This window comes from Arachis hypogaea, chromosome 5, assembly GCF_003086295.3.
Source record: "Arachis hypogaea cultivar Tifrunner chromosome 5, arahy.Tifrunner.gnm2.J5K5, whole genome shotgun sequence".
In the NCBI taxonomy this organism is placed as follows: domain Eukaryota; kingdom Viridiplantae; phylum Streptophyta; class Magnoliopsida; order Fabales; family Fabaceae; genus Arachis; species Arachis hypogaea.
The window spans coordinates 111,132,423-111,204,511 of record NC_092040.1 but is presented as its reverse complement, the minus strand read 5'-3'; the positions used below and the strand labels follow the sequence as shown (position 1 = coordinate 111,204,511).

The 72,089-nt window shown below is 33.1% G+C and overlaps 1 protein-coding gene, 2 long non-coding RNA genes and 1 pseudogene across 3 annotated transcripts; 1 reads left to right on the top strand and 3 right to left on the bottom strand.

Moving 5' to 3' along the window:
- Positions 1-40,028: 40,028 nt before the first annotated feature.
- LOC112803992 (probable NAD(P)H dehydrogenase (quinone) FQR1-like 1) lies at positions 40,029-40,680 on the bottom strand (annotated as a pseudogene).
- Positions 40,681-54,390: 13,710 nt separating this feature from the next.
- LOC112802736 (uncharacterized) lies at positions 54,391-55,365 on the top strand. The gene has a single exon (XM_025846082.3). It carries the CDS (start codon positions 54,485-54,487, stop codon positions 55,181-55,183), a length of 699 nt encoding a protein of 232 aa, XP_025701867.1. The 5' UTR covers positions 54,391-54,484; the 3' UTR covers positions 55,184-55,365.
- A 9,980-nt stretch (positions 55,366-65,345) lies between these two features.
- LOC140184625 (uncharacterized) lies at positions 65,346-67,064 on the bottom strand. Its single transcript, XR_011881726.1, has 2 exons — positions 66,879-67,064; positions 65,346-66,774 (listed from the first exon to the last, which is right to left on the bottom strand). It is a non-coding gene; the product is annotated as an uncharacterized lncRNA (long non-coding RNA).
- Positions 67,065-69,558: 2,494 nt separating this feature from the next.
- On the bottom strand, positions 69,559-71,451 carry LOC114927707 (uncharacterized). The gene is made up of 2 exons (XR_003818807.2): positions 70,847-71,451; positions 69,559-69,825 (listed from the first exon to the last, which is right to left on the bottom strand). It is a non-coding gene; the product is annotated as an uncharacterized lncRNA (long non-coding RNA).
- Between the last annotated feature and the right edge of the window lie 638 nt (positions 71,452-72,089).

Here is a 72,089-nt window from a genome sequence, read left to right as displayed (position 1 = left end):
GGATATGAAATTATGTAATATTATTGATTGGTGATTGATGAAATGATATAGAGCTTGTTGAGTATTGTTGTTGGCATTTGGAGTTGGTGTTGATAGGTTTGGAAATGAATGGAATGGAAATCTTGAATGAAAAATGAGGTTTTGAAGAATTTGTTAAAGTTGGTTTTTGGCCAAATTTCGGCAGGTTATAACTTGACTTCCGAAATCCCAAATTATTTACAACTTATTTTAAATAGAAATTAGATTTGTAAAGTTTATGCCGTTCGAAGAACGGAAGAAAAATAATTTAAAACAGTTAAGTTATGCCCGTCGAAAGTTAGGATGTGAAATATGTAATGTTGCAGCTGAATTTTATGGTTTTGCAGCTCTCTGGTTAATCTGCTCTTTTTTTTTTTGGAAAAACATTCGTCCACGCGTACGCGTGGCCCACGCGTACGCGAAGGATGGAATTTTGGTTGCGAACGCAAGTAGTCCTTTGCGTACGCGTGGACCCTGTTCCAACAAACATGATTTTTGAGTTTTAAAACCTTAATTCAAATCTCTAAACCTCTATTTTCATTCCTTTAGTCATAAATAGTGGTGTTAAGCCTGACAGTCAGATGAAACTAGGAAATGGGAATAACTTAGAGGTGAAGTAAAGCAAAAAAAATCATGAATTGATTATGAAATGTTACGGATGATTATGAATGATACTTGACTTGATAATTAAATGAATGATCATGTATGACACTTGGCTTGAATGATTAAATGATCTGAGATACGAGATTCCCTGGATAAAGTATAGTGGCTTGCCACCACGTGTACCAGGTTGAAAACTCGATACTCTGTTGACCCTACGACGTAAGGGTGACCGGGCACTATAAATTCCCGGGAATGTTAACCCCCATTAAGCAATATTGATTATTTGAGAAAAAATTTATGCATAGACTCTTGGGGATGCACGTTGAGGGATAGTCTAAGGTTTTCGGACTTGTCGGGTTGGCTGGATAACCGACAGATGAGCCTCGTCAGCCATAAGACAGGCATGCATCATATACATACTACTTGAATTACTTGTTTGTGCATTAACTGGGTGTGCTTAAGTGTACTTGCCATGCTAAATGTATATTTGTTACTTGCAGTATTCGTAACCTTCTTGTGCTTGCCTTTTTCTGTTTATTTGTTTGTGAAATACTGACGGAGATAGAGGTATGGAGGAATGGTAGTACGGAACTTAGATTTAAGATTAAGTTAAGTCAGGTTTTGATACTCTTAAAAAACCACCTGTTATGCCTTCTGTTTAATACTTTAAGCTCTACAATCTGAGTGTCGGCGTTCTAGGATTGCCTCTAGCATTTTCAGAACCTTATATATTATGTGTGTGGCACCTTTACCATACTGAGAACCTCCGGTTCTCATTCCATACTATGTTGTTGTTTTTCAGATGCAAGTCGAGAGGCTTCTCGTTAGGCGTCTGGGTTCCTGAAGCGAAGTGGTTACTAGGTTATTTTGTTGTACAGTGATTTATATATATGTACTTAGCTTTCTCTCCGCATAACTTGTTATTTTGATCCTCTTAGAGGTTTATGGAGAGGCAAGATTTTGTTTATGTAGATTTGAGTTTTGGATGTGTATATATGTGTGTGTAAATAATCTCCGGCCAGTCTTGACTTCGCAGGCTGAGTTAGGAGCTTGTTATTTTGTATCCTTGGCTTTCTATTCCTACTTTTATTATCTTATGTTTGATAGTTATAATTTTCTTCACACGTAAGTTATTCCGTTTCTGGAGCGTTGCGCTTTTTATTTCACGATTTTTATTCCCTTCATTCTTTAAAGCTCTTAGCATATTATAATCCTTCTGCTATTATATGTACACATTTTATTTTAGAAGTAGTAATATCTCGTCACCTCTGTTTTACATCTTAGATGTAAAGTTTTGTGTGGTAAGGTGTTACAATTTTCCTCTTATTCAAAAAGATTCGTCATCCAATCATGTTGTATGAAGAATATAATGTGCAAAAAAGACAAATACAAAAAAAAAAGAAAATTTCTTCCTTTTTTTTTCTTCTTTCTATTTTCTTTCTTTCATTTATTTTGGGTAAGAATGAAATCAACAAGATATATTAATAGAGAATAAAGACAATAACAAAAGAAACACAAGACAATGAACACAACAAGGACAAGTAAGAAGACATAAAAAGAAATAATGCAGAGACACTTGGAACATTGTATTTTTTGTATTAGGATAAAAGAAGAACAAAATGGACAAATAAAGATTAATTTAATACCTAAATCTGATACCAAATAATTCAAAATGGAGGATAAATAAGAAAAATTGAAAGGAAATAAATTAAAATTAAATAAAAAAAAATTACAATATCTTTTATTTAAATTTTTGATGCAACAAGAACGAACTCACTCAACTTATAACTTGTAGACACTAGAAGTTTGGATAAATTAAAAGTGAATCGAAGAAAATTACTCTATATCTTATCCAATTCTTGATGCAATATAAGAATGACTCACTCAATTTTACTTATACACATTATAATTTGACCATGAAACCAAAAAGTTATTTTTCAATCCTCTCTAATTTGTGTCTTATGGCTATAATAGTTTATAAGGCATATATTAGGTTAAATATAGAAAATTCTAAACCTATTAACACAAAATCTGTCTAAATAAATAAAATAAAAATAAACTGAATATTCTAACACTTAAAAGTATCAATTGATAACTATAAAATAATATTTAAACTCTTCATATTACGAATATTTAAAGCACATATCATTCTTTTTTTTTCATAAAACATTTGTCCTTGAATCTTGTATGAAAAAGATAGGATACAAAAAAAACAAATACAAGGAAGAAAAGACAATTTCTTCTTTTTTTTCTTTATTTTATTTTGGGTAAGAATAAAACCAACAAGATGGATAAATAGGGTACAAAGACAATAATAACAAAAGAAATACATGATAATAAAGACAACAATGCTAACAAGAAGATATGAAAAGAAACAAAGGTAGAGACACTCGGAACACTGTATTTTTTTTATTAGGGAACAAGAAGAATAAAATAGACTAATAAGGATTAATTTAATACATTATTATTTTATTCTTTAATTGTTCATTTACTTATTTATTTATACTCATTTATCTATTTTAAATGAATACGAAAATAGTACACACTTTTATTTATTAATGGTCCAAATGTACAAGAAGAGTTGGATACCATTAAAGTGCAATTGCAAACACTAATCTCCTATATTACTTCTAATAAAGGAGGTAAAATTCTAATACAATTAACTAAAATGTTCCCTACTCAATAAAGTTCACAGATACAAATACAATTATCCTCTTTCTTTTTCCTTTATTTTATCTCCTTCAGTTTTTTTCTTAGGTCCATAGTAAAAAAATCCTTCCTCAATTCATTAACGGAATGTTGTTAGATTAGGAAGTTATAATCCTATAGCAACCAAACTTTGTTCGATTAGTGAAATTCCGGTATTCGGGAATAGGGTTTAGCCCATAACCTGGTGAATAATAATCAGAAGGTCAGATTGCTCCCATGCATAAATGTTTTGTGTGATGTTTATGCTCAAAGAAGAGCTCTAGTTCCAAGACCAAAAGAAAAGAACTCTAGTTTTGGATGTAACTAAAAGAGACAACAGAAAAAGAATACAATAAATTATTATTCATATATAATATGAATTGATGATGAGTACAATTATCCCGTTTGCAAAAATGGGACTAGATGCAATAATAGCTATTGAACCTGCCCTAGACACACACAATAGCTAGTTGAGAGGATGATATCATGTGTTAAAGGATAATTTGTTGAGACTTGAGAGTAATAATTAAGTAATTTAGCTAATTGTTATAAAAATTAGTTATCTTAATCATTGAGACAGAAAGATGATTTACGGTTATGAATTTATGATTTAAGATTGGATCTAATAAATTAAATTAGACCTAAAATATATATCAATATATGCTTTTTTTTGCATTTTTTGTGTTCATAATAATTATATTTTTATTGTAGGGATTGGATCAAGAGAGTGAGATTTTATCACCAAAAGAATTAAGAAGTAGATCTTTTAGAGCAAACAACAAGGAAGCATGACCTTGCTTGATATGTTAAGATGTATATTAAGGATTATATGTTAAGACGTATTATTAAAAAATGTTACTTTGATATTTTATTTTTGGATTATGACATTTCAATTATGACTTGGATTATGACTTTTGGATCATGTATGAATTAAAAATCATCTTATGATGTTTGATTTATAGCTATGCCTTTGGGTTATTAAGAGATTTTTAAGTGAGTTTCGAAAATATTACTTTAAATTGGTGGTTTCAATCTTATTTTAAAAGCATAAAATTGTCATCATAATTAGGTACAAACGGCGGTTAGAAACTCCATCTTAAATGAAAACGATGTTATTATACACTGGTAGAAACGACGGTTAAAAACTGTCATTTTAAACAAAAAAAATGCCATTATATTTTGATGAAAATGACGGTTAAAAACTGCCATTTTAAACACAAAAGATGTCATTATATCCTGATAAAAATGATGGTTATAATGGTAAAAACGACGATTAGAAACCACTATTTTAAACAGAAATGATGTCATTACATCCTGGTAAAAACGGCAGTTATAACCGCCATTTTAAGCAATTCAAAAACCGTCATTTTATGTGAAAATAATGGCGGTTATAAATCGCCATTTTAACCCTAAAAAAATCGATGTATTATCTATAGGTAATTGTGGCGGTTTTTTAAAAACAGCCGTAATAACCAGAATGGCGCCCAAAATAACGGTATTTTTTAGAAGCGCCACTTTTGATAATAATTACAGTTCTAACTGCCGTAATTTTCAAAAATAACCGTCATTTTAACCTTTTTTTAATGAGATTTCGGTTAAATTACCAAACACAACAAAAACTTATCAAAGCATATATAACTTGATTTACTGACGGTTTTGAATCGTCCATAATAATAACTTAATAATTTTAAAACATCATAAAAAATAATTGTCTCGACGATTCAACTATCAGTAAAAAGAGACATTGTAAAAATATATTAAAAATAATTTAAAAGTACTGACGGCTTGTAATAGTAAATAAATATTTTTATTTTTAATGAAATTAATATTTACTGATGATTTGGTCGTTGGTATAATTTTTTTGGTTTTTTTATATTTTATTATATATATTTTATTATATTATATATATAGTTATTATAATAAAATAATTAAAAAAAGATAAAAAAATTATTATTATTATTATTATTATTATTATTATTATTATTATTACAATAAATAATTATTCAGTTTTGATATATATATATATATATATATATATAATTGTTACATATGTTCCTTTAACTAATAACTATGACACCTAATCATTTCTCATCGTATATATTAATCATTACCATCTAATTTTCATTTTTCTCTCTTCAAACCAAACCAAAATTGAAAGAAAAGAAAGTAAGAGACACCGTGGGAGAGAGAAACTGTGAAACCTCCGAGCTTTTAGCTTCGTTTTTTATGATCCGTAATTTCGATAAAAAAAATTTAGTCCAATCAAAGTGTTTATATCTTTCTTTTTTACACATTGGCATCATTTTTGTTCGATAGAAGTTAACGGTGACGTAGCTCCCATTTCTTTTGAGTTCGGCCAATTGGAGCTCTAGAAGACACAGACAATTTTTGACGTTTTCTTCTTTAGCAGCTCGGTCAAAATTTTTTTTTTTAGAATTTCTGTTATGATTTCTGCACGAAAGTAGAATTTGGTAATTTTATAATAATTAAATATAAATTTGATAAGTAAATGTTAGTTTGATTGATTATTGTTTTGGTTTGATTAAGTTTATGTTAAATTATTGTTGTTTGCTTGAGGGTTATGTATTTTGGGTTGTTTTTTTTAAATGAAATTAAAGAATAGATTGTTGAAATTGATTTGAGACTTTTGTTTTGGTGAAAAAGGAGTTTAATGAAAGAGAAATGTATTGTTTTTAAAGAGAGATTTTTATATTTGGAGAAAACTTGGGAAGTATGCAAGGGTTGTTATGGCTTAGTCCTACTTGCTCTGGGTCAAGATTCTAAAAGATTGTGGTTTTGAATTTGAGCTATGACCTCGCAAGGATCGTAGTGGTGTACTGCTTGTCTAGTGTTACAATGTACGTGGGTATCGTAGTTATTTACTGTCCACATGTGTGCTGTTTTTCAATTGAAATTGTCTGTAGAGATCGAAGTGGTTTATCGCCTGTAGATGGTGGGGATCGAGGTGGTTTATCACTCACCAGGTGAGGATCGTGGTACTGTACCGCTCACCAGTTTTCAAGAGGACGATGTCCATATTAACTACCGAACATGTTGGGTTTGGCTATATAACCAACAAATAAGCTCATTAGCCATAGGACAGACATACATCATACTTGTTTGCGCATATTTGTTTGTGAGTGTGGTGTGCTATATAATTGTTTACTTTCTGTGTCCTTTATTTGTTAAATCTAAATGTATTCTATTGCTCGTTGTTGTTGACTGATGAGCGGATAATTTATACGCTTTTTGGCATTATTTTTAGTATGTTTTTAGTATATTTTAGTTAGCTTTTGTTATATTTTTATTAGTTTTTAGTTAAAATTTACTTTTCTGGGCTTTACTATGAGTTTGTGTGTTTTTCTGTGATTTCAGGTATTTTCTGGCTGAAATTGAGGGACTTGAGCAAAAATCTTATTCAGAGACTGAAAAGGACTGCAGATGCTGTTGGATTCTGACCTCCCTGCACTCGAAGTAGATTTTCTGGAGCTACAGAAGTCCAATTGGCGCGCTCTCAATTGCGTTGGAAAGTAGACATTCTGGGCTTTCCAGCAATGTATAATAGTTCATACTTTGCCCAAGATTTGATGGCCCAAACCGGCGTTGCAAATCAGCTTCAGAATTTCCGGCGTTTAACGCCGGAACTGGCACAAAAATTGGAGTTAAACGCCCAAACTGGCATAAAAGCTAGCGTTTAACTCCAGAAAAAGTCTCTACACATGAAAGCTTCAATGCTCAGCCCAAGCACACGCCAAGTGGACCCCGGAAGTGGATTTTTACGTCATTTACTCATTTCTGTATACCCTAGGTTACTAGTTCACTATTAATAGGACCTTTTGATATTGTATCTGTACCTTATGACACTTTACACGTTTCTCATTGTATCTTCTACAGCATGAGTCTCTAAACCCCATGGTTGGGGGTGAGGAGCTCTGCTGTGTCTTGATGGATTAATGCAATTACTACTGTTTTTTATTCAATCACGCTTGCTTCTATTCTAAGATATCACTTGTTCCTAAACTTGATGAATATGATGATCCGTGACACTCATCATCATTCTCACCTATGAACGTGTGCCTGAAAATCACCTCCGTTCTACCTTAGATTGAGTAGATATCTCTTGGATTCTTTAATCAGAATCTTTGTGGTATAAGCTAGAACTGATGGCGGCATTCAAGAGAATCCGGAAGGTCTAAACCTTGTCTGTGGTATTCTGAGTAGGATTCAAGGATTGAATGACTGTGACGAGCTTCAAACTCCTGAAGGCTGGGCGTTAGTGACAGACGCAAAAGAATCACTGGATTCTATTCCAACCTGATTGAGAACCGACAGATGATTAGCCGTTCTATGACAGAGCGCGTTGAACATTTTCACTGAGAGGATGGGAGGTAGCCATTGACAACGGTGAAACCCTACATACAGCTTGCCATGGAAGGAGCATTGCGTGCATGAAGAAGAAGACAGTAGGAAAGTAGAGATTCAGAAGATATAGCATCTCCAAAACCTCAACCAGTTCTCCATTACTACAAAACAAGTATTTATTTCATGTTCTTTTACTTTTTACATTTAAATCTGAGAATTATTGATATCCTGACTAAGAGTTACAAGATAACCATGCTTGCTTCAAGCCGACAATCTCCGTGGGATCGACCCTTACTCACGTAAGGTATTACTTGGACGACCCAGTGCACTTGCTGGTTAGTTGTGCGGAATTGCAAAAGTGTGATTGTGATTTCGTGCACCAAGTTTTTGGCACCGTTGCCGGGGATTGTTCGAGTTTGGACAACTGACGGTTTATCTTGTTGCTTAGATTAGGACTGTTTTATTCTTGTTGGTTTAGAGTCTTTTATTTGAGTTTAGTTTCGTATTTTATGTTTGGTGTTAATTGCATGCTTTTGTTTTCTTTTATTTTTCGAATTTGCATGTCCTTAGTCCTTTCTTGATCCTTAAAAATTCTAAGTTTGGTGTCTTCTTTGTGTTTTCCTTTAAGTTTTCGAAAATTTGTGTCTGATTTTCTAAAAATTTTAAGTTTGGTGTCATTTTGTTGTTTTTCTCTTTCCTCATTTCAAAAAAATTAAATCTTTTTCAAAATAATTTTCAATCATATCTTTTCAATTGCTAATTCCAAAATCTTTTTTTATTAACTAATTGATTTAGTTTTCAATTTGTTTTGATCTCATTTTTTTTAGTTTTCGAAATTTTATTTTATTTTATTTTAAATTCTTCGGTCACCTTTAATAAAAAAAAATTAATTTACTTGTGAATCCATATCATATTCCCTTTTTTCATCATGGACCTAAGTGGAATTGAGCAGTCCAGAAGGACTCTGGAGTCATATGCTAACCCCATTACAGCTGCATATGGGAGTAGCATCTGTATACCTCCCATTAAAGCAAGCAGCTTTGAGCTAAATCCTCAACTCATTATCATCGTGCAGCAAAATTGCCAGTATTCCGGTCTTCCACAGGAAGAACCTACTGAGTTTCTGGCACAATTCTTACAAATTGCTGACACAGTACATGATAAAGAGGTAGATCAAGATGTCTACAGATTATTACTGTTTCCATTTGCTGTAAAAGATCAAGCTAAGAGGTGGTTGAATAACCAACCCATAGCAAGCATAAAAACATGGAGACAGTTATCAGACAAATTCCTGAATCAATTTTACCCTCCAAAAAGGATGACACAGCTAAGGCTGGACATCCAAGGCTTTAAACAAGAGGATAATGAATCTCTTTATAATGCCTGGGAGAGGTATAGAGGTATGCTAAGAAAATGCCCCTCTGAAATGTTTTCAGAGTGGGTACAGTTAGACATCTTCTACTATGAGCTTACAGAAAAAGCTCAGATGTCTCTAGACCACTCAGCTGGTGGATCTATACATATGAGGAAGACGATTGAAGAGGCTCAAGAACTCATAGATACTGTTGCTAGAAATCAACATTTGTACTCTAGCAGTGAGCCCTCTACAAAAGAAGATGCTATGGCAGTAGCTACTGATCCTAATCCTCAAGAACAGATTGTTGAGCTTAATCAGCAATTACTCCTGATGACAAAATAGTTGGCAGAATTTAAAGAGATGCTCCAAGAAACAAAAATTGCCAACAAGAACATAGAATCACAGTTGAATCAAACAAAACAGCAGTTATCTAAACAGATAACAGAAGAATGCCAAGCAGTTCAACTGAGGAGTGGGAAGACATTGAATAACACTGCTCAAAGTAGCAAAAAGCCAAGAAAGGAACAGTTGACAGAGGATAACCAAACCACTGCTCAAAATCCCTCTGAGGACAGTAAGAGCCCAGAGAGGAATACTCCTGGCGTTCAAACGCCAGAAATGGGGGAAAAGCTGGCGTTAAACGCCCATTCCTTGCCCAGTTCTAGCGTTCAAACGCCAGAAAAGGGGGAAAAGTTGGCGTTAAACGCCCATTCCTCACCCAATCCTGGCGTTCAAACGCCAATGAGGAATCAGACACCTGAGAGTGCTGATAGTAACCCCTCTAAAAAGGCTTCTCCAACCACCTCTGTAAGGAATAGACCTGCAGCAACTAAGGTTGAGGAATATAAAGCCAAGATGCCTTATCCTCAGAAACTCCTCCAAGCGGAACAGGATAAGCAATTTGCTCGCTTTGCAGACTATCTAAGGACTCTTGAAATAAAGATTCCGTTTGCAGAGGCACTTGAGCAAATACCTTCTTATGCTAAGTTCATGAAAGAGATCTTAAGTCATAAGAAGGATTGGAGAGAAACTGAAAAAGTGTTTCTCACTGAAGAATGCAGTGCAGTCATTCTGAAAAGCTTACCAGAAAAGCTTCAAGATCCAGGAAGCTTTATGATACCATGCACATTAGAAGGTGCTTGCACCAAGACAGCACTGTGTGACTTGGGAGCAAGTATCAATCTAATATCTGCATCTACTATCAGAAAGCTTGGGTTGACTGATGAAGTCAAACCAACCCGGATATGTCTTCAACTTGCTGATGGCTCCATTAAATATCCATCACGCATAATTGAGGACATGATTGTCAAGGTTGGGCCATTCGCCTTTCCAACTGACTTTTTAGTGCTAGAAATGGAGGAGCACAAGAGTGCAACTCTCATTCTAGGAAGACCTTTCCTAGCAACTGGACGAACTCTTATTGATGTACAAAAAGGGGAAGTAACCCTGAGAGTCAATGAGGATGAGTTCAAGTTGAATGCTGTAAAAGCTATGCAGCATCCAGACACACCAAATGACTGCATGAGCGCTGACATTATTGACTCTTTAGTAGAAGAGATCAATATGACTGAAAGTCTAGAATCAGAGCTAGAGGACATCTTCAAGGATGTTCAGCCTGATCAGGAAGAACCAGAGGAAACAAAAGAATTTTTAAAAATTCCTCAAGAAGAGGATAAGCCTCCCAAACCTGAGCTCAAACCACTACCACCATCCGTGAAGTATGCATTTCTGGGAGAGGGTGACACTTTTTCAGTGATCATAAGCTCTGCTTTAAATCCACAGGAAGAGAAAGCACTGATTCATGTGCTAAGGACACACAAGACAGCTCTTGGGTGGTCTATAAGTGATCTTAAGGGCATTAGCCCAGCAAGATGCATGCACAAGATCCTATTGGAGGATAATGCCAAACCAGTGGTTCAACCACAAAGGCGGCTAAATTCAGCCATGAAGGAGGTAGTGCAGAAAGAGGTCACTAAATTACTAGAGGCTGGGATTATTTATCCCATTTCTGATAGCCCCTGGGTGAGCCCTGTCCAAGTTGTCCCCAAGAAGGGAGGCATGACAGTAGTTCATAATGAAAAAAATGAACTGGTTCCTACAAGAACAGTTACATGGTGGCGTATGTGTATTGACTACAGAAGGCTCAATACAACCACCAGAAAGGATCATTTTCCTTTACCATTCATAGACCAAATGCTAGAAAGACTAGCTGGTCATGATTATTACTGCTTTTTGGATGGCTATTCAGGTTACAACCAAATTGCAGTAGATCCTCAGGACCAAGAGAAAACAGCATTCACTTGCCCTTCTGGCGTGTTTGCCTACAGGAGAATGCCTTTTGGTCTGTGTAATGCTCTTGCAACTTTTCAGAGATGCATGTTATCCATCTTCTCTGATATGGTGGAGAAATTCCTAGAAGTCTTCATGGATGACTTCTCAGTATATGAAGACTCATTCAGCTTCTGTCTTAACCACCTAGCACTTGTCCTGAAAAGGTGCCAAGAGACTAACCTGGTTTTAAACTGGGAGAAATGTCACTTTATGGTGACTGAAGGAATTGTCCTTGGGCACAAAATTTCAAGCAAGGGAATAGAGGTGGATAAAGCAAAGGTAGAGGTAATTGAAAAATTACCACCAACTGCCAATGTTAAGGCAATTAGAAGCTTTCTGGGGCATGCAGGATTCTACAGAAGGTTTATAAAGGATTTTTCAAAAATTGCAAAACCTCTGAGCAACCTGCTAGCTGCTGACACACCATTTATGTTTGACACACAGTGTCTGCAGGCATTTGAGACCCTGAAAGCCAAGCTGGTCACAGCACCAATCATCTCTGCACCAGACTGGACATTGCCATTCGAACTAATGTGTGATGCCAGTGACCATGCCATTGGTGCAGTGTTGGAACAGAGGCATAACAAGCTTCTGCATGTCATTTATTATGCTAGCCGTGTTCTAAATGATGCACAGAAGAATTACTCAACCACAGAAAAAGAGTTACTTGCAGTGGTCTATGCCATTGACAAGTTTAGATCCTACTTAGTAGGGTCAAAATGATTGTGTACACTGACCATGCTGCTCTTAAATACTTACTCACAAAGCAGGATTCAAAACCCAGGCTCATAAGGTGGGTGCTGCTTCTGCAAGAGTTTGATATAGAAATAAGAGACAGAAAAATGACAAAGAACCAAGTAGCTGATCATCTGTCCCGAATAGAACCAGTAGATGGGGCGTCCCTCCCTTCTACTGAGATCTCTGAGACTTTCCCAGATGAGCAACTCTTTGCCATTCAGGAAACTCCATGGTTTGCAGATATTGCAAATTATAAAGCTGTGAGGTTCATACCCCAGGAGTACAGCAGGATGCAAAGAAAGAAACTAATTTCAGATGCCAAGTACTACCTATGGGATGAGCCATATCTCTTTAAGAGATGTGCAGACGGAGTGATCCACAGATGTGTACCCAGAGAGGAAGCACAAAGGATCCTATGGCACTGCCATGGATCACAGTACGGGGGACATTTCGGAAGTGAGCGAACAGCCACTAAAGTCCTCCAATGTGGCTTCTACTGGCCTACTCTCTATAGAGATGCCTGAGAGTTTGTGCGTAACTGTGACAGTTGCCAAAGAGCTGGTAACTTGCTTCATGGATACGCCATGCCTCAACAAGGGATCTTAGAGATTGAATTGTTTGATGTATGGGGTATTGACTTCATGGGTCCGTTCCCACCATCATACTCAAACACTTACATTCTGGTGGCAGTGGACTATGTATCTAAATGGGTAGAAGCAATTGCTACACCCACTAATGATACTAAGACTGTGCTGAAATTCCTCCAGAAACACATCTTCAGCAGATTTGGTGTTCCCAGAGTCCTAATCAGTGATGGAGGCACTCATTTCTACAACAAACAGTTGTACTCTGCTATGGTCCGATATGGAATTAGCCACAAAGTAGCAACTCCGTATCATCCACAGACAAATGGGCAAGCTGAAGTCTCTAACAGAGAGCTAAAAAGAATTCTAGAACGGACTGTAATTGCCCGTAGAAAGGATTGGGCAAAGAGCTTGGATGATGCTCTGTGGGCATACAGAACAGCATTCAAGACTCCTATAGGAACCTCTCCATACCAACTTGTGTATGGCAAGACCTGTCATCTGCCCGTGGAACTGGAACATAAAGCCTACTGGGTAACCAGATTCCTAAACCTGGATGCTAAGTTAGCTGGTGAAAAAAGATTACTCCAGCTAAATGAGCTAGATGAATTTAGACTCAGTGCCTTTGAAAATGCAAAAATTTATAAGGAAAAGGCAAAGAAGTGGCATGACAAGAAGTTGTCATCCAGAGTCTTGAGCCAGGACAAAAAGTTATGCTCTTCAACTCTAGGCTCAGACTGTTCCCAGGAAAACTTAAATCCCGGTGGAGGGTACCTGGCTGGGCGTTAAACGCCCAAATTGGCCAACATTTGGGCGTTAAACGCCAGAATGGATACCATTCTGGGCGTTTAACCCCAGAAAGGTGGGGGACAGAGATTTTGCTTTCCACTTCAAATTTTTTCAAACTTTCCTATTTTGATCCATAATTTTCTACATAAACACATTTCAAACTTTCATCATTCACCTTCAAATTTTCAAAATTAAAATCATTCTTCAAATCTCTTTCAAATCCTGTCCAAATCTTCTTTAAAAAACTCAAATATCTCTCAAATTCTTTCCATATCTTCTCAAATCTCCTTCAAAATTTTCGAAATCTCTCCCCCTTCCTTATAAATTTATGTTCGGCCACACCCCTTTTCCCCACCATTCGAATTTGCTCTCCTCCTCTCTCTCCTCTTTCCTTTCTTTTGCTTGAGGACAAGCAAACCTCTAAGTTTGGTGTGTTTTTCCGTGATCACTAAGTTAAGGCTCATCAAGATCATGGCTCCCAAAGGAAAACAAACCAATTCAAGAGGCAAGAAAGAGAATGCTCCAAAAGACCTTTGGAGTCAAGAGAAGTTCTTTACCAAAGAACATGCAGACCATTACCACAAAATAATGGGTCTAAGGTCAGTGATCCCGGAAGTTAAATTTGATCTGAAAGAAGATGAATATCCGGAGATCCAAGAGCAAATTCGAAACAGAGGATGGGAAGTTCTAACCAACCCTGAGACAAAGGTTGGGAGAAATATGGTTCAGGAATTCTACTCAAATCTGTGGCTGACAGATAGCAGAGAATGAATGGAACCGCTTTTCATACCTATAGAACCAAGGTCAGAGGGAGAATTATTTACTTCCACCTGGACAAAATAAGAGAGGTCTTCAAATTACCTCAACTACAAGATGATCCTGAATCCTTTAATAGGAGAATGGTGAGAGTAGATAAGGGGTTGGATCAAGTTCTAGAGGACATATGCCTCCTTGGAACCAAGTGGATGACCAATTCAAAAGGTGTCCCAAACCAACTCAAGAGGGGAGATCTCAAACCAGTTGCAAGAGGCTGGTTGGACTTCATAGGGCGTTCTATCTTGCCCACTAGTAACCGTTCTGAGGTTACTATCAAGAGAGCAGTGATGATTCATTGTATTATGCTGGGAAAAGAAGTGGAGATTCATCATCTGATTGCTTGTGAGATTTACACAATTGCAAACAAGAACTCCACTGAAGCCAAACTGGCTTACCCAAGCTTAATCTCTTTGCTATGTAAAGATGCTGCGGTGAGGATGGGAGTAGATGAATTCATCCCAATTGAGCACCCAATCACCAAGAGGTCAATGGAAGGACAAATGCAAGATAACTCTATCAAAAGGAGGGCGCAAGAATTCCTCCCTGAACTTCCTGAAATTGACTACTGGACTCGTCTAGAAGCATCTGTTGCCAAGCTGCAAGAAGCTATGGAACAAATTAAGGAAGAACAGCAGAATCAAAACTGCATGCTCTGCAAATTGCTGAAGGAACAAGAGAAGCAGGGGCGTGAGTTACAGGAGTTGAAGCGCCAAAAGCTCTCCCTTGAAGGATCAAATACCCCACAAGTTGAAGGAGCATCCACTTCTCAAGATCAAGGTTGTTGAGTTCTAACTCTGTGATAATTTCTATCATTAAGAGTCTATTTTAGAGTAATTTAAAATTCGGTTTTCTATTACTATTAGTCTTACCTTATATCTATTTTTAAGTCTTGTTCTTAATTCATGATTAATAAAATTTAAGGTTCATGTCTTAAAGTTATGAATGTCCTATGAATCTATCACCCCTCTTAAATGAAAAATGCTTTAATCACAAAAGAACAAGAAGTACAGGATTTCAAATTCATCTTTGAAACTAGTTGAATTAGTTTGATATGGTGACAATACTTTTTGTTTTCTGAATGAATGCTTGAACAGTGCATATGTCTTTTGAATTTGTTGTTTTAAGAATGTTAAAATTGTTGGCTCTTGAAAGAATGATGGAAAAGGAGAAATGTTATTGAGGATCTGAAAAATCATCAAATTGATTCTTGAAACAAGAAAAAGCAGTGAATACAAAAGAGAAAAAAAAAGAGAGAAAAATAAAAATATATAAAGTTGTGATCCAAAGCAAAAAAAAGTGTGCTTAAGAACCCTGGACACCTCTGATTGGGGACTCTAGCAAAGCTGAGTCACAATCTAAAAAGGTTCACCCAGTCATGTGTCTGTGGCATGTATGTATCCGGTGGTAATACTGGAAGACAGAGTGCTTTGGGCCACAGCCAAGACTCATAAAGTAGCTATGTTCAAGAATCATCATACTTAACTAGGAGAATCAATAACACTATCTAAGTTCTGAGTTCCTATAGATGCCAATCATTCTAACTTCAAAGGATAAAGTGAGATGCCAAAACTGTTCAGAAGCAAAAAGCTATTAGTCCCGCTCATCTAATTGGAGCTAAGTTTCTTTGATATTTTAGAGTCTATAGTATATTCTCTTCTTTTTATTCTATTCTGATTTTTAGTTGCTTGGAGACAAGCAACAATCTAGGTTTGGTGTTGTGATGAGTGGATAATTTATACACTTTTTGGCATTATTTTTAGTATGTTTTTAGTATATTTTAGTTAGTTTTTGTTATATTTTTATTAGTTTTTAGTTAAAATTCACTTTTCTGGGCTTTACTATGAGTTTGTGTATTTTTCTGTGATTTCAGGTATTTTCTGGCTGAAATTGAGGGACCTGAGCAAAAATCTGATTCAGAGGCTGAAAAGGACTGCAGATGCTGTTGGATTCTGACCTCCCTGCACTCGAAGTGGATTTTCTGGAGCTACAGAAGCCCAATTGGCGCGCTCTTAATTGCGTTGGAAAGTAGACATCCTGGGCTTTCCAGCAATGTATAATAGTCCATACTTTGCTCGAGATTTGATGGCCCAAACCGGCGTTGCAAATCAGCTTCAGAATTTCCGGCATTTAACGCCGGAACTGGCACAAAAATTGGAGTTAAACGCCCAAACTGGCATAAAAGCTGGCGTTTAACTCCAGAAAAAGTCTCTACACATGAAAGCTTCAATGCTCAGCCCAAGCACACGCCAAGTGGACCCCGGAAGTGGATTTTTACGTCATTTACTCATTTCTGTATACCCTAGGTTAGTAGTTCACTATTAATAGGACCTTTTGATATTGTACCTGTACCTTATGACACTTTACACGTTTCTCATTGTATCTTCTACAACATGAGTCTCTAAACCCCATGGTTGGGGGTGAGGATCTCTGCTGTGTCTTGATGGATTAATGCAATTACTACTGTTTTTTATTCAATCACGCTTGCTTCTATTCTAAGATATCACTTGTTCCTAAACTTGATGAATATGATGATCCGTGACACTCATCATCATTCTCACCTATGAACGTGTGCCTGAAAATCACCTCCGTTCTACCTTAGATTGAGTAGATATCTCTTGGATTCTTTAATCAGAATCTTTGTGGTATAAGCTAGAACTGATGGCGGCATTCAAGAGAATCCGGAAGGTCTAAACCTTGTCTGTGGTATTCTGAGTAGGATTCAAGGATTGAATGACTGTGACGAGTTTCAAACTCCTGAAGGCTGGGCGTTAGTGACAGACGCAAAAGAATCACTAGATTCTATTCCAACCTGATTGAGAACCGACAGATGATTAGCCGTTCTATGACAGAGCGCGTTGAACATTTTCACTGAGAGGATGGGAGGTAGCCATTGACAACGGTGAAACCCTACATACAGCTTGCCATGGAAGGAGCATTGCGTGCATGAAGAAGAAGACAGTAGGAAAGTAGAGATTCAGAAGATATAGCATCTCCAAAACCTCAACCAGTTCTCCATTACTACAAAACAAGTATTTATTTCATGTTCTTTTACTTTTTACATTTAAATCTGAGAATTATTGATATCCTGACTAAGAGTTACAAGATAACCATGCTTGCTTCAAGCCGACAATCTCCGTGGGATCGACCCTTACTCACGTAAGGTATTACTTGGACGACCCAGTGCACTTGCTGGTTAGTTGTGCGGAATTGCAAAAGTGTGATTGTGATTTCGTGCACCATTGACTATGGTAATAAAATGAACATAACTATACACTCTGACCCTACTAAGAACTCCCCAGTTCTTACCCCCAATTTCCACCCCTTTTAACTACAGGTGCGAAGGTTTAGTGCGAAACTACAGAAGTATAGAAGGTTATGTTTTCGAATTAAATTATTTGAATTTATTTATCCATCGCCTTATTGGTTAGAGTTTTATTCAAATGGTAGGTTTTGTAATTGGTTTTGTATGTAATATTATAATGTATTATTAATATTAAGTATGCGAATGTGTGTTGTTGTTCTTATTGAAAAAATTTCAAATTTTTAGCAAAATTATCGATAGATTTACGCGTAAGGCTTATACCTTATTATTTAACATATAAGAATCGTCATAAATTTGTAATATTTCTGTCATCAAAATGACACATCTAAAAATATGATATTCTGATAGTAAAAGTATTCGAGATGATCATCAAATTCTTGAGTGTAAAAAGGGAGATGTTCCACCTTAGACTTAAAAATGAAGTCATTCTTCTTGAAATATCAAATCGTAATACCATTGGAATACTGATCTGATATACCGAGATAATGTAACACATGGCTCGATATATTGTTTATGGCAAATTTATGATCAAAGTATATTTCTTATTCAACTAGAAGATACTGGAATAAAATCAAACAATTTTTTTTTATCTTCATGGAATGACTAATATGGGATTAGCTTGATTGGCTAGACACAGGATACTTATTTACACACATGATAATATCGATATTTCACAAAACAGACTATAGTACAACCTCTACTAATAATCATGTTGAAATATATAAGATACATAAAACAGTAGTAAATGTTTATTGTTTAGAGATTTGATTCAATATATTTAATTATTATGGAAATTGTTTAATCAAAAAATAACTCCAACAACTTTGTGTGAAAATAATATAACTTATATTACTCATCAGCTCAAAAATAGATACATTAAAAATAATAAGACAAAATATATTTTTATTAATTTTTTTTTGCAAACATAAACCTCATAATCAAAAAATAATTGATGCTCAAGAGATTCATTCAGATAATAATCTGATAAATTTGTTCACAAAGTCGCTTCATTCTTTTTTTAAAATACTCGTACACAAGATTGAAATGCACTAATTAATAGACCTTAAATATGTTACCAAAAAAAGGAAAAATGTGCTTTTTTTCTTTAATAAAATTTTTGTCCTATTGGATTTTCTTTACTTTTAATAGGCTAATTCTCTTCAGAAAAAAATATATTGTAATTTTTTTTCTTTCACGGAGCTTTTTCTTCCCTTTTTAATAATATAGTTTTAACTAACAAGAGTAATCCCTAATTGCCATCCAGGGGAGTAGACTGTAGTAGTGTTATATATGGATGTCTTTAGGTTAATTAGTATGCCATACATGTGCTCATCTCCAAACCGTTCTTTATTAATTTAGTCAATATTGGCCACCTATGCCCATAAATAGATAGGTATGAAACCACATATAAAGACACATACAACTAAAGCAAGCAAGCCGAAGAACATTTTATGTTTGTAAAGAAAAATTATAAATACGATACAGTAAGTTTATATTATGGAAAAGTCTAGAAACTAGCAATTTTGTTAAATTCTGGCTAGTATGTAACTAGCAAAAAAAAAGTGAATTATTGGAGAAAATTTCACACCATTAAAATAATTAAAATCATTATTAATGGCTATTTGATAGTTACAAATCACAAAAATTGATGGCCTCCTAGCACTCCTCTTTTTACGTTTTAAATCCATCTAAATAAAATTTTGTCACACTTTTAAAAATTTTTCTGCATAGTTAAACGTCGGACACCAAAGCAACTGGCTCTTGTGGCAAATAAGTGACAAATAGAACAAGATATGAGACTAGGGCTGGCAATTCATACCCTACTCGCGGGTACCCAATTCGGTCCAACCGGTTCGGGTAGGGTAGGCTATCCTCATATATAACACATATTTTATAAAAATCTCTCTATATAGTGAAGGAAGTGAGAGTTGAACCCACAACCTCTCTTATGTAATGACTTATAATAAATGAACAACCACAAAACTAGTTAGTTAATTAAGTAATTTAGAGCATTAATTTTTTATTTTTTATGTTATTAATACGTATAAAATTCGAAATAATTGAATTTTATATTTACTTTGAAAAAAATTGATATTTCTGCGGGTAGGGTAGAGTAGGGTAAGGTTTAGAATTTTAAGGTGCGGGTAGGGTTAGGGTCGAGAGATTCTCAATCCGCGGATAGGATAGGGTAGAGTTTTAATGAAATTTTCAACCCGCGGATAGGATTAGGGTAGGGTCCAAACCCTACCCTACCATACCCATTGCCAGCCCTACATGAGACCAAAATAATTTTTATTTTTTTAATGCAAAGACTCATATTTATTAGCATTCTTGTTGGAACGTACATGAGAAAAAAATAAGTCATTGATCCGTACACCTAGAAGGAAACAAAATGCAACCACATAAATTGGCCAAAAGTGTAGTGTGTGCAGACAGGTAATGAATAGTTCAAAACTGTTTATTTGTGTCAACTTTTTTTTTTTTCTTTTTCCGGGTTTCTGCTCATTTTAGAGATAAGTATCTGCAGCACTTGAAGGCCATCCACCAATTTTATGCAAATGGTGGGCACTGTTTGCATCTAAACCTTAACATCCCCCAATGCTTCAAAAGGACACATTGAGAAAAGACAAGACTGGTTCCACTTAATAATGTCCTCGTCATCTTCTTCTGTTATGTATTTTTTTCTTTTTTTTAGTTTTTTATTTTATTTACATGTGCAGAGACTACTGGTGCACCAATTATTTTAATCATTGATCTAAATTATAAAAAATATATATAATATATATTAATTGAAACCAATGGTTAAAATAACTGATACACCGATACTTTTCGGTGCACTAGAAATATTTCTTATATTATATATACTTTATATATATAAATATATGTACTATACATACTTATATATGTGATTAAAGTAAGGGCGCCCTAGTGCCTTCATTTTCTTTATATTTGGGCGGCCGATGCCCATGTTCTCACGTCCGGCATCAACGGTTCTACATCTGGCATTCAAAATGTCCAAAGAAGATGCCTGGTGTTCCTAGTGTCAAGTCCGGCGTTCGTTCTTTTTTCCCGTATTTTCAAAAAATATTAAATCATCAAGTAAATACAATTTTATATATTAAAAAAAAACTAAATCAACAATCAAGCAAAAAAACACAACTAATTCATTACCAAATCTTATTTCTTAAAGTTAGTTCACAAAATCGAATTATTTTAAGCTATTATTAGCTTACTTTCTTTTTTTTCTCATGTTGAAAATAATGAATACTTACTTTTTAAGATTTTATGCAGAATTTTTTGACAAAACTGATATAGTTATGTTGATAAGAAAAAAAAATGTAATATTTTAATTGATTTAGAATTTTCATTAGATTTTTAAAATTAAAGAACTGAATCTCAAAAACTTACTAGCTATGGAGATTCAGAGACTTTCTCTCTTGTTCTCCTTCTCAAATTTACGTGTGTAAAAAAATGATAAGAGTAGGTGGCTCTCAAAATCATTTATAAAAAGATGAAAAATAAGCAGAAAGTGGCAAATTCACTACGGGCCAAATCACGAGTGATTATTCACCAACGTTTATTATTAAAATATATTTTAAAAAAATAATTACTAAAACTAAATATATTTAGTTATAAATAATTATATTATTAGAATAAATATATGAGTTATTAGTATAAAAGATACTAATAATAAAAATATCGACATTAATTCGTACCAAACGATTTTAGGCTCGATTATTATATTATTATCATAAAATATCACTATAATAAAATACTATTATCTAAAAATATCATTATAATTAAAATATTATTTTTTTATACATATTCAAAATTAGTTCGTTAAACAAGATCTAATGTGTTATTTAAACTTTTTTTCAAAATTCTTAGCCATAGTGCTTTAAAAACACAGTTTCTTGCTAATTTAGTAGCTAATAACCTGGCAAGGTGTTTGATGGTGCAATATATGTGCTGTAGAGGTGTCTATTTTGCAGAATCTCCAAAAAATTATGTTTCGCCAATAACTAAGTCATTACATAATTAATAGATGTATGTATATACATATACTATCTGTCATGTTGATTTTATCTCTTATATTCTTATTTCTTATTATGTCAATTCGAATATGATTATTCGTCTCTCAAAAATATTCTTATCTCAATCACATTAAACTTATATTTGTAGTCACTATTTGTCATTTAACGTTCGATTTTATACAATAACATAGGTTGATTTAAGTGCAGAATGATAAATTTTATTTTTAAATTTTATAGATATTTTTTTCAAATGAAATTTAAAACATTCTTCTCTTTTGGTATGATTTATATCATCTTCTATTTCTATATTACTCTTGAGTAATACAACCAAAAAACTTAAATCTCTTAACCTATATAATTTTTTCTCCAATTTTTATTTCTATCATCAAAGAAAAATTGGATAATTTATATATATATATATATATATATATATATATATATATATATATTATTGAATTAAATTGTTACCCAATTTTTCCCTCCAACTAAACATATATTTTGACCTATATAAAGATTAAACATTTACTTTATATTTTTAAAGAACATTGAAAAGAAGTAAATAACAACATATAATAATAACAATAAATTATAAAAGGCTTTATCCCCTACCACTAAATTATTGAAATTGGTTACATGAATCAAATAATACAATTAAACAATATTATATATCCCTGTTTACAGGGATGGATCCATATACAAAGATGTGGAGGTATTTGTTCTCATTGAATTATGTTCGGTAGGTCGAATACCGGACGGTTCGGACGGGAATCCTGGTTGATAAAAAAGAGGAGTCTGACCTAGTCGTGAGCTCCTGGGCAAACGAGGACGATGTTCCAAGTACTTCGTGCGAGGAGTGGGGAGTGTCATCTGCAAAGACACTCCGACGCTCTAGTCAATAGAGTGTGCATGCGAAAAAGAGTGAGTGATAGGGGACGTACCTTGGGGGAAGGGTATGTCCCTCCCCATTTATACCGTGTCAGAGGTGGACCCCGTAAGGATAGGCCCACCTCCTTTGTAGCCTCCCTTGCATAGCTGTAGAGCAACTGTTAGGAACGTGTGTCCGAATCAGCGATAGAGGCGTCCCGCTCCCAACCGTTTGGGTTGGGTGGTGCCTGAGTCGGGCCGGCCCATATTTAGTTTGGGCCAGGCCGTAACAAATTATAAATAAATAAATAAATAAATATAAAAGTATATAATGTTTATTGTATTTGTCTCATGCTTAAATTTTTTAATTTATGTATAATAAAAACTTTATGCTATTAAATATTAATACAAAAAAACACATTTTATATGTAAATTTAATCTATTAAAATTAAAAAAAATAAATTTACTTAAATTAAAAAAGAAATAATAATTTAATTAGTTAATTATACAAAACCAAACTTAAATTTTTAAATATAAATAATATTATTAGTATTTAATAGTTTAAAAAAAATATTTGAGATAATATTATATATTATTTATTTATTTTTATTATTTTATTTATTTTATTTTGGTCTTATATATAATAATTTTTTTTTGTTAAACAAACATCTATCATAAATTTAATAGAGTTTTAATTTTACAATTAAATAGAAAAAATAGTTAAATAATTATTTAATAGAAAGATAGAAAAACATTATCTATTCATCTACATATATAGAGAGAGAGAATTATACATAGCTGTTAAATTTGAATTTATTTTTTTTTTTTGTATTTTTTTTTGTTGGTCTCTCTCACATAGCTATATGAACTTAGAAAAAAATTAAAGTTCGTCCATTTAAATTATATTTTTAATAAATTTTTTAATTATTAAACTATAATTCTTTTTTTGTATCGTATAAAAATTAATAAAATATAATTTGATGAATATAAAATATTTAATAAGATGCTAGTATTAATATTAAATATATTAAAATAATTTAAAATTAGTATAATTTTAACATTTTAATTAAATCATTAAAAATTTAGTCACCAAAAAAATTTAATAAAAAATTTGACGGAGTTTCGGTGTAACAGCGGTGCAAGACCGAGAGACGCTGTTGATGGAACATTTGGAGGGAATAAGTGTGGAGGTGCGGGGAAAAGGAGAGTGTCCTATGAAATGAGGAGCACTTGTAACGCCAAACTCTTATTTTAATATTTTTGACGAAATATTTTAAATTACAATTTTTTTTGTCAATAATAATTTAATTAAAACGAAGTGTTTGATGATTTAAATATAGACAGATTTTCTGCCAATAATAATTTTCTATAAAAAGACACTAATTTTTTTAAAAGAAGTATCGACAAATTCTCTTTTTTATTTGTAATTTCATGCCTATTCATTTTTCTTTGTTTTTGATAAAAATTTTCTTATAAAATTTGTCTGTATTTTTATGGAATAAAATTTGTCAAAAATATTTGTCTGTAATAAAAAATTTTCTAGTGGTGTCTCCGTCTCCCGTTTGCCTCTATTAATATATTTTAAATTCTTAATATATAAATATATTTATGTTAATGTTTTAATTTTTTTGTATTATTTTTGTCCGCACTAAATATTTATGGACCCGTCACTATTTACACATAGAGTTTTGTTATAGTCTCATATATGGTCTTTTTAGATATTCTTTTATCTTTAATTTTACCTCATATCTATCTTCCATTATCCATTCACCCTTTCAATCTAAAAACAAAATTCTTTTATCTTTTTAATAATAAATACTACTCCAACTTTTTCATTTATACCACACTTATATCTATACTATTTTTTAGTGTTTAACACTTTATTTCATATAATATAACTAATCTAATAGCAGTAGTGCAATAAAATTTATATTTAAATTTTAAAATTATTTTTTAGTTATATATAAAATTAGATGCATTCACTATTTTAACTAATTTATTTAAATCTTATATTTTATATTCTTTTTAATTTTTTTATTATTTTATATAATACATCCAAAATATTTAAAATATTTTATTTATAATTAAATATTTTTTCTAATTTTAACTTCTGTACTAATATTTTTCCTTAGCCGAACATACATTCTATATATTCAGTTTTATTAGAACTTATGCATGAATTGTACATCTCTAAATCTTCTCTTCACAAATTTAACTTCTAATTAAATCTTTTCCTTGATTATATATATGTTGTCTTAATCTTTCAGATATTATTCATATATCCACATTAACAGCAACTTTCCCACCTTTGGATGGCTGATAGTAATGCAAGCTACTTGTCGTTCGATGAAAGCTCTTAGAGGCTCTAGTAACGTAGAGTGGAACAAATAATATGAATAGTGGAAACTCTTACGTACCTAACTGTGCTCTTTGAGCTATATTTAATTTTTTATTCTCTATGTCCCTTTAATTCTTATCCTATATGTCTTAATAATGTACTTAAAGTTTGCGCACAACTAATAAATTATATCAGATTTTTTTACTTAAATAAAATAAATCATTTTTAAAATTATTTAATCCTCGTAAAGTAATTTTCAAAATATAAATATTTTATTTTTAATATTATATAAATTATCTTAAACCTTTGTAACTTATATAATATATTAATTACTACATTAGACGATTTATGTATAAATAACTTTTGAATAATAATATATAAATTATCTCAGAATAGTCAATTTTATCAATTTTTGAATAAATTATTCTAGAGTGAGAGAATTTACATATTTCAAAACTAAACCACAAGTGTTGATAATTAAATCAACTTGTAAAATCATTCACCGCCATTTACAAAAGTTTAGTCAAAACTTGGTCAAACATTGAAGGAAGTAAATTTGAAATGATTATTGTGGAAGTAACTAGAAATTTTACAAAGGATCATGGTCAAATGTTAAGGTTTACAGCTGGATAGTTTCTTCTACAACTTTCAATAAGTTACCACCTTATATCCAAGCTTAATCATTAAGCTTAGGTTACAAGTTGTTTAGTTTTAAAACCGCCAAATACAACTATAAATAGGTGGTGCATCTCTTATATTTTGTGTCCCATATATATGAAAAAGAATGCTTAGTATTTGTTTTTGTAAAATTCTCTCCTTGTTAATATGAGTATTAGTGAGTTTGAGAAATTAAAAAATATGATAGCGTTATTTATATGAGTGAGTGATCCTAGGGCCAATTAGTTGTGGGTATTATACTTACACTTGGTATCAGAGCTGGTTAATCCAGCGCCTGGTGTTTGAGAGTTTGTGAGGTGTGAGAGAGTTCTCACATAGTTGTTTATTCATAGAGTCAGTATGGCAAACACTTTTAATATTGTGTGGTCCGGTCCCAAGTTAGATGGGAAACTTGATTATAGTTATTGGGAGACTTTGATGTCCACCCATTTGAAGGCCCAGAACCTGTGGAATTTCATTGAACCAGGTTTGCAAGAAGGAGCAGATGTTGCCCAACAAAGGAGAGATCAATTGGCGCTATCTCAAATTCATCAAGGAGTAGATTATACGGTGTTTGGCAAAATAGCAAATGCCAAAAGTGCAAAGGAAGCATGGAACACGTTGAAGCTGTCATATAAAGGCGTAGATAAAGCTCAAAAAGCAAAGCTACAGTCTTTAAGAAGAGAATATGAAAGGTACGAGATGTCTAGCTCAGAAACCGTTGAGCAATATTTTACTCGTGTTACAGATCTTGTCAATAAGATGAGAGTCTATGGAGAAGATATGCCCGATAGCAAAGTGGTGGAGAAAATTCTTCGCACCATGCCGATGAAGTATGACCATGTGGTCACTACGATACTAGAGTCCCACGATATGGATACTATGACGATTGCAGAGTTGCAAGGAACCATGGAAAGCCACATCAGTAGAATACTGGAGAAGTCAGAAAAATCAACTGAGGAAGCCCTGAAAAGCCGAGTGAATTTCAACAACGTTGCAGAATCAAACCGTACACAAGAAGGACGAGGTCGTGGTTTTAATTTTCAAAGTAGAGGCAGAGGAAGTTTTAGAGGTAGAGGTCGTGGCAATTACAACCAAGGAAGTTACAACAATTTTACACCACCTAATCAAGGAAGAGGTGGAACGAATTTCAGGCCTGTCAACCGAGGAAGAGGTCGAGGCAATTTTTATCAAGAAAGAACCAATTTCAACTGTTTTCATTGTGGAAAGTATGGACACAAAGTAGCAGATTGCAGATTCAAAATGGTGAATAACAATCAAGCACACGTTGCAGAAAATCAGCATCAAAACACTTATGATAATCCGGGTACTCAGACTTTATTTTTTACAAGTAATTCATGTGCTGAAGATGAAAATATATGGTACTTGGATAATGCTTGCAGTAATCATATGTCTGGTAGAAAGGAGTTATTTTCTTCAATAGATAATTCAGTTAAACTATTATTGAAGTTTGGTAATAGTACAAAGATCCCTATTGAAGGAAAAGGGCACATACCAATTAGATTGAAAGATGGTTCTCTGAGTTATATTTCTGATGTTTTCTATGCTCCTGAACTTGATTACAATTTACTAAGTATGGGGCAATTATCTGAGAAGGGATATAAGATGATAACTTATCATGGATATTGTACTGTATTTGACAACAACGGAAGGTTCATAGATAAAGTAAAGATGACCTCAAACAGAATGTTTCCGTTAAAAATTCAACATGTTAATCCCTCTTGCATGAGTTTTGTGATACTTGATGATAACTGGTTGTGGCATATGCGGTTTGGGCACTTTCATTTTTCTGGCCTAAACTACCTGTCAAGAAAAGGACTTGTTTCTGGCCTACCACGGATTCATATTCCCAATTGTATTTGTGAGATTTGTCAACTGGGAAAGAAGCACAGAGATCCATTCCCTACAGGAAAGTCATGGAGAGCTAGAAGATTACTTGAAATTGTGCATTCAGATCTCTGTTCTGTAGAAGTTCCAAGTAATGGTGGTAGCAGGTACTTTATCACTTTTATTGATGATTTTAGTAGATATACATGGGTATACTTTCTGAAGCAGAAATCAGAAGCATGTGATGTCTTTAAGACATTCAAGGCGTTTGTCGAAAAACAAAGTGGCTGTAAAATCAAAATTCTCAGAACAGACAGAGGAACAGAATATCTTACATGTTCAGAATACTTTAAGCAACACGGAATTCAACACCAACTAACAACTAGATACACTCCTCAACAAAATGGAGTGGCTGAAAGAAAGAATAGAACCATCATGGATATGGTCAGATGCATGCTCAAGTCAAAACAAATGCCTAAAGAGTTTTGGGCAGAAGCAGTCGCAACAGCAGTTCATATTTTAAACAGGTGTCCAACAAAAAGTGTTCGTGATAAAACTCCAGAGGAAGCTTGGAGTGGAAAGCGGCCTTCCATTCATCATTTCAGAGTCTTTGGGTGTATTGCTTATGCCCACGTACCAGATCAATTAAGGAAGAAGTTAGATGACAAAGGCGAGAAGTGTATCTTTATTGGCTATAGCACAGACTCAAAAGCATACAAGTTGTACAATCCAGAAACAAAGAAAGTAATCATCAGCAGAGACGTGACGTTTGACGAGAAAGACATGTGGAACTGGGACACAAAGACAGAAAAACATCCAATTGTAATTTCAAATACATGTGATGATGAAGAAGAAAGACAACCAGATGCAACCGAACAACCTGAATCATCTAGAAGACCTCAAAGAGAGCGGAGACTACCTGCTAGATTAGCAGATTATGAAGTTGGCAATGACAACGATCCGTCCGATGAAGAAATCATAAACTTTGCTCTATTTTCAGATTGTGAGCCGTTAAACTTTGAAGAAACCTTTAAAGACAACAATTGGAAGAAAGCAATGGATGAGGAGATTCATGCCATTGAAAAGAATGACACATGGGAGCTGACAGATTTACCAACAGATAAGAAGCCGATTGGAGTAAAGTGGGTTTACAAGACTAAGTACAAACCCAATGGTGAAGTTGATCGTTTCAAAGCAAGATTAGTTGCTAAGGGATACAAACAAAAGCCAGGTATCGATTATTTTGAAGTATTTGCTCCTGTTGCTAGGTTAGACACTATTCGTATGATTATTTCACTCTCGGCTCAAAATAAGTGGAAGATACATCAAATGGATGTTAAGTCTGCATTTCTAAATGGCACTTTAGAAGAAGAAGTGTATGTCGAGCAACCTGCAGGATATGAAGTTCTTGGAAAAGAAGATAAAGTTTATAAATTGAAGAAAGCTTTGTACGGATTAAAGCAAGCACCAAGAGCATGGTACAAGAAGATTGATTCTTATTTCATTGAGAATGGTTTCAGAAGATGTCCGTTTGAGCATACTCTTTATATCAAGTTCGTTGAAAATGGAGATATCTTGATCGTGTGTCTTTATGTTGATGATTTGATCTTTACTGGGAACAATTTGAAAATAATTGCAGAATTCAGGGAGGCTATGATAAAGCACTTTGAAATGACAGATATGGGCTTGATGTCTTACTTTCTTGGCATTGAAGTAGTTCAAAGAGATGATGGAATTTTCATTTCTCAGAAGAAATATGCAAATGATATTTTGAAGAAATTTCAGATGGAGCATTCAAAGCCAGTTTCTACTCCAGTCGAAGAGAAGTTCAAGTTGCTGAGAGAAGATAAAGGAAGAACAGTGAATCCTACATATTACAAAAGCTTGATTGGAAGTCTAAGGTACTTAACTGCGACTAGACCAGATATTGTATTTGGAGTTGGTTTGCTTAGCAGATTTATGGAGGAGCCTTGTACCAACCATTTGCAAGTGGCAAAGAGAATTCTTCGATATATCAAAGGTACTTTAAATGATGGAATTTATTATGAGAATACTAATGAAGTAAACCTTGTTGGCTACACTGATAGTGATTGGGCCGGAGATATAGAAACAAGAAAAAGTACTTCAGGGTTTGTATTTCATCTTGGTTCTGGTGCAATTTCATGGTCGTCAAAGAAACAACCAGTAGTAGCACTATCTACAGCAGAAGCAGAATATATAGCAGCAGCAAGTTGTGCAACACAAGCAGTTTGGCTAAGAAGAATTCTTGAAGAATTGAACGAGAAACAAAGTACTCCAACAACAATATTTTGTGATAACAAGTCAGCTATTGCACTTTGCAAAAATCCAGTATTTCATGGAAGATCGAAGCATATTGATATTCGGGTTCACAAAATCAGAGAGTTGGTGAATGAAAAAGAAGTTGTGATCGAGTACTGTCCAACTGAAGAACAAGTTGCAGATATATTTACAAAGCTATTGAAGACTGAATTATTTTACAAATTGAAGAAGATGCTTGAAATGATTAATTCTGCAAGTTTGATTTAAGGGAGGCAATGTTGATAATTAAATCAACTTGTAAAATCATTCACCGCCATTTACAAAAGTTTAGTCAAAACTTGGTCAAACAATGAAGGAAGTAAATTTGAAATGATTATTGTGGAAGTAACTAGAAATGTTACAAAGGATCATGGTCAAATGTTCAAAGGTTTACAGTTGGATAGTTTCTTCTACAACTTTCAATAAGTTACCACCTTATATCCAAGCTTAATCATTAAGCTTAGGTTACAAGTTGTTTAGTTTTAAAACCGCCAAATACAACTATAAATAGGTGGTGCATCTCTTATATTTTGTGTCACATATATTTGAAAAAGAATGCTTAGTATTTGTTTTTGTAAAATTCTCTCCTTGTTAATATGAGTATTATACTTACAACAAGAAACTAGCAGGATTTATGTGCAACTCCTAACCTTTAAGAGGAGTCACGATTTATGTTTAACTTGACAAACCCTTAAAATTTAGCCACGATTTACATTTAACTTGATAAAGTTTAATACCCCAGGACAATTTATAAAGACTATGAGTCTATAAATACACAACGAGAATTGTGTAAACGGCTCAAACGTTAAAGTTATTGAGTTTGAGAGAGATAGTCGACAGTGTGTTTTTGCTTGTTCATCATCAAAAAAATTGATGAAAACACAAGTAAAGGTGTTATATTCTCTAATAAAAAGCAAATTGGTATGTTTGTAAATCCGTCAACAAGTTTGATGAATTTACATAATAATATAATACAAAAGTTAGAAAAGTGCGGCAAAAAACATGTAAAACAAGTATTTTTTCATATTTCTATCTTACTGAGGCAAACTTATGTTAAGTTTAGAAAGTATGAGATGTTTGGCAATGATGATATGCATGTTATATTTCATAATCAAGCAACATTTCCATATTTAGGCGCTATAGAGTTGTTTGCGAGAATGATTGATGTAGAAGGTAGTTCTGGTGGATCTACTCCGAATCCACTAACCGGCATGATAGAAGGGAGTCCTAGCGACTGCCAATGTTTCATTGCCATCATTTATAGCAAATTTGCCCGCTCAAGCAGATAATTCAGATGATTTGGGTAATGTGCATATCTTTGGAGAGCTTGCAGCTGTAATGAGAGTAGCACCTGTATTAGACGGTGCACTAGAAGTTATGGAGGTCTGACGATTGGATTTTTGACGGTTTAGAATTTCACTAATGAAATCTCGTTGTAAAGTATAGTCTCTAAACCAATCACTAATCCTTTCATACAAAAGATTGTTTGTCACAAGTAACAAACCCCTAAATTTATAAACCAAAGTATTCAAACCTCGGGTCGTTCTCCCTAGGAATTACAATAAAGTGTCTTGTTATTGGTTGTGAATTATATTTGGGGTTTTTAAGCTTTTGGACAAGAAGTATAAATGGCAAAGAAAATAAACTAACAACTAACAAAGCTCTTGGCAAGATATGAGAACTAGAAGTCCTATCCTAGTTATCCTCCTCAATTGTGATGACAAATTGTCCATTGCTCCCACTTAGTTAACCTCTAACCATGGAGGAAAGTCAAGTGGATGAATCAATTTGATTCCTCAAATCCTAATCAACTCCTAAAGGAAAGACTAGCTTTAGAGGCATTCAAATCAATTAGCAATCTCTCCAATTATCAATCAACAAAGGAATTAGATAACTCAAGAGTTACTAATTACTCTACCTAGGCCAAGAGGAACAAAATCTACACTAAAACTAAAAGAGACATTTCAACAAACACATAGAGTGCAATAGAATTAAACATTATTAAATGCAAGAATTAAAGGAATCTATAACTACAAAAACAAGAGATCAACAATGGAAGAGCAAAGAAGACACATTTATTATGAATTACCTCTTATTGAATTGGAAGAATGTAGAAAGAACAATACTAGATCTACAACAAAATGTAAGAACAACATAAAGGAAATTACAACAAAAGAATAGAAGAAGAATGAATGTAACTACAAGGAATTGAGAAGATAGAAGTAGAAGAAGATGAATCTAAATCTAGATCTAAGAACTAAACCTAATCCTAATCCTAATTCTAGAGAGAAGTGAGAGCTTCTCTCTCTAGAAACTACTTCTAAAACTAAACTATGACTAATGGTAACTAACTTATGTTTCCCCCTTCAATCCTTGGCTTAAATAGCATTAGAAATGAGTTGGATTGGGCCCACAAGGCTTGTAAATTCGCTAGCCACGAGTTTGCATGAAGTGATCACGTGCACCAACGGCGCGTGCGCGTACAGGGCGCGTACGCGTCCTTATATGTATAAAAACTATGACAAATCTTATATCGTTTCGAAGCCCCGGATGTTAGCTTTCCAACCCAACTGGAACCGCATCATTTGGACCTCTGTAGCTCAAGTTATGGTCGTTTAAGTGCGAAGAGGTCGGCTTGACAGCTTTCCGGTTCTTTCATTTCTTCATGAGTTCTCCAACTTTTCATGCTTCTTTCTTCATTCCCTTGATCCAATCTTTGCCTCCTAAACCTTAAATCACTTAACAAACATATCAAGGCATCTAATGGAATCAAGGAGAATTAGATTTAGCTATTTTAAGGCCTAAAAAGCATGTTTTCACTCTTAAGCACAATTAAAGGAGAATATACAAAACCATGCTATTTCATTGAGTAAATGTGGGTAAAAGGTCATAAAATCCCCTAAAATCAAGCACAAGATAAACCCTACAAATGGGGTTTGTCAAGGTCAGAGATAGAGATCCACTTGCAGAGGCTATAGGCAATGATGGTTCAGATTCAGAACCACCGATTATTGGTGATGACAGTAATGGCAAGAAAGACACAACACGTGTCGAGAGAGCACAAGCCCAGTCAAGCTCTCAAACACAACAGTATCCTCCATACTTTTCTAATTTGGATCTTGAGGCAATGAATCGATCTACATTTTCAGATCACCAACTGCCTACTATTCACGGAGATGGGCTTGGTATTCTTAGAACAGACAAGTTTTAAATTGGTCAGCAGTTCATAAGCAAAGAAAAAGCTATACCAATAGTGAAGAGTTATAATATTTATTGTGGTGTTGAGTATAAAGTGTTTGAATCTGATCAATTAAAGTATCATAGTAAGTGTGCAATTCGGGAATGAATGTAATTGGATGATACGCGTGACTATGCGGCAAAGGAAGGCTACTGGCCTGGGAAGTTAGAAAGTACAATAGGCTGCACACATGTCTTATAATAGAGATATTCACTGATCACAAGCGGCTCGATTATCATGTCATCTGTGCATCAATTCTATCGTTGGTCATAGCGGATGCATCGACATCCGTTAAAGTATTGCAGAATGTGGTCTTATCAAAATTTTGTTTTAAGCCTAGTTACAGGAAGGTGTGGATGACTAAGCAGAAGGTGATTGCTCAAATATATGGAGATTAGGAGGAGTCTTACAACCTGATTCCAAGGTAGATCATCGAGGTTTAGATATATGCCTGGCACTATAGCAGTGTTGCGTACTTCACCAGTTAGGGCAGGTAATATGGTCGATGGAACGAGGATTTTTTTTCGTCGATTGTTTTGGATGTTTTCTCCGTGTGTTAAGGCCTTCAAGTATTGCAAGCCACTGATATCTATCGATGGTACTCATTTATATGGCAAATATGGAGGTACTTTACTGGTGCATATTGTGCATTCTGTGCAAGATATATCGCTGATAATTTTGCATTAAACTTCAAGTCTAAAAATGCTCGAAAGATCCTCGTGAATGTCGCATATGTGAAGACTAAACAGGAGCATCAATATTACATGGATAACCTTAGGCATAAAGACCCAGCAATGGTTAATTGGTGCAATAGGATCGGGTTAGAGTTGTGGACTCAATATTGGGATGGCGGCTTCCAATTCGAGCATATGACAACAAACATCTCTGAGTGCATTAACGTCCTTCTAAAGGGAACATGTAACCTATCAATGGGTTCACTTATTAAGTCAACATATGGGCATTTGGCCGAGGTCTTTGTCAGGAAAAAAAGAGAATCAGAGACATAGCTCGGGTCCAGGCAAGAAGTTTGTCAAACACTTATAAATCTTTTTGTGGTTTAGCCTTAAAATACGTAAATCCTCCCATCCTAGAATGCTTTACTCACAAATTGGTAAAATTGCTATTCTGGGATGATTTATATGTTATTCTTCAGAAGTCATTCATACATAAATTGTCCTAGAATGTAGTGATTAACATATTATATAAATCACAATGTCCTCAGACGATTTATATAATATTAGGAATAGGATATTCACGTTTCAAAAATTACTTTAAGGGAATCAAGTAATTTTAGAATTAGTTTATTTTATTTAAATAAAAAAGTCTTATTATCAATTCTACTAGATAGACAATGAAAATTACAAATAATATGAAAAATGAGTTACATTCCAGACCTACTAAATATGAATAAATTTAATTAATTCAAATTTTAATTTTTAAAATTTAAAATTAATATTCTCTTTTTAATCTATTATTTATATTAGTTCAAAAAAACATTATTTTCTTATACTCAATTATTATTCACCTATATAATGATTGTTTCTCAAAAGGAAACTTCTCAAGTAGTTCATGGATATATACTACTACTAGAAATTTTAAGTGGCAGTAGTTTTTTAGTAATTTTGACTATTATTTGATAAATATAAATATTAAATTATTTTTAATAAATAAATTTTATTAATATATGTATAAATTTAAAAAAATATAAATATAGATTGTATTAATTTATATGTATAAATTTTGATTGATATAGATATAAATTATATATTTTTTATATATAAATATTTAAAAATATAAGTATAAATTATTTCTGATTAAATACTAACCTAAAATAATAATATTTATTGTTGATCACGTAGTATTACTCGTGCTACTACTATTTACTATAGGATCTATTTCACTACTATGATAACATTAATTAGTTCCGAAAGATATCGTCATAATATAAATTTGCATACAAGTACATCAAATAGAACAAAATTATCTAATATATACCAAGAAACAAGCCATAACTCGAAGTGCATTTGATCATTATTGTTCAAGGTTGTAAACAGTGATTGCGGTTGCTATATAACGTTTGTATGTGGACATTGTGGTAGTTGTTGCTATCTGAATCTTTTTATTTTGTATTTTTAATTTAAACTTGATTCTATTATAGTTAAACACAGCGATCTAGCCTTTTACCATGACTTTAAATGCAACCTATTTTTATAGTGTTGATACCTGATACGGTTACTAATAGTACTTTCTCCTTCTCAAAGGAACACCTCTTGAGAGAAATAAAAGAGTGCTTTTTTTTTTATAGATTTTTTAGCAATTATTTTTTATATTAACCTTTAATAATCCGAATTTATGTAGTATAATGGACTCATAAAGGATCTTCGTCTGCTACCATATAAATTACAACACATTGAGGTATTGACCCTTCAGATATGGTTTATCTGGAATGTTCTTTAATTGTACTTCACCACTATCTGACTTCTTTTTTCTTTAATCAACTATCTTGTACTTGGCCCTTATCAGATTAGTTTTTTACAATTGTAAGCAAAAGTCTCATAGTGGGAATCACCTAATTAATTTTATTCTTAAAATGCGGTAACGTAAACCATTCCATTCTATCTTAAGCAAAAAGACTTCAGGAATATAATATGAGACTTGAAAAGCATAAAAAGTAATATTATTTATGAGTTTAATTTTGATGGATAATATTTTATATAATTGTGTAATTATATTTATTTTTTTAAATAATTATTTATACAGTTAACAAAATAATAGTTATTATTAATGATATAATAATATTTAATTAGATATACATATAAAATTATTTTACACTCAATGTATCAAAATTAATTTTATTATTTATATACATTATTTAAAAGTAAATGTTTATTAACACTCAATTCAAAATTTGAAAACAAGAATTTAAATGTATATTAATATAATAACCTAAGATTTTTTTAAAAAAATAGTTCATGAAATTATTGAAGTAAATTATACCTAAAATTACAAAAACAAAATATAGAAAAAATTAGGCGTTGTTAAATTATTTGATAATGATAAAAGAAAAACATTTGCGCATGCAATGCAAGTTGCTGCCTAGTAGCCTATTAGATTTGCCAAAACTTTGATAGATCTAATCTTTTAGGTACACGTTTTGCATTATTCTATTTGCAAGTGGGCCTCTCAGAGAGACAGATTAGCAAAATAACTAAACCATCATTCATCAAAGAGCACAATGTTTAATTCATATTGTGCATCTCATAATAAAAAAAGGGTGCTGTCACTTTTTTGTGTTACCCTTTAAACAAGATAGGATTAACATGAATAAGGTATTTTAGGCAACTAGAAGAGAAAGAAGAATGAAAATGCTGGCAACAACTGATATGCTGTGAACACAAACTAAAAGTAAAAGATGGTGTTTGAGTAATAAAAAAGAATGAACTGATGAAGACCTTCAAAATTGTTTAATTTGAAGGTTACCTATACTTTTCCATTCTTGAAACATCTGTAATACCATAATAACCTTAGCTTGTTCTTATTATAAGTGGCAATGGCTTCGTGCACATAGTGATAAATTCAGTTCTCATCCAATCAATCTTTAAGAATATTCTAATACAAAGTAAAAAAGGTAAAAACATACCAAGATTAATTAAATCATATTATTATTATTATTATTATTATTATTATTATTATTATTATTATTATTAATGACCATCAAATATTAATTCTATCACCTTTTGGTCTCATAAAACTTTAAAGTTACATTTTGAAAACTATAAATAGTCATATTTTTTTTGTACTCATTAACTATCGTTGAAACAAATACATAATATTAAATATAGTAAATATATAATTATAAACATAAAATTATAAATATTAAGTTAAATAAAATACCTTTAGATTTTTCTTTTGCGAGCATCACTCTTTAAATTAAACTTGCCTTCGTTGCGTCACCCATCATCATAACAAGGAATTGTGCTTCAATAATAAGAGCTTTCAGTTTTCTTAATTGATTCTCAAATTGGGTAGTGGGACCTCAAGAGAAGGAGAAAGAGAGAGAGACTCTCTTGGGGTTTGACTTTGGCACCATTTCTAGTGTACCTCATCATTTGCTTGTGTTCATCTTTTTTTTTTTCACTTGTAAGTTGTAACGGTAATAATGTTAAAAAATCGAGTAACACAACTATAATTTTTGGTATATCCGGTAGAATTTGTCAGTAATTTTATAAGTTACATATAGATTCCAAAATCTAGTTTGAAAATTGAAAGGTTGTAATTACCTCTTTTAGTCTTTTGGTATAAATTTTGTCATTACCACTAGCTTTTTTCTTTCAATGAGATTTGAATCTAGATCATGTTATTAAAAGTATGAGAGTGATGTTAGTGTTGCAAGTGTGAAGAAGTTAGTCCCATATCAAAGAAAGTAAGGAAGAGTGAGGAGTTTATAAGATGAGAGACCCATTAACTTGACACCTTAAGGTTTTGAGTTGGATGTGGTGTCTTCTCATCTTATGTTCTCCCATTTGATTTCTCCCCGAAGTCTCTCCGGTGGTCGAGAGCTCTCCACGGTCGGCCCAACAAGTTGTATCAGAGCCGATGGTTAATCGGTCTGGTGGTTTTAAAGAGTATTCAAGGTGAAGCATCGAAAATCTTCCCGGCAAAGATGGTCCGGGCGGCGTGTCCGTTTTGCGGCGGTGTGATGGACGAATACTCGTGACACTTGAGGGGGAGATAGTTAGTCGAAGTTAGTCCCACATGAAAGAAAACAAGAAAGAGTGAAGAGTTTATAAGATGAGAGACTCATTAACTTGATACCTTAAGGTTTTGAGTTGGATGTGGTGTCTTCTTATCTTATGTTTTCTCACTTGATTTCTCCCTGTGGTCGAGAACTCTCTACGATCGGCCCAACAAGTGATGTGGCCGAGAGAAAGAAAGAAGAGAATGCAAAAAAAAATAAAAAATAAAAAAAATCAGAGAAAAAAAAAACTTAGATTAATAGTGAAATAAAGCTTTCAGTCGATATAAATAAGTATTTATACACTACAGCTGAATATTACTAATCCTAACCTCTTATAATTGTTTTGAATCAGAAATAATTATAACCGACTCTTCTATATTGTTCTAAATACATTTTATACATTTATAATTTCTTATAAACCACTACTAGAAAAATATTTATTATTGATAAATTTATAGATAAATTTAATTTTTATTACAGGCGAATTTTTAATTACTAATAGAATTACCAACGAATTTTAACTTTTAATAAAAATTTTATCGAAAGTTATTTACTAATAGATTTTTTTGTTGTTAATTTACTAGCAGATTTTTTTTGTTACTGATAAATTTTTTCATTAATTATCTCCTCTATTTTGCTAAAAACGACAGATTTTGTCGGTAGTTAGCGTCAAATTTTTTGACAAATTTTCTATTAGTAATTAAAACCTAAAAACGTATTATCTGTAAATTTATTAATAAGATTAAATAGAATTATTTTTTAGATTTTCCATTTCAAAATAAACCTGATTATATACAAAATAAATATAAATTTAATCAGGACAAATTTTTATTGTAACACACAACCACACATAATTTTATACTTAAGTCATAAAACAGAGGTATTAGGTATTACGACCTCTAAAATAAAATAGAGTAATTACTCAAATCGGTCCCCAAAGATTTTAAAAATGGACATTTTAGTTTCCAAGAAAAATTAATACACAGATTAATCCCCAAGGTTTTACTCCAGCAGACAAATCAGTCTCCAGTTCATTTTTCACCTCTCCAAAGATTTTAAAAACGGACATTTTAGTCCCCCAAAAAATTAATATACAGATCAATTTTCAACATTTTTTTCTGAAGACATAACAGTCCTCCATCTAAAAAAATAAAATAATAATAATGATAATAATATTATTATTATTATTATTATTATTATTATTATTATTATTATCATTATTATTATTGTTAATTACACAATAATACTGTATCATAAATTTTTTTGTATTTTTTAGACAAAAATAATAATAAATTTATTTAATATATTCTTATGTATTTCTAATATAAAGAAATATATATATATATTCACTCAGTAATAATAGTAATAATAATTATATAATATTTAATAAAATTATTAGAGATTATTTTGTAAAAAATTAAGGTTAAAATTATTTGATATTTTTGTATTTAATATAATCAAAAGTTTAAAAATCATGTTTGTATTAAAAGAAAATGTTTTAACGTCGATTTCAAAACATCATTATTTACCTTACTTGTTCTAACAAAGAGAATGTATTAATATGCTAGTGTTGTCATCCACATGCACAAAGCTAAGTTAATGAAGTTTTGAAATCCAAATTAAAATATTTTCTTTTAATACAAACATGTTATTTAAATTTGGACATCTTTTGATTATATTAAATACAAAAATATCAAATTTATTATTATTATTATTATTATTATTATTATTATTATTGAGTGACACACACATATATTTGCATATAATTTTCTTTGGGGACTAAAATGTCTATTTTTAAAATCATTCACAACTAGAAAATTGTTTAATACAGATAGATTTGGTCTTTATTACAGACGAATTTTTGGTTACCAATGAAATTACCGACGAATTTTGTCCCTCTGTAAAAGTCTCGTAAAAAATTATTTACCGGCGAATTTTTATCAATTATCGACAGATTTCCCCCGGTAAATTCTCCCCTCCATTTCCGTGGAACGTCAGACTTTCTGATGGATTTTTAGTCGGTAATTAGAGACAGATTTTCCGACGAATTTTTCATTGGTAGTTGGCAACAAATTTTTCAACAGATTTTTCGTCGGTAATTGGACCCTTGAAAAACTATTCTAAATTCTGAATACAGATAAAAAATCTGTCTGTAAATCCGTTAGTAATGTAAAATATCCTTTTTTTTAGATTTTTCTATTACAAAATAAACCTATTTTTATACAAAATAAATATAAATTTAATAAATATAAATTTTTATTGATGGTACAAATAGAAAAATACACCAGTGAGTACAAAACGCTTTATTTATGATAAGAAATTATTTCTATGCAATAATACAAAATGAATACATTAGATGACAAGTAACTACTAGTGAACTCATCAGGATTCAATATCCTAATTTATGGATAGCTTCAATCTTTCTTGAACTTCTTAGTGATGGTGGCAATATACTTGCCTTGGTGGAATGCTTGCTCCAACTCAAGTTTAGTTGGTTGTCTTAATCCATCACCACAAGCATAAGTTTCGGCACCGTATGGATTGCCACCCTTCACTTCATTCATCTCGAACATGCCGCCGCCTAATGTATATTCGATTGGGACAAACAGCATTTCATAGTGAACTAACTGAGTGATAGCAGTGAGCCTGCCATTGATTCCACAATTTTCTTATCATTATTGGAACTTCATTCACGAGTTCTATTAATTACTAATTGATAATAATTTCAAAAATGCTAGGTGCACTTCAAAATCATTTATCAAATTAGTCAAATTTTTATTTTATATTTAGTTGAGAGTGAAATTCTTACCCTATAGTCTCCTAACCGCCACCTTGAGAACCGATGCTATAGAAGATTCCAGTGGGCCTGCCAGTGAGCTGTTATGTCTCCCACAGGCTTCCAGTTGCATCAAGAAAAGATTTGAATTGAGCAACCATCATTCTGAATCTTGTTGGAAAGCCGAACACGAAATCGTCACCCTCCGACAACTCTTTCGGGTTAATGAGTGGTACATCGCTCTTCGGTGGTACTCCCATTTTTCCCAGCACCTCTTCCGACAAAGTCTCCGATACCATAGAGTGGCCTCAACACCATCTACATAATCAGCACCTTTCTTTATCTCTTTTGCTAGTCTCTCTACATGTCCGTATAGCGAGTAATACCTACCAATGAAATCATATTAAAAATTATTTATAACATAACAAAATGAATATATATTATTCGATAATCACAAAGGATCCTTGTCCAAACATAGAAAGAGTAGCACCTATGTTGAATAAACAAATTGTCATCCCAGTTCTGTTTATGTAAAGAAAAGGCTTCGTACCTAGTTTATCAACATTGGATACCATATCCTGTGATTAGCATCTGGCAAAGCGAAGGAAAAGGGAAGATCAATTCGCGCCACACCGGTTTGTCCTCCTTGGAAGGAACTCCAGCAGCCTGTTGAATTTCTACCAATTTCTCATCTACTTCTTTTTCATTCTCAATTGTTTTCAAGAGAACTTGTCTGGCTTCTTCAATTCTGTTCTGAATTACTAACCACCTCGGCGACTTAGGGATAATGAAAAGGGTGAAACCAATGAACACAAAAGGAAAAATTCCCACATCAAGCATTATCCTCCAATTAATGTGTCCTGATGGTAGCATGAATCCCCACACTTTCGTACTATTGTACCAGCAAGTGCACTGAATCATCCAAGTAATACTTGAGCGAGTCAGGATCATCCCACGGAGATTGTGGTTTGAAGCAAGCTATGGTTATCTTGCAGGTCATAGTCAAGCAGATCAGAAGGTTGTTGGTTGTGAAAGGAATACTGAATTGGAATAAAGGATAGGAATAGGGTTAAGGATTGGAGTTGCGTTGTCTTTCTGAATTAACTCTGGTACTTGATAAACCCCGTTTTGACGGTTTATCTTGTATTGATTTTAAGAGCTTTTATCACCTTTTACCCACATTTATTCAATGAAATAGCATGGTTTTGTGATTGTCTCCTTATTTATGCTTAGATGTGAAAACATGCTTTTAAACCCTTGATTTGATGGTTTCAATCTCCCTTTGATTCCACTAGATGCCTTGATATGTTTGTTAGTGATTTCAGATTGAAAAGGCTAGGAATGGATCAAAGGAGTGAAGAGGGAAAGCATGCAAAGTGGAGAAATCATAAAAAGTCAAAGAAGTTGAACTCGCCCATGGACACGCACGCGCACCTGCGAATTACCCCATGGACGCGTACGCGTGCTGTGCGCGTACGCGTCGGTGCTGGTTTATGATTTTTTTAATGAAAACGTGGCCAACGAATTCTGAAGGGTTGTGGGGCCCAATCTCAACCAACTTTGGCGCCAAAAATGTTATTTAAAGCTAAGGATTGAAGAGCAAAGGGACATTAGTTCATTACACACTCATTAGGATTAGTTAGAAGTAGTTTCTAGAGAGAGAAGCTCTCACTTCTCTCTAGGATTAGGATTAGGATTAGATTTAGTTCTTAAATCTAGATTTTAATTCATCTTCTTCTACTTCTATCTTCTCAATTCCTTGTTGTTACATTCATTCTTCTTCCATTCTTTTATTGTAATTTTCTTTATGTTGTTCTTGTGTTTTTGTTGTAGATCTACTTTTGTTTCTTCTACTCTCTTTCAATTCAATCAAGGTAATTCATAATAAATGTGTTTCTTTTGATTGTTGTTATTAATTCTTTTCAATAATTGTTGTTAGATTCTACTCTTGTTATCAATTTACTATGCTTTTCTTTTGTACCCTCCAAGTGTTTGATGAAATGCTTGGTTGGATTTTAGAGTAGAATTTTATACTCTTGGCTTGGAAAGGTAACTTAGGAACTCTTAAGTCACTAATGTCCAAGTAATTGATGATTGGGAGCCATTTACTCTAGTTCTCACTAATTGAATTAGTGAAGAGTTAGGACTTATGGACTAGGATTGATATAGCTTATTTGACTTTCCTTTACTACTAGTTAGAGGATGATTTAATGAGATTAATCCTTGCCAATTCTCATATTGTGGTTAGTGATTAGGATAGAGATAAGCTTAGTCAAAATAATGAAAATTTTCAAGATTTCTATCTATAGGGCACCAATTGATTTGAGTAAAAACTTTTCATAAAACTTGCGTGAAATATATATATTGTGGATCATATTTTTGAGCTAAGAACACAAGCAAGTGAGATTTGAGCCTAATAGTGTGGTTACATCCTATAACCACTTATTTTCCTTCTTGTGTGCATTATTCTCTTTCTATGAATGTAATCTTTGATTTGTTTGATTCTTTATGTCCATTATTTTGTGTATACATGCATTTATATGATTGAGGCTATCATTTCATTAGCTCATTTATCCAAATAGCCAACCCTTTTATATTCCTTTGTTAGCCAATTTGAGCCTACGATTAACCCACTTGTTCTTAATTTTAGCATATTACAAGCCTTAAAGCGAAAAACAATAAATGTCCTTATTTGGATCTTTGATTAGCTTAGGCTAGAGTGTGTGAGTATCATTCAAGTGTGGGAACCTTGGGACATTGGGTGAATAAAAGGGTAATTTTGTATTGTTATTGAAAATATTAGAAATTGGGTACATACTCATGTATTGATCAAATGTAAAATCTTATACATTGAGATTCTTGTATATAGAAAAAAAATGAGAAAAACAAAAGAAAAAAAAGAAAAAAAATAAATATGGAAAAGAAAAAAAAATATAGAAAAAGAAAGAAAAAGAAGAAAAAAAAAGAAAGGAATAAAAAGGGGACAAAATGCCCCAAATCAAAGTATAGTCCAATAAAATCAATGCATAGGTGTTGTGAAAATAAAAAGGAATACATGAGTATGTGAAAAAGTGAGGAATGGGTAGTTAGATTAGAACTTAATTGTATAGGATGTCATAGGCTAGGTGGGAAGTTTAAGCTTATCAAAGATTCAAATTCCAAGCTCACTTAACCAAATATGCATCCTACCTTGACCCTAGCCCCATTACAACCTATGAAAAGACCTCATGATATATGTATGCATGCATGAAATATTTGTTGATTGTTAGAAGAAAAACAAATCTTAGAAAGCATGATTAGGAGAGGATTGAGAGAATCGATCCTAAACACTTGAGCGAATAGAGTGCAAACACTACCGGTGAGGGTTCGATTGCTCAATTACATGTTTCCACCCATGATCATCTCCTTTCATGCAAGTTTGTAAAAATATTTAATAGCTCAATTCAATTGTGGAGTAGACTTGCTAGTCCTTAGCCCTTGTGCATATATGCTTCTTGGGAATTGATTTATTTTGACTAAGCAATTGCATTCATTTAGATAGTTGCATGTAGGTAGATTGCATTTAGTTAGTTCCATTGAATAAATTCCATGCCCTTTACTTCATTCTTGGTTTAAGCATGAGGACATGCTTGGTTTTAGTGTGGGGAGGTTGATAAACCCCGTTTTGACGATTTATCTTGTATTGATTTTAAGAGCTTTTATCACCTGTTACCCACATTTATTCAATGAAATAGCATGATTTTGTGATTGTCTCCTTATTTGTGCTTAGATGTGAAAACATGCTTTTAAACCCTTAATTTGATGGTTTAAATCTCCCTTTGATTCCACTAGATGCCTTGATATGTTTGTTAGTGATTTCAGATTGAAAAGGCTAGGAATGGATCAAAGGAGTGAAGAGGGAAAGCATGCAAAGTGGAGAAATCATGAAAAGTCAAAGAAGTTGAACTCGCCCATGGACGCGCACCTGGCGCTTGCGCGCACCTGCGAATTACCCCATGGACGCGTACGCGTGCTATGCGCGTACGCGTCGGTGCTGGTTTATGATTTTTTTAATGAAAACGTGGCCAACGAATTCTGAAGGGTTGTGGGGCCCAATCTCAACCAACTTTGGCGCCAAAAATGCTATTTAAAGCTAAGGATTGAAGAACAAAGGGACATTAGTTCATTACACACTCATTAGGATTAGTTAGAAGTAGTTTCTAGAGAGAGAAGCTCTCACTTCTCTCTAGGATTAGGATTAGGATTAGGTTTAGTTCTTAGATCTAGATTTTAATTCATCTTCTTCTACTTCTATCTTCTCAATTCCTTGTTGTTACATTCATTCTTCTTCCATTCTTTTATTGTAATTTCCTTTATGTTGTTCTTGTGTTTTTGTTGTAGATCTACTTTTGTTTCTTCTACTCTCTTTCAATTCAATCAAGGTAATTCATAATAAATGTGTTTCTTTTGATTGTTGTTATTAATTCTTTTCAATAATTGTTGTTAGATTCTACTCTTGTTATCAATTTACTATGCTTTTCTTTTGTACCCTCCAAGTGTTTGATGAAATGCTTGGTTGGATTTTAGAGTAGAATTTTATACTCTTGGCTTGGAAAGGTAACTTAGGAACTCTTGAGTCACTAATGTCCAAGTAATTGATGATTAGGAGCCATTTACTCTAGTTCTCACTAATTGAATTAGTGGAGAGTTAGGACTTATGGACTAGGATTGATATAGCTTATTTGACTTTCCTTTACTACTAGTTAGAGGATGATTTAATGAGATTAATCCTTGCCAATTCTCATATTGTGGTTAGTGATTAGGATAGAGATCCTTGACCACCAACCCTTGCCAAGACCTTTTTAGGCCTTAGTTTACTTTCTTGCCATTTATCTTTCATGCTTCATATCAAAACCCCAAAATAACTCACAACCAATAACAAGACACTCTATTGTAATTCCTAGGGAGAACGACCCGAGGTTTCAATACTTCGGTTTATAAATTTAGGGGTTTGTTTTAGTGACAAACAACTTTTTGTATAAAAAGATTATTGTTTGGTTTAGGAACTATACTTGCAACGAGAATTCATTTGTGAAATTATGAACCATCAAAAATCCATTCATCAGTACTACTATCTTCTCTGCTTGTGAATGATCTTCTTCTATGACAGGCTGTATGTGATCAATGCCATGGGCCGTGGTCATTGATCTCCTCTACTACAGATTGAACGCCATTGGCCATGGTCATCCAATCTGACGAAGGGTGAAGCACTTAGCAAGTGATTCTCCGAGCGATCCTACTCAAAGCGCCACAGACAAGGTCGAATCTTTCGGATCAGAGAACACTGCTTCTATGGATTCTAGCCTATACCACGGAGACCCTAATCTCCCCAGAAATCGGCTGAATTGGTGTCTCGAGAAGTCCTTAACAAAGTCATGGATTAACCGTCTGAGAGATGTATAAATATAGTTGTTGGTTCGTGCTTTCCAATCACGTATTCACATGAACCCAAGTAGACGCGGGTGTTTGCCAGGCACGTTTGTCTTAATGTGATGAATAGAGCTAATATGTCAGATCATCCTATTCACCATGATGAAGATCGGAGATACATCTTAGAAACAGATCAAACACGAATCAGAGAAGAAACAATAATACTTTTATTAATTCATAGGACTCAGCAGGGCTCCTCCCCTCAACCTAGGAGGTTTAAAAACTCACACTAAAGTAAAATACAATGTAAAACTCGAAAATAATGGCTGTCCTCCTAAGAGGTCTGTAAAAATAACTTTAAATACTAAACAGATGACTAGTAAAGGATAAAATAGTATATATAGTGCTAAAATTCACTTCTGGGGCCCACTTGGTGAGTGTTTAGGCTGAGCTTTGATGAGATCCACGTGCTATGATGTCTCTTGGGCATGGAACTCCAGCTACGGGGTCCTCTTTGGTCGTTTGTACATTGGTCTCTGCTCTTTGAGCGCTGGACGCCTGGAAGGGGGCAAGAAGCTGGCGTTGGATGCCAGTTTTGGGCCTTCTAATCCGAAGCAAAGTATGAACTATTATATATTGCTGGAAAGCTCTAGAAGTAATCTTTTCATAGCTATTAAGAGCGCTCCATGTGGACTTCTATAGCTCCAGAAAAGCTCTTTCGAATGAAGGCAGGTCAGATTTGGACAGCATCTGCAGTGCTTTCTCTGTCTCTGAATTAGACTTCTACTCTAGCTCCTCAATTTCAGCCAGAAAATACCTGAAATTGTACAAAAACATAAAAACTTATAGTAGAATCTAAAATGTGAATTTAACACTAAAACCTATAAAAACTTAATAAAAACTAAATAAAAACTACTAAAAACTATATAAAATGATGCCAAAAAGCGTATAAAATATCCGCTCATCACAACACCAAATTTAAACGGTTGCTTGTCCCCAAGAAACTAAAAACACATTAGGATAAAAATGAAGATTAAGATACAATAAATTTCTAAGTTTCAAATGAAGCTTAGTTAAAATCAGATGAGCGGAACTTAGTAGCTTTTTGCTTCTGAATAGTTTTGGCATCTCACTATCCATTGAAACTCAGAATGGTTGGCATCTTTAGCAACTTAGAATATATATGATATTATTGACACTCCTAGTTAAGCTTATTTTGATTCTTGAACACAACTTTCAGAGTCTTGGCCGTGACCCGAAGTACCTTGTTTTCCAGTATTACCACCGGATACAATAATGCCACAGACACTTTAACTGGGTGATCCTTTTCAGATTGTGACTAAGCTTTGCTAGAGTCTCCAGATAAGTGTCCAGAGTTCTTAAGCACACTCTTTTCACGGCTTTAACCGCTCAGTCTCAAGCTTTTCACTTGACACCTTCACGCCACAAGCACATGGTTAGGGACAGCTTGATTGAGCCACTTAGGCCATAATTTTATTCCTTTGAGCCCTCCTATCCACTGATGCTCAAAGACTTGGGTCCTTTTACCCTTGTCTTTTGGTTTAAAGGGTTATTGACTTTTTCAATCTGTCTTCATTTTCTTGTATTTTTGGGTAGTAATGGATTTTTCTATTTTTTTCTTTTTTTTCGCCATTTTTCTTTCTTTTTTGGATTCATAAATTTTTGTTTTCTTTTGCATCATGCTTTTTCTTTTTGCTGCTTTTTCTTGCTTCAAGAATCAATTTTTAGATTTTTCAGATTATCAATAATATTTTTCCTTTTTTCTTATTCTTTCAAGAGCTAACATTCTAAAATTACAACTTTAAATATGCACTGTTTATTCATACATTCAGAAAACAAAAGTAAATGACACCACATCAACATAATTAAACTAATCTTATTTTAAACTTGAAATTCATATATCTCTCAATTCTTTTCAATAAAATTTTTTCTTTTAAGCAAGGTGAGAGATATATGGGACATTTTACAGTTTAAAGACATCAATGCAAATGATCATGCAACTAGAATAAGAGAACAGATAAATAAACAGACAGAAAATAGAAAAATAACAAGAAAGGATTGTAAAGAGATCGAATCCACCTTTAAGGGTGGCGTCTAGTGCTCCTTCTTGAGGATCCAATGTGATGCTTGATCTCTTCTATGTCATCCCTTTGTCTTTTTTGCTCTTCCCTCATAGCCCTTTGGTCTTCCCATATGGCTCTTTGATTTTCTCTTATTTTATTGAGGGTGGTGGCATGCCATTGATGCTCTATCCTCAATTCCTCTATGTTAGTGCTCAATTCCAGAAGAGAATTCAAAGTTTTCCATTGATCCTAATAGCTTTGGGGAGTAAAATACATCCCTTGAGGCATATCAGGGATTTCATACTGAGGCGGATGCATAGGCTCTTGTGCATGCTCTCTAGTTTGCTCCATCCGCTTCTTTGTGATGGGCTTATCCTCCCCAATAAAGACATCTCTATTTATGACAATTCCAACTGAATTGCATAGGTGACAGATGAGGTGTGGGATGCCAACCTGGCATTGGTGTGAGGCTACTTAGCTACCTTGTACATTTCTTGAGGAATCACCTCATGTACTTCCATCTCAGTTCCAATCATGATGCAATGAATCATGATGGTTCAGTCAACAGTCACTTCTAACCAGTTGCTAGTGAGGATGATGGATCTTTGGATGAATTCCAACCATCCTCTAGCTGTGGGCTTAAGGTCAACCCTTCTTAACTGAATGGGCTTGCCTTGGGAATCTCTTTTCCATTCTGCTCCTTCCACATAGATGTCAGAGAGCACTTGATCCAATCTCTGATCAAAGTTTACTCTCTTAGTATAAGGATGAGAATCTCCTTGTATTAAAGGCAAGTTGAATGCCAACCTCACACTTTTTGGGTTAAAATATAAGATTCTTCTTCGGACCATGGCGATCCAACTCCTTGGATTTGGGTTCACACTAGTGTCATGGTTTTTAGTAACCCATGCATTAGCATCGAACTCTTGCACCATGAGAATCCCAATATCTTGAATGAGATTGGTTAGGACTTCCCAACCTCTTTTTCGGATCTCTCTTCGGATTTTGGATACTTATTCTTCTTGAGCATGAAAGGGACCTCAGGGATCATTTTCTTCTCAGCCACTACTCGATAGAAGTGGTCTTGGTGAGCTTTGGTGATGAATCTCTCCATCTCCCAAGATTCAGAGGGATTGGCTACTGTCTTTCCTTTCCTCTTCCTAGAGGAGTCTCCAACCTTGGGTGCCATAAATGGTAATAGAAAGAAAAAAAGCTGTGCTTTTCCAACACCAAACTTAAAACTTTGCTCGTCCTTGAGCAAAAATAAAGGAAGAAGAATAGTGGAGTATAAGAAGAAGAAAATAAAAAGATAGAGAGGGAGAGAGAGGGCTCGGCCTTTGATTTTGAAGTGGGTGGGGGTAGGTGGGAGTTATCATGGTTTGAGGAAGTGGTATGGATTTGATTGGGCTATGATTTATAGGGAATTGTATATGGGAAAGTGTGAAAGTAGGTGGGGTTAAGTGGTGTAGGTGAAGATGCTGTGGGACCTACAGGTCTTGAGAGGATAGGGAATCCAGATTCTCTGCTTCTCTACATTAGCATTTGAATGCCCAGGGGTTGCTCCCTGGCTAGCGTTCAACGCCAGTAATGCTGCCCATGATGGGCGTTGAACGCCCAATAGGGATACCCTGGCTGGCGTTCAACTTTAACACTCTATCCAGAGTGTTCTGTTTTCACTGCTGTGAAATTCTCTCTCTTGACTGATGCATATGATCATGACTCTGAAAACATAAAAATGATGAAAAATAATTAAATAAAGTTGGGTTGTCTCCGAACAAGCACTCTTTTAACGTTACTAGCTTGACCTTTAGCTCCTTACAGAGGTGAGTATGGGCTCAGATTTTTGCCCCTAACAGTGAATTTTCTTCCTGTCCTCTCATTAATGAGCTCTACATGCTCTAGAGATAGGACACGACTCACTGTATGTGGTAAGACTGGCTTCTTAGTGAAGACAACTCTCATACCAGGTGAGAGGCCTTTAGTAAGAACTTTCTTGTCCCTCCAGCCTTTAGGTACTTTTTTTTAGTACTTTTGTGCTTAGAGCTTATTGATGACTTCCCAACACCAAACTTAGAATGGATGTCTGGGGGCTCTACATAGCTCTGCACAGAAACAGAGGGTTGGCACACTAGGTGTTGCACAGTTATCTCTCTTTTAGAGGGAGAATTGGGATGACGCATCTTAAATAAGATGTGATCTTTCCCTAATTGTAGGGTTAGTTCTCCCTTAGCCACATCAATGATAACATTGGGTGTGGCTAGAAATTGAAAGGCCTTCTAAGGATGACAAAGTCATCCTCATTCTCTCCTATATCCAAAACTATGAAGTTTGCAGGGATGTAGTGGTATTCAACATTAACCAAGACATCCTCCACTAAGTCATATGGCCTCTTCATGATTTTGTCTGTCATCTCTAATGAGATGTGTGCAGCTTATATCTCAAGTATTTCCAACTTCTTCATTACAGAGAGTAGCATGAGGTTAATGCTTGACCCTAGGTCACACAGAGTCTTATCAAAAGTCATGGTGCCTATGGTGCAAGGAATCAGAAAGTGTCCAGGATCTGAAAGATTCTGAGGTAGATCTTGCTGAACCAAAGCATGGAGTTCTTTGGTAAGCAGCGGAGGTTCTTCCTCCAGAGGGTTAGTACCAAATAACTTAGCATTTAGCTTCATAAGAGCTCCTAGGTATCAAGCAATTTGCTCTTCCCTAGTGTCTTCATCCTCATCTGAGGATGAATAGTCATCAGAACTTATACACTGCAGAAGTGCATTTAGAGGAACCTCAATGGTCTTTATGGTTTTGCTTGGTTTTGGGCTAGAGGGTTTTTGAGTGGGCTTTAAGCACTTAAAGGGTGTGCTTTCACTGGCGTTCAACGCCAGCTCTGTCAGCTTATTGGGCGTTGAACGCCCTTGCTATCCACCTGACTGGCGTTAAACACCAATTTCTCTAGCATTCTGGGCGTTGAACGCCCAGTAGGGATGTCCTTGCTGGTGTTCAACGCCAGCTTCCCTGGGTGTGTGGGCGTTGAACACCCAATGAGGGGTTCTTCACTGGCATTTAGCACCAGAATGGCTGCATGGTTGGCCGTTGAACACCCAGTGAGGGGTTCCTCACCAGGAAGCCTGGGTGTTTAGGCGTTGAACGCCCAGCCAGTGCTCCCTGGCTGCCGTTCAACGCCAGCTTTTCTGTTAGGATGGGCGTTAAATGCCCAGTGAGGGGTTCCTCACTGGCGTTTAACTCCAGGCTTGCTACCATTGTGGGTGTTGAACGGCCAATGAAGGCTTCTTCACTGGCGTTCAACGCCTTCCCATTCTCCTCAGATTCGGCCTTTACCTCCATGGTTATAGCCTTGCACTCTTCTCTTGGATTCACCTAAGTGTTACTAGGAAGAGTGTCAGGAGGAGTCTCAGGGATCCTATTGCTCAATTGACCAACTTGTACCTCCAAGTTTCTTATGGAGGACCTTGTTTCATCAATGAAACTATGGGTGGTCTTAGTGAGGCTGGAGACTAAAATGGCTAAGTCAGAAAGGCTCTGCTTAGAGGTCTCCATATTCCCTTGAGAATATGAAAATGGTGGTCTATTGTTGAACCTATTCTGGTTCCTACCACCTTGATTGAAACCTTGTTGAGGTTTCTGTTGATCCTTCCACGAGAGGTTAAGATGATTCTTCCATGAAAGACTATAGGTGTTTCCATAGGGTTCTCCGATGTAATTCACCTCCTCCATGGTGGGTTGATCAAGATCATAAGCTTCTGTTTCAGAAGAAGCTTCTTGAGTACTGCCAACTACAGTTTGCATTCTAGTCAGATGCTGGAAAATCATATTGACTTGCTGAGTCAATATCTTATTCTGGGCTAAGATGGCATTCAGAGTATCAACCTCAAGAACTCCTTTCTTTTGAGATGCTCTATGATTTACAGAGTTTCTTTTAGAAGTGTACATGAACTGGTTGTTAGCAACCATCTCAATGAGTTCTCTTGCTTCTACAGGTGTTTTCTTCAAGTGGAGGGATCCACCTACAAAGCTATCCAATGAAATCTTGGATATCTCAGACAGGCCATCATAGAACACGCCTATGATGGACTATTCTGAGAGCATGTCAGGAGGACATCTCCTGATCATTTGCTTGTATCTTTTCCAAGCTTCATAAAGGGATTCACCTTCTCTTTGTCTGAAGGTTTGAACTTTCATTCTAATCTTGCTCATCCTTTGAGGAGGAAAGAATTTAGCCAGAAAAGCATTAACCAGCTTTTTCTAAGAGTCAAGACTCTCTCTTGTTTGGGCATCCAACCATAGCTTAGCTCTGTCTCTTAAAGCAAAGGGAAAGAGCATTAGCTTGTAAACTTCAGGATTAACTCCATTAGTCTTTACAGTATCACAAATTTGTAAGAACTCATCTAAAAACTAATGGGGATCTTCCATTGGAAGACCATGAAATTTGCAGTTCTGCTGCAAAAGAGAGACTAACTGAGGTTTAAACTCAAAATTGTTAGCTTCAATAGCAAGTACAGAGATGCTTCTGCCATAAAAGTCAGAGGTAGGCATGGTGAAGTCACCAAGGATCTTTCTTGCCTCCTCTTGAGGTTCGGCCATGTCCTCCAGTTCTTGTTCAAAACTTTTTGAAAGGTCTCTTCCGGAGTGTTGTGCTTTAGTTTCCTGTAAATGCCTTCTTAGAGTCTTCTCAGGTTAAGAATCAAGAGTCAAGAGGGGTTCTTTCTCCCTATTCATGGTCATAAACAAGAAAAAAAGAAAAGAAAGAAAAGAAGAAAGCTTTTTGTACCACTTGGATCAAAGAGCTTCTAGTTAGATGTGAAGAGAGAAGAAGAAGAGAGAAATAAAAGTGAAGATGAAAAATGAGAAAGGGATAGAAGTCGAATGATATGAGTAGAGATGAGAAGAAGTATAAATAGAAAAAGTAAATAAGAATTAAAATATTTTTATTTTTATTTTATTTATTTTTCTAATATTAGTTTCTCAAAATAAACATAGCCTAAAGGGCTTAAGATAGATACTGTTAGCTATATATTATCCATTTGTGGTGCCTTAATAGTGTTAGCGATATAATCATCAATATTGCCTTTTTTAATCAGTTTAAGTTTTTGGAATAAGTAATTTTATGATATGATATCGGAGCTCTATTCCAAAAAATCTTGTATTCAATTTTTGGTAAATTCCAAAATAAAAAAATAGCATAAGATCAGACAAATAAAAAAAAAACATATACAAAAATCAAACGAACTTAAAAAAGACTAATTAATATCCAAATTATTTCTCTATATTAATTGTAACTATTTATAACTTTGTCTTGAACTAGAAGAAGGTATAACTAATTCTCTCTAAATTGTCCTAAATATCTCTATACCTTTACAAAAAAGGTTTTATGAATAGACGATTTCTAGTGGCTTACCAAATTATAAATTGATTTGCCATTTTGCATTTGAATTATAATTATAATTTAAAGATCGATTAATCTAAAAAAAAATATAAAAATAAGGCAATACCAGTTAACATTAGATTTTGAATTTGTAATTTTGAATATATATAGGAGAGTACTTGAAAATCAATAAATTTTATGATTTGTAACTATTAATTAATTATCATTATATTTTTAATAATTAAAAATTTTATTCAATAATATAAAATTAGTTATTTTTTTATTAATTAAATACTACCAAATTTTAATAAAAGTAGTCGTCATTAGATTTTATATATATATGTATATAAATGTTTTGTTGGGCTATTACATGTTGATTGGTTTTTATTATCCTTTAAAGAACCATGCGTCATCTACTTTTTCTCTCTTGACGAGGGCGGTAGCTGCTGCTACAAGACAGTATTGAAATCATAAATCTTCATTGCAGCATACTACGTATGGCAAACGTGAACAGAGTGCCATGGATTAGACAATAATAACAATATTAAATCTATCGCAGACAGTCTTACCTGTAGCCACATACAATAAGATACAACTCAATAACTTTATGACATGGAATACTCATAGCCACATGCATATATTAGTTGCACTTCCAAATAGTTGTTGAACTTGTGCCCATGTAAGCCCTGAAACTGTGTCTCGTTGCTCTAAATAATTCTTATATAGAAGAAATTTTATCAAAATATATATATAATATTCCAATATATTAATTTTACTCAACTTATATATAATAAATATTAGACTCATTTATGTGTTATATATAATTTTTTCATGTCCAAAAATAAATTCTTAGAATTAAGTCTATATAAAAATTAAATTATTCATTTATACAAAATATAATTCTATAATTTATTTAATATACGTACTGATTAAATATTTATTATTTTATAATTATAAAATAAAATATAATTTTCTCCTTAAGCGAAATGTATCGTTTTATTATTAAATTATTAAATATATATACAAATAAGTATTCTCGTTGAAATTAGCCAATAATTCAAGCCCGTAATCTTCCTATAAATTCCCCCATATCTTACACTACCTTCCCCAGTTCTCCTTTCATATCATATCATATTTAGGGAACTCTCATAAATAGTATCACCTTCTTTTATTGTAAATTCCAATTATAGCCATGATTCCTAGTGAGATTGATATGAGAGGTATCCAGTATCTAGCACCAGAAAACCAATTTCTTGTTCCACCTTATAATAATGATAATAATAATAATAATAATAACCTCAGTTGCTTGATTCATAGTGAAATCCCAACCTTCCGTGATAATCTAAACACGCTCTTAACCAACATACCCATCTACAGTTACAATAACAATAACTTCCCTTGTGCATTAGGAAATGACTTTATTGTCCCTCATAATTCGTCATGCCTCAGCAGCAACTCAACGACCTCCGACGAAGCCGACGAGCTTCCGCTCAGCGTGATTGACGAGCGAAAGCAGAGGCGGATGATATCGAACCGCGAGTCGGCTCGGAGGTCGAGGATGAGGAAGCAGAAACACCTTGACGAACTCTGGTCTCAGGTTGTTAGGCTCAGAAGCGAGAATCACAACCTTATTGACAAGCTCAACAACATGTCTGAGTCACATGATAGAGTTCTTCAGGAGAATGCAAGACTCAAGGAAGAAGCTTCCGATCTCCGCCAAATGATAGCGGAGATAAGTGGAAACTCGTTTGGTTGTGCTGTCAGAGGTTTCGATTTTGACGATGACGAAGACGACAACAACGATAATAATGATAATGATGATGTTCCTTGCAAGAACACTACTACTACTAAAATTCTCAGAGATGAGGAAACCAAGAACCATGTTCACTAATTGAGGCTATATATATTATATAAAATTGATCATACGTATATTACTCTATTTTCCATCTTCTTCTTATCTTTTGTTTTTTACTTTATTTTGACCCATGTTTTATTAGTTTGATCCAACGGAGCTGTACGCGAGTGAGTTCAGATAAGATTAAATAACAGCTCTACATGTTCTTTTTTTCCTTAGTAACCGGTATTTCTCTTTTTTTCAATCACTGATTACAGGTTCGAATAAATATATAAATAATCAATATTAAGAGAATGATATCTTTACGAAATTTCGAATATTCAAATGAAATTATCTATAATTTCTAATAAAAAAATTTCAAATATTTCTTTGAGAGAGTTCAGTATTGCAGGGAAACTAGAGTAAGATACGGGAAAATATGAGAAGCTAATAGAATATTTGTACAATGTGTACAATAGAAATTTATGGAATATTAGAAATATAATTATTAGTGTTACAGTTAAAGTTTTTTGGAAGATATTTATTATCCCTAGTACTCGGATAGTTATTCTAGATAATATGAAAAATATTTATTTTACAACTCAATAGTCCATTGTACATATTATACAAATAGTCCATATTCTCTCTAGCTGAACTCGTAAGATACACAGTTTCATTCCCAGAGAGTATGAATGCGAAGAAAGAGAACCAAAAAAATAAAACGGTTTCGCTAAAAATCAGTTAGGAGGGTAGTTGTAACTAGTTGAAAAATAAAAAGTTTATTATAAGAAATAAAAAATAAATTTTTATTATTTTAATTTTTAAAATTTTTAAATTAAAAATACAAAAATTTAACTTGACTTGATTTATGTGGTAATTAGTTTTTTGGAATTTTTTTAAACACTTATTATTGGGCTAACATCTCGCCGCGTATTAATTGATCATCATGATCATGTAGATGATGAAGAAGTGTACCTAACATATATGATGCGGTCAGTAACATCATCATTCATCACCAACCAGTATATATAATTAGTACCTATTATCTATCTATCTACTATCATCATAAAAATTAACAAATGAAAATTGGCGTCTATGTCATCGCAAATTCGCAACAGTAATAAAAATGGAAATAGTATAGTTACTATAGGGAAAAAAAGACAATATATGAACAGCAAAGAAATAGTAATAACAAAAAGCTTAATGGGAAACAAAACACTTGATCTCAGCTTTAGATAGAGAGAGAGAAGCTTTATTTTATTTTGTCTTTTGCAGGACCAATGCAATGCAAGGAGGGTAAGAAGAAGTGATGATAGGCATGAGTATAGTTATAAAAATTCACTGAATAGTATATACCAATTCACGCATATTGTATATCAATTTATTTCTCTACCAGAACATTATAATATATATTTTACATAAAATATTTTATATATGTTGTGTCGCGAACCGCGTATTCGTCCCTATATCAGAATCTATTGTATTTTATGTAACTATGGACATAAGATATGCACGTGCAAAAGCAAAAGAATAATGGATCATGATAATTCTGAAAAGATACATAGACACATACATACAATACATACATATATCGACATAGTCACATAGACCCAAAAGGATGTGTGTCCATTGTTGTTGAACAGAGTAATTTAAGTGAGGGCCAATATACGACAAATGCTGGTGGTGGAGGTGATAGGTGCCAGTGAGGGTACGTAGTGGATCATAATTAATATACGAGAAATATAGGTAAATAATGATTTTTTTTAACAATATAAATAATGGATGTTTAATTTAATAGGTATGTGGATGGTTATTCTAATATTAGATTTAGATGAGTAATTTAATATTTTTATTTTATTAAGACTATTGTTCATATTGTTTTACAAAAACTATTATCTATTTATATTTTTCTTTAATATATATTAATACTGTTAAAATTATTAAAAAATATATTAATTTTTTAATATATATTAATTATAATTTTTAATCACAACTAATAATATATATTAATTTTAATTAATATATATTAATACCATTAAAATTATTAAAATACCAATATATTTAGGTCTAATTTGGATATACAGCTTAATTAAATTCTTTTTGAAAAAATAGCTTAAACAATAAATAATTCTATTAAAAATAATTAATAAATAAGTTATTTTGTATTTAAATTTTTTAGTTTTAAAAGTATTTATTTTATAAAAATATGATAAAAAATAGTAGTATTATGAGAGAAGTAAATTATTTTAAATTTTTTTATAAATTTTTAAATAACTTTTTAAAAAACTGTTATTTAATTTTAAAAATTATATTAGATATAAATATAAGTCAAACATTAAAAAAATACTTTTAAAATTTTTCAAATGAGCTCTTAATACACTTGAAATTCACAAGCAGCAAAACATGAAATCAAAAGGTTTTCCACCACTAAAAACTCCAGAAACAATAAATAAAAGAACAAAAGGTTTTCCACCACTAGAAACTCCAGAAACAATAAATAAAAGAAGAAAAACAAATACTAATTATAACCATTACTGTTCTACGAGACTGAGACTGTAGAACCTAATATAAGATGGATATATTATAGAGATATTGGAATATAAAATTTGCGTCGACCTTACTCGGTTGAGACTTAAATTTCTTTTGTTCTATTTGGCTGTGAGTGGTTTGATAATAAAATAGGATAAGATATTAAAAAATAAAATATAAATAATAAAAATATAAAAATTAGTATTTTTATATTTTATTTAATGATAAATTAAAATAAATTATAAAAATTTAATTTATTTTTATATTTTTTATTTAAAAAATTTAAAAAAATATAATAATAAAAAATATAATTATAAAAATTAATAAAAATAATAAAAAATTATATTTTTTATTAATATTTTTATATTTTTTATTAAAATAAATATAAAATATATTAATTTAATATTTTTAGATATAATATTTTTATTTATATTTTATTTATATATCAAACAAAATTTTATGTTTCTATATTCTTATTTTAGTATTCCGTGTCTTAAACAAACGCAGTCTTTATTCCTTTGAGTAATTAAAGAAACGGGAGTTTAATTTTGTTTCTGTATTTAGCTTATTCTAATCTTCAAAACATAGAATAATATAATATATCGTAACTCTAAAAAATCAACATTATAGCCATCAATTTCAGCAGACACAACAGTAAAATTTCAAATAAATTTAGAACGAAGTCCACTCAAAATGAAATTTTACTGAGTTTAGATTTTCGGATATTTTCTATAATTAAATTTTGAATATTTTTTATTTTTTTCTAATATCAAATGTTAACTGTAATATTTACTGTAATATGTTAGTTTTCAAGATTTTTTTATAATAAAATATTTATCTTAACTAATAAACTTGTTTTACGGTACGAAAAAGATAAATCATAAAAATACATTCAAATTTTATTGTTGATAAAAATATCTTTAAATTTTATAATCAACAAAAATATTTTTAAAATATTTAAAAATGTGATAAAATGTACAATAATATACTAAGATATTCTAGGTTAACAAAAAAGATTAATATGACAAACATAAATTTTTATGTGACAAATGAAATGTTGATATTGGCAAGTACAACCACCTCCTTTTTTCACTAATGGGGCAGATTTTTTTATCACAGACATTTTTATTATATTTTTAAATTATTTAAGAATGTTTTTTAACAAAATTTAAAAATAATTTTGTCACAAAAAAATAATTAAAGTGTATTTTTTATTTTTTTTAAGATTAAAAATAAAATTCAAATTTAAAATTTTTATGTGAAAATAAAAAAATTATATTATTTGAATTATAACTCGTTAATGTATTTTTTTATTGTTATCCGCATAAAAATTATAAGAAAAATGTACGTAGTATAACGGTCCCATAAACGATGAGGCCATAACTATTATTGAGGATAACATATATACATCTTTATCTTTAATATGAATTAACACTTAGAAAAAAAATCTATTAATTTTAAATATACAAATAACATTATTCAAAAACGAAAAATCATGCAATTAGATATTATTATTCTAAGGGCACCAAGGCCCTTCCAATAAGCTAATTAAGGGTACCCCATATATTTTCCATCCAGGTCACAGTAATGTGGATTATATAATAAAGTGGAGTTCAATGCTTCAGGTGTTGTTGCTTAGAACAGTAATCCATCTTTTACAAAGCGACAAAGGGCTAATGCATCAGCATATGCCCCAGCAACAAGTCTTATCCAATTTTCCACTCTCCCCATTTTCAAATTTGTCAAATTATGTCTTTCCTTTTGAAGAGATGTGTGTGAGTGTGTGTGTGATGATATAAACATTCACTAACACACCAACAAGTAAAACAGTCTCTTGCAACACATGGTTGGAGAAGATTTAACTATTTGCTCATCTAATTTGAATTCTTGGCAATAAATCCATTAAAAAAACTAAACTGCTCTATTTATAAAAGTATATAATGCTAATAAATTTATCTATAAATAAATAAAATTAACTTCATACTTATAAAAGATAATATTTGTATAACAAAAATATCTAGACATTAATTTTGTTCCTCAATAAATTTAATTTGTCAGTAATTTAATTTTCCTAAAAATAGTAATTTAGTTAAAATTAATTTTGGCAAAAATAAGATAAAACAGAATATGAACATATATTATATTTTGGTTTTATATTTCAATTGAATAACTGACATTTGAATTTTCTTATTAGAAAAATCAACTAACTTAATTTAATTCTATATCTAATTAAAATTCTTTGAAAAAGGTATGAACCTCTCTAGAAAAAAAACATTAAAATCACATTCAAATACCTGAATTCAAAACTTTAATTTAAAAAAATTCAAAATACTTATTACTATGACTAATATAGATAATACTAATTTTAGTATTAATTTAGGTGGAGATAAAATTAAGGAGGCGTGTGACGATAAATCATAATTGAATTCTTGACCTGGGAATGAATCTTGATAGCATTAAATGAAAATCTTACATCTTTTTGACAAATTGTCTAATAATGTCACGTTGTTGTTGGGGTGCGTTTGCCAATCTTCAACAAGAGTCAAACCAAAAACCTGCAAGAAAGTTTTGATTTTGAATTTTTTTATTGCTACACTAGTATATTTTTATGAATTGGAAGCATTATATTATTATTATTATTATTAAGAGGTTGTTGTGATTAGAAAAGACATACACACAAGCAATATTTGAAGAACGTATTAACAAAAAATTATAAATAAAACTTAAGTTAATAGAAAACCTATCGAACCATAAATAGACAACTTAGACAACTGTCATGCTTTACGTAACATTTATAGATGAAATCAGTTCCTCTTTTACAATATATCTCCTTGTAAAAGAAAACGTATGTCACCCTAATGTCAAAATTAGTAAACATGAAATTAAGATGATATCTAATAGAGAATTCATTCTAATATCTATTTGTTTATATTCTGATTTAAAAATATAAAGTCTATATTTAATAGAGTCCATATTTAGTGATAATTTTTTGCTTTAATTAGACGACTTTTATCACATAAACTCATATTTAATCACTAAAATAGTATATTTTTATGATTTTTTTTTTGATTTGAACCTAAATATGAAAATATGCGTTTTTGTGCTTAAATTGATCATTTTAATTCTATTTTAATTCCATTCGATGCCGTAATATATTTTATTAAGTGATTTCAGGTCAATTAGACAAGAATGACTAGGAAAAAGAGGAAGAAAGCATGCAAAATGGGAGATTTCTTGAAGAAAACAAAGAAAAAGCACACATTTTTGCTTTAATTAGACGACTTTTATCACATAAACTCACATTTAATCACCAAAATAGTATATTTTTATGATTTTTTTCTGATTTGAACCTAAATATGAAAATATGCGTTTTTGTGCTTAAATTGATCATTTTAATTCTATTTTAATTCCATTCGATGCCGTAATATATTTTATTAAGTGATTTCAGGTCAATTAGACAAGAATGACTAGGAAAAAGAGGAAGAAAGCATGCAAAATGGGAGATTTCTTGAAGAAAACAAAGGAAAAGCACACAGTCAAGTGTGCGTACGTACAAACTCCTGTGCGCGCACAATTAGAGAAATCAGCAAGTGTATGTACGCACACATCTGTGTGTACGCATAAGTCTCAGCGTGGCTTCATTAATGAAGCACGTGACTTGTGATTTTTGGTGTTTTTGAAGCTACATGGGGTGCTATATCAAGGGTGCATCATTTTCATATCAAGGATGCCTCATTACACACATTAGATAGATAATTAAAACTAGGAGTAGTGTAGAATACCTTTCTTCAAATTCTCTCTTAGGATTTACATAGATTTCATTGTAGAATTTTATAGTTTAAGTTTTGATCTTGAATTTTGCTTATCTCATTGTAAGTACTCTTTAATTCCCTTTTTAATTTATACTACTCTTGTTATATTTTTCTCTTGTTCAAGTTACTTTGTTAATATATGTAATTTTGATTTTTTGAAGTTTTGGTTGGTGAATTTCATGTTTTATGATTTATACTTGCTTGATTGAGTTTATATTGTTGATTTTGTGGATAGTTTGGTTATAGTTTTCATTATCTTTTGCAATTTCTTATGTTTTGTTTTTATGCCCACAAGGTGTTTGTGAAAATGCCAATTATGAATTTTGAGTAGATTTTCATATCTTGACTTGGGAAATGAGTTCCTAGGATACTAGAGTTATAATGTCCAACGTTTAGTGGTAACTCTTGGGTTGTTAGTTGGCTCTTATTTCCGTTGACGCTAGCTTTTTACTAAGTTAATTAGTAAGTTAACTAGGACTTATGGATTAAGGTAAATTATGCTTGCTTGAGTTACTCCTCGATGTTAGGGGTTGACGAAGTGAGATTAACTTACCATAGTTGCCATAGTTGTAATTATTAAGGTCAATCGATTTTACCACTCGATTTTACCACTGCTAACTTTCTTTTGTTTTCAAACATGGAGGTGGAGTTTTCGAGAGGCTTCTTTAGGGGTTTCCTTAATGTTTGGATCAAATGATTCCACTCTCGTGCAATTCTTCTTTTATTTGGATGATGCATGATTTTGAAAACATGTCAAGTGTTCATCATGCACCTTTAACATTAATTCACCCATTTCTACATCAATGAGGGCTCTTCCGTTGGCTAGGAATAGTCTGGAGCAAGGTATTCTCATCCTCTTCCATGTCAAGAATCACAAAATCGGCCGGGAGAAAAAAATTTTCCACCTCGACCAAGATGTTTCCAACTACTCCATGTGCATATTTCATTAATTTGTCCACCATTTGTAGAGCTATTCTTGTTTGTTTTACCTCTTTGATTTGTTAGCTTCTTCATTATGGATAAGGGCATCAGATTGATGTTTGCTCTGAAATCATATAATGCCTTTTCGAAAGTGGGTTTTCCAATGGTGCATGGAATTCGGAAGCTCCTTAAATCTTTCATCTTCTTTAGTAGATTTTTTTGGATAATTGCACTACACTCGTTGGTCATTACCACTATCTCATCTTTTCTCAAGGTCTTTTTTTTAGATAGCAACTCCTTCATGAATTTAGTGTAGAGAGGCATTTACTTCAAGACTTCTAAGAAGGGAATGTTGATTTAGATCTTCCTAAACATGTCTAAGAATTTGGAGTATTGCTTTTTCTTGTTCTGATCCTTGAGCCTTTGAGGGAATGAAATGTTTTGCTCATAAGATGTCACTGTTTCTTTCTCATTTTGAGCCTTAGTTCGTGCATGGACAGAGCCTTTTTATTGCTTCTCCTCTGCCTCTATGGACTTCTCAACTTGCTCTTCATTCTTTTTGTTAAGCACTTTTCCATTTCTCAAGCTAATGACCTTGCATTCTTCTCTTGGATTAGGCATTGTTTCACTTTGAAAAGTGTTAGTAGGTTTCATAGCGAATTGCTTAGCGATTTGACCCACTTGCACTTCCAAGCTTCTAATAGAAGCACTGTGGTTTTTGAAGTTTGCTCTTGTCTCATCCATGAAGTTCCTTGTTTGTTGCATGAAAGTGGAGATTGATTCGGCTAGGATGTTAGTGGATTGAGATAGTTTTTCAATAGTGGTTTCAAGGGAGGAGAATTTGGTTTCATGAGAGGAGACTTTTTTATATATATATTTGTGATTTCATGGGCACGCCTTGTTGTTGATATGGTACACTGGAATTTCTTTGTTCTTGAATTCCCCAACTAAAGTTTAGGTGGTTTCCTATCCTGGATTGTAGGTTTTAGAAAAAGGATCATGGCATGGTGGTTTTTGAAAGTTTTCCATGTAATTCACTTGTTCAATGGGTGCTTGTTCTTCCTTGAGTATCCCACATTCTTCATCTTTGTAAGCTCCTCCACACATGTTACGGGTAATAACTTGTGTTTTCACTGCGGATACCTATATGTATTCCATTTGTTTTGTGAGTGAGGAGATTTGTTGGGACATGAGTTTATTTTGTGCTAAAAGTGAGTCCATTGCATTCAACTTTATCACTATTTTCTTCATGGTTCTCTTGATTGAATACATATATTGGTCGTTGGCCATGATGTCAATTAATTTCAATGCTTCTTCAGTTGTTGTTCTATGGAGAAAACCCCCTTCCGAAGAGTCAAGCAAAGTTCTTGAGGTATGAAAAATTCCATCATAGAATGTTTGATGTTATAACCAATTGGGAATCATGTCATGAGGGCACTTTCTCAACATTTTCTTGTATCTTTTCCAAATTTTATAGAAGGACTTTCTATCCCTTTGGGTGAAGGTTTGGAGGTCATATATTAGTTTGGCCAACTTTGTGGTGAAAAGAATTTGGTTAAAAAATTTTTCACCAAATCCTCTCACGTTGCTATGCTATCCAAGGGTTGGGTTTGGAGCCACTGCTTGGCTCTGTCACTCATAGAAAATAGGAATAGCCTTAGCTTGATGGCTTCGGGAGAGACTCCACTGCTCTTAATAGTGTCACATATCAACATGAAGCTAAATATATGTAAGCTTCGATCTTCTTGAAAACTACCTCTGAATTGATTTCGTTGCACTAATTGAATAAGTGCGAGCTTCAATTCAAAGTTTTTCCTTTCCACATTAGCCATCACCGTGATACTTCCACAACTTTTAGAAGTGGGGTTGGTGAAGTTACCAAGAGTCCTTCTTGTATTGGCATTGCTGTTGATAGAATTGTTGTTGTTATTGTCTACCATGATTCTCTCTAGCTCCTCTTCAATTTCTTCTACTTCCCTCTGATTTCTTGATTTATTTCTTAGTTGCTGAAGGGTTCTCTCTATTTCTATATCAAATTGGAGAGGTTTCTTGTCCTTGTTGCCTTGTTTGAAAACACAAAGACATAAAGTAAAAGTAGACAATCCTAACGTCACAGTGAAGGGAATTTCGGTGAGGCAAAATCAGAAGAAAAAGTATAATTTAGATAATCAACTAATTGGTTTGTTGTCAATCTCAATTAATCCCCAGCAACAATGCCAAAAACTTGATGGTTGTAAAACCAACTTGGCAAGTGCACCGAATCGTATCAAGTAATACCACAGTAAATGAATATCATTTCCACGAGAATTAATGGATTGAGCAAGCAATGATTAATTGATTACTTCTAATAAGACAAATCAAAAATAGAGGAATGAGAATTGAACGTTGAACAGAGGCAAATAAATAGCGAAGCAATGAATGAAATCAATGATAATGAGAATGTTAAGGTTTGAGAGATGTTTACTCTCTACGAAACTATCCTTGTGTTCATTTATTTGACGTTTACAGAGATCAACTCACAACAAATAATATATAATTGAACTAACTACTATTTTCTTGGTCAACTACTTAACAAAAGAGGTTAAGCACAAATCTAATTTAGATTCAAATAAGATTAAAAAAATAATTTAGATTGAATTTATGTCACATATTCAAGCTAGTCCTAGACAATTGAAACTTACAAGAAAGCATAATTTTCAAAAAATTTCTAATCTGAATTATATGTCACTTATTCAAAACTAGAGACAATTGAAAATTATAAAGTGTCGCACACTCTTTGAAACACTATTCCTAGTTAAATCAAAAAATTATAAGAAAGAGTTTTCAAGCTAATTCCAATATTAAATTTTCCAAAGCAATATTAGAATCCAAAACAATGTTATAATGTTTTCCAACAATTCTAATCTTTAGGGATGAAGAATGACAACTCAATCATGAAACAGATCGATGTATAAACCTTAAACAAAATAAAATACTTAGATTAATAATCCATAAAAAGATAAACAGAGGAGATTAGTTGCTCATAGTTTAGAGAAACCAAAAACAGTAATGGGAAGTGAAAGGTAACGTCCGATCCGATGTCCGTGGAAAAAGTTCATAGACTTATTTAAATCCTAAGCTAAAACCTAAAATTCAAATTCAAAATAAAATAAAATCAAATATAATCATATCTTTTTCTAATCGAATCTAAAATTAAGAGTGATCTTCCTTTGATACTTGAGACTCAAAGCTTGGTATGTTAGTTATCAAAATCTTGGGCTTTCTCTCTTGATCTTAGGCTTGGCATGAAACTTGGCGTGGCACTTAGATGATTGGTGTTGCACTTGAGGCTTGGAAGTTGCATGGGAGTCTCTAGACTTTTGCCCAGCATGCCACGCCAAGGAGGGGCGTGGCTCACCCTTAAAGCATGATCGCAAGCGTGTAACACGCCATAGTGGCGTGTGGCACACCCCTGCTTCGGAGAAGTTGGCATGGTTGAAGGCGTGTTGGGGTGGCTGGCATGTTGCACGCCCTTGGTGAGGAGGTCACAAGCGTGTGGATAGTGGAGATGACGTGTTGCACGCCCAGACTTTTTTAGTTCCTGGGAATGCTCCTTGTGCTTGGTGTGTGGAAGGGAAGGATGGCATGGCACGCCAGTTTGAAGGGGGACGAGGGCGTATTGCACGCCTAGTTGATGTGGTTCCCCTAGAAGGTTGCTCTTTAATTTTTGGTTCCTTGGGAGGTTGCTTTCTTGGATAATTGCATGCCTCCTTCCTTGATTCTCCTAATGGCTTCTTTGCTTATTCCTCCCTTTCTTTGGCCTTACTTAAGATCTTTTAATAATCTTTTGAACATATCAAATCTCAAAGAAATTTCAAGAAATATTGATTAAAGAACAAAAATCTTAATTATAACAAGAAAATCATTAACTTTATTCAAAGAAACAATAAATAAAATATCTAAAGATGCTCATGCTCACCAACACTAGCTGCTAGGAAGGTCGATTCGGCCTCTGGACCTCTTGTGTTGGTTTTTCTAACTTGTACAACGTTATTATTTGACCTATCAATCGAAGTGGAAGTTCTATTTGACATACTTATTACCTTTTCATTGCGTGATTGCATGCAAAGTCAGGCACTAAATCAACTCAGGGTCCTTCTAGATGTGCCAATTTGTTTCATTTGATTTTTGTTCAACTTCGATAGAGATGTTAATCAAACTTATATCAAAGATCTTAATTTGGGGAACAGATACGACTCCTCTAAAAAAGTGAACTCGACCTGTGATTTATCAATTTTAGTGTCAAAAATGACTTTGCAAGCAGTAGAATAAAAGAATTCTTGGTTATTGACAATGAAATTATGTGAACAAAACACTCTAAAAGTAGAACGGAGATTGATGGACAACCTGAATAAAAGAACAATAAACACAATAGCAAAAGAACATTAAGCAAACAAACTAGAAAATGAAAGCATTAAAAAAAATAACTAAAGTGAATTGACTTCACATACTCTTATGCACTGACAATTCATGGCTTTCTTTGACATCATTTGGAATTTTGCAAATATTTAGTATGATTTGAGATGTTGAATAGAATTTCTCTTAAAATTCTTTGACCCTCCTATTTATAGAGAAGAAATCTATATTGTGTTGAGTAGTTATTGGTTTTTTACCTACGTTTTTATTTTACTTACTCTCCAAGTTTAAGTATCCATATTCTTACCATATCTTGAGAGTCGAGTAATAGTCCCTACGTTCATTCAATTAAGAACCAATTTATTTTCCATGTGTTATTTGCACCTTTATTAGTTCGACTTATACTTTCCCTTTCGACTTTGACTATACTAGTCGACCAAAGCACCTCTGTCGTCAACCATATACTATAGACGAAATAATCATATTGCATCAAACTTTTGTGTTAACAAATTCTCTCTTTTCTCAATTGGACAATTGGACAATTTAAATAAGGTGCATATTACGGTGACGAAGAAAAATGATGAATAGATAAAAATTCTTTTTAATAAATAGCTAGATATCTATTTAGAAAAATATATCATTTTATTTTTATCAATTGTTTAAAATTAGATATTTTTGGGATCTATCTAAAAAAAATATGCAATTTTATCTTTATTGATTTTTTAAAATTAATTATACTCCTATGACCTATCTTTACTTGCCTCACAAGATAAAATTGTTCTAGAACCCCCCAAAAGGAGATGCACTTCTCTTCTTCAGCCTCCACCACTTCACCACAAAGGCACTGACAGTCCCCGAGCCCTGTTATTCAAGGTGAAAAGTGGTCGGCAGCAAAATGGATTCGCGTGAAAGAATAAACTAGGCTACCCTTGGTTAATGAACTAAGAATCTTCATTTTTCAATTATAATTATAGCTATCCAACCTATCTGCCACTATTCATAGAACTAATTACCCACATTACACTCTTTTGAATATATTCCACCAATTGGATTCGACACCCGCTTTGGTAATTCTATGTCAACACAAACAAATATAAAATAATATCACCTGGCATAAACGATGGAATTGAAGGTAACATTTTCTAACAAGTGACATTCAGGTAAATAGTTTTGAGAACAACAGCATTTGGATCGAAAAAAGTCCTTTCGTTAGTATATATGTCTGGTTGTAAGTAATAAATCTAGAAAATTTAAGTAACAACGACAATGAAAAACCATAAACATAATTATATTTCACAAATTGAAGATCCTAAAATGGTGGCCTGAAGCCTGAAGGAATCAATTTGTACTCTGCAAATAGTAAATCACATCATATTACAGATAACTTCTATGGCAAGAAACCATTTTAGATCCTCTGTGTGTCATTCAAAACATAGGACCTAGAAAAGATCTTATGATAGAATGAGACATCTCAATCCATGGCAAACTTGTAACTTCGCCTTTGTCATCTCCAATAACATCATTTGCCTCAATGATATCATCCACAGCCTTTCACAGCATTAGAACCAAAATTCATGTTATCATCTGATAAAACCTGCATGACATGAAACCAAACGCCTGCCCAAAGGACATCCCCTTACCAAACAAGAAATGAAAAACATAAGCAACAGCCTGCTGGCAAAATGGATTCAAGTATTACTTCAATAAACCTCATACCCCAAAGCCGAAGTATTTACTTTAATAGCACTAGTAGAATGCTGCAGCAACAAAGTAGTGGCAAGCCATTGAACTAGCAGAGATTCTTGGGCGGTTTCTGTCACATCAAAAGAAGACCTTTCTCACACCATGTCATGTGGCGAAAGCTCACACCTTATGTTATAAGCATTAGCAATAACATCATTCCCCTTTCGTGCTGAGTAGCGAGTACAGATGAGAGATGACCTAGGAAAGCATAGGTACAACAGGAAACATGGATACATGACAATATGGATTGTGACTTGACATTTTTCTAAAAATATGGGATGCAAATCGTTCAGGATACACTACATAATAAAAACATATAACTAATGTGTTATAAACTTATAATAACCAAATGAGATACAAACATAAAAATAGATATAGTTGCAATAAATAAGTCTTATGAGTATTGCATTTGTTATAAATAATGTCTAGAAAATGACAGAAAGCAATTAATGAAAGACATATATGCAATCTAGAAAATCATTCATGATCTAACTCAGATATCACCATTGTGATGACACTTATGACAGTAATCAAGATCTATCAATATGGCCCCAGAGAGCAGCCATATCATGCAAAGAAATTCGAGCAGGTACAGCCACATCCATGTTCATAATTCATCAGATCCCAGAGATTAATTATTATTTGATGCAACCAGTCATTGATATCCAGAGCTTGAAAAATAATGTATAAGCACCAGAACCAAATATTAGCATAGTAGTCAACCAATTCATCATTAAAGACATGAAATCAGGAACTTCTTGAAATCAGGAAGTTGGGTAAATAACAGATTTGAATACCAGCTGCTATTTTCACAACAATCATGCATGGTTAGATAGAACTTGTACTAATGAAGGATGATTTCTGATACATGAGCACAGGATAAAGAATTCAATAGTCAAGTACAACAACAATCAAACCATTGATGAGAACCCTTATACTGAAGATCAAAGTCACAAAATCAGAATGATAAGAGATAATAAATCATCAATAAAATTATAGAAACAAAGAAACAAATAAAAAAGAGCTAGCGGGTTGCCTCAAATATCTTCAATTAATTCACAATTTATAACATTCATTCTACATTATCATAAATCATATTACAATAAATTTTTCACTTGAACTTAATTTATTTAGTGATATTCAAAAGTGAATAAATGCTACATATTTTACTAGTGGTTGCTGTTGCTGTTCCTACATTTTCTAGCGGCTCAAAATAACAACCTCAAGTATATATGATGAAGCTGCTGCTCATAGAAAAAGCAATCTTCATCTTGACAAAAGAATCCACAAAAATAATTCCTGTAATAAACGAATGGAAAACATTGGTCAACAGCAAGCAAATACTGAAGATAATTTAACCACAACCTTGCAGAGAAACCAAATAAATTCTACGAAGGAAACACAAAATTACAAAGTTGTGAGCACAACTAAATCCAATCAAGTAATGGTACACACTCAACAAAAAACCAAGACATTAAAACATGAATGGTTGTGGATTTCTTGGAAAACAACAGTATTTATTGAAATTCCAAATGCTGAAACAAAGTCCAAGATTCCAAAACCAGGTGTTTTGGATATAGCCACAGTCCAATGTACAAACTACCCAGGAAAAGAACACAAATGAATCCCAAGAGTACATCCACGGAAGTTCCAGTAGTTAAAATCAAAATTTGATCTCATAATTACATTAATGCATCAACTTTCAAGATCAAAACAACAAATAAAAGGTAAAGATCTAGATGCTGATAAATGGACAGATAACATGGTTCCAAATATTGGTTGTGCTAGGATGCAAAAAATTGTTAGAAGAAACTATAAGCAAAATAGTGGTATTGCTCCATGGAGAAACGCTTCTACTCTACAAAAGCTCACATTTTCTATCTTTATTTGGTAAACAAAATTGACGTCCTTTCAAAAACTCTTATAGAGATACTTTTCAACTTCATCTTATACTTTCCATAGTTAAAAAGACTAATATCATGTTATATATTTTAATAAAATTCTGAATTATCCTTTCATTAATTACTTACTTATTTCAATATCTAATACATTTATCCTATTAGAGTCATTATAGATTTTTTTAATAACAATTTTACCAAACACTGTTTTGTTTTTGAGGCTTTTACATGTTCAGAAGTAACTTTTTCCCAACTAGACAAGTCCAAAGAGCTCAACCTTTCTTGAAAAACCAAAGTAACAGTAATAGTAATATACCAAATTCACACAAATTATTAGTAAGTAAAATCTAACTCTAATGAACCAACACTAGAAGTAATAGATCATTAACCCTAATCCTAACGAAGCAGAGGAAAAGAAATACTTAGTGGATAAGCGGTAGTTGTTGAAGGACGATTCAGGAAACGCTCTTGGTGTTGTTGTAGAATGCGGCAGCGCATAGAACGGAAGTAATGAGAGCGAAGAACGCCAAAGCAATCATCAAAGAAAGGCCAGCTACAAGGAAATCGAGTAATCCCAAACCCACGATCATCAACCTTGTCATCATCTTCTTCTTGATTTGGTTCTGTTCAGTTAGATGGAAATTGAAGGATGAAGCAATGAAGGAGATAGAAATAGGAATGTGAAGGCAAACGGTGGAATGGATATGTATAACTACGAGCAGTGTTGAGAGTCGGAACTGAGAGAGGTCAGAACACGGAAAACGATAACGTCATCAATTTTTTATTTCTATGGATTTTCCCCCGTCTTTTCTCTGGCTTTTTAATTTCAATATGGTACCGGAACTTCTAACAGACGCCGTTATGGGGGAGGGAGGGGAATGACGAGAGTGTGGTGTCAGTGACCACCCAACTCGCACCGTGCGAGTTCCACTAAGCAAATCTCACCGTGCGAGTTCCGTCCAGCAAATCTGACCGTGCGATTGCCACCACCGAAGACACGTGTCGCGTAGCAGGAGCCACCCCAATTCGGTGCCCTTATAACAGCTCCCTCACTCATGCATTAACTTCTCTCACCCTCCGAGACATCACTCTCCCAGCTTTCGTTTTCAAACCTGAAGCCCCCATTGTTATTCATCTTCCTCCTCTCATTTCTGCATGTTTCAATACATGAAAGAATGCCCAAAAAAAATAAAACTAGAGATGTTGATCGACCTGAGCTTCATATCATGCATTATCTCAGTCACTCTGATTATGTAAGTTTTTTTTTAAGGTTTTTAAATTTTTTTATTTAAAAGTATTAATGTAAAATATTTATTTGTTATGATTGTTGTTATTAGAAGTGCAAATTAGAAATATCCATAGGATAGAATGATTATTACTATTTTTTAGGATTTATATGTATTTTTTAAGATTTATAGAATTTTTGGAATTAATTTTTAGAATATAAGTATTATTGTTAGTGAAATTATTGTTATTATTTAGTAAGTTTGGGACGTTTTTTATAGAGAGCACGGAAATTTTAGAATGTGAATTTTGAATGTTTTGTATTATTATTATAGTTATGTTTATGTTTAAATATAAATATAAGGAAATTAAAAAAATTGGACCCCCAACGGTTATAATTGTAACTAATATTGAGAATAGGTTTAATTTAATTTTTATAGT

Bases quoted from the DNA above. Each gene is read 5' to 3' on its own strand.
- LOC112802736 (XM_025846082.3), top strand. From the start codon at position 54,485: ATGATTCCTAGTGAGATTGATATGAGAGGTATCCAGTATCTAGCACCA.